Raw genomic sequence first — 72,089 nt, 5'->3', positions numbered from 1 at the left:
AACAAAAGTGTATGTGTGTGTGTGGATGAAAAATAGGTCACAGGCTTTTATAACGGTTCAAAAACAGTGATCGTAAGAGCCTAGTCGTTGCGTAGTCTGCTCCGAAACCGGTACTGGAACTTGAGTCGGAACAACTTACACATATAGGTGTTTGGAGCCTTTCTTGTGTAATCGCTACAATAGGTCACAGTCGTAAAAGGGTGCTCGTTGCGTAGTCTGCTCCTGAACCAGAACTGGCACTGCAACCAGAGCAGTTTGCTCATGCGCTACCAAGTGTTCCGTAAACCATGTGTGTGGGTGTGTGTGTGAACCACACGCAAGCGGGGTGCGAACCACTGCTCTACTATGTTCAATAGGAGTTGGATATGTGTTAAGAGTCCTATGTTGTAGCCTTTGTAGTGTGTGGTCATAATCTTCTGTTGTAGTCTACTGGTGGTGGTGGTGTGTAAATCGGAAACGGAAGTGGGAGTTGGAAGTGTATTTTTCTGCGCATGCGTGTAATTTGTACTAAATTGGAACTGCGCAAGAACAACCAAGTGTGTGTGTGTGTGTGTGTGTAAATAACCAGACTTACGCTATATTGTTAAATGCTCTTGGTAGTTTTTAATCTCTACTCTACTCTGTTGTCATTGATTAAAAAAAGCTCGTAAAAGAGAACGACTACATCCCTGATGTTATATAATGCTTGAAAAAGCATACCGGCAGTGTCATGGTCCTTCATAATCGTGCTGTTGTGTGTAATCTTTTTGCGCATGCCTGGTCGGCTGGTGTCCACAGCCGTAAAAGGCTACTCGTTGCGCGTAGTCTGTTCCGGGGGAACCGTAACATGAATTGGAATATGAATCGGAACCGGAACGGTTTGCGCATGCGCAGTAGGTCAAAAAACACCAGCAAGTGCCACCACTCTACTCGTCACGCAGCTGGCTATCTGTGCTCCAAGTTGGGAGCTCCTCGCTGTGAAAAGTTGTTAGATGAGAATGATCAACTTAGAACAGTAGAAAGAAAAATGAGTCGTAGTTATGTTCTTCCATTAAAATTAAATGAATATTAGATTGACTTCATTTTTTATAATTTTCCGAATTCGGCCATTATTATTATTAGGCTTTACGAGATATTGTGTGTGTTCAACGGAAGTAAATTTTCTGGGCTAAAGACGAAAAAAGAGAACATTAACTTACACGGTGCTTTTCTGGATAATAAAAGCAATCTTCCATATAGTCAAACTTCATGCTGAAACTTGTATTCTTGCATAAAAATAATAGTTATCTTGTCAAAGTAAGAAGGTTTAATATAGTTTTCCTTCAACCGTATTACATTTTTGGCAAGAGAAAGTTACTAAATGAATCTTATATATTTTCGGTTAAAACCCAAAGGAAAGGAAAGAAATTGGAATGTAATGTTGTGAGTTTAACTTGCTATAAGCCTCGTTTATGTATATTTCCTCCACCATTTTCATGCTACGGAAATAGCCTAGCAGTAAGGGAGAGTTTCATAAAGTTGAAAATTACTGCACAAGATTGCCATTTCTCATAAAGATTTTTGTATCTTGAAAATATTACTGAAGTAACGATTACATTTAGCGTCCCTATTCAATTGGAAAACTTAATTATAAAAATTGGTCATTTTACGAGAGACTTAAAATTTAGAAGTTGTTACCATTTGGATATATTTAACCTAAGGAATTTTCATGTTTGCCGTTGTTGGTTTAACTCTAGTTTGTTCCTTGTTCGTAATTGTTTATGCTCTATATACTAAATTCCAAATTTTGTTACAATAAATTTATGCATGTTAAAAGTTCTTTTGGCTTCACAAGTACCTTTAGAAATTTTCCTTGTATTATTACTAGAGATAGAATATTTTAATCTTTTGGAAGGTTTTCTAATGTTAAGCTTATTCCAGTTACATATGAATCATCTCACTGCGTCGTCATTATTCTCAGTTGTGAGGGAATGGGTTTCCTTCTCTCTCCTTTTATAATTTCTCGTTCTAAAAGGGGAGCAGGGTAAGATCCTACCCGCAGAGCTGTGGATAGTGGAGGCAAAAATTACATGTGTTTCGTCTAAGACGTTACATATATAATTATTAAATAAATAAGAACTTTGCACTGTCCTGGAAAGGCTTTTGTGTGCTGCCCCCACGGGCTCGCCTCTTGGAGCACGGTGGCTCTAATTATTGCTTTATGTATATTCATATTCTGTTAAGGTTAACTTCTAAAGTTGTAATATTGCGTTCATTATTAAATGCTTTTCTTGTTCAGAAAAATATATGTTGCAAATGAATGGTTACGAAACATTTAATACAGTGTTGCCGGGGTCGGTTAATACATTTATGGTTATTTGGGTCGTGCTATAAGCAATTAATTTTCGCAAAAGTAGTAAAGTTAATAATAATTATTTTCTTGGTATTTTTTGTCTTAATATCTTGTAGTGTGCTTGTAAGGATGGCATATCAAAGGACCGACATGTAAAATATAGATTTCCGGATTCTTCGAATTCTAGCGTGGATGAGTTTCTTGATTATTCTCATGAATTTAATAACCCTATGTTTGGGAGTAGGGGGTATTTTGCCCATACTCAAAACCACCCCAATGAACCTTTACAAGGTAGTCATATTAGACAGCCACAGGGTCAATTTTTCAACATGGATCCTCAAAACAATGTGGGACACAGTTTTCAAGTTGGAACCTCCTCGCCAAATTTAGCAGCAGAAGGGAGTCGGAGCTTACAGAATAAGCATAAAAGTTTACCATCCAATATGGCAACTTCACTTAATTTAAATCTCGACAAATTTGCTTCTGAAGGAATTTACATTGTTGCATGATATAAATAACTTACCTACAGTATAATAGATTGTATCAATACTGTGTCTACATTTCAATTCTTAAAACTTGATAGTATTTTCAGGGGTAAGGGTTTGCCTTTAGATCCAGTGTTGGTAGTTTGACTTTCTCGTACAAAAGGAGAAATGAAAGTAATACAATCGTTTATTGGGGACGCTTCCCCTTGGCAGACGGTATGTAGGCATTTGGTGGTACGATCTCTTTCAACTATTGGCAGAACACAATTCATGCGACTATTTTTCTACGTTCCCATGCGGGAAGATCATTCGTTATGAGTTCGCAGATAATAAATTATCAATTATTCACGTTCTTGATATGTCCTTTGATGAGGCCACCATTTGTAGTCTAATTACTAATATGGTAACGCCTTCTGCCCACCAATTTTTAGCTGAAAGAGGTATGCCTATTAATTTAAATCAATTGTATTTAGCTACAGAACATTACGATACTTTGCATTGATATCGGAAAGATTATTATAGATGACGTAATCAAGGAAGTAGTGTAAGGAACTTGGTACCATCCTCTAAACCATCTTGCTTTATTGGAGCAAAAAAAAAAAAAAAAAAAAAAAACAGCAAGTAGCGTTGCAATCTCGTGAACCTGTAGATGTCTCCAAAAATTTTGTTTCTCCATCTATTCATTCTAATTATAATAATTTTCATAAGGCGGCATTTTCACATAACTATTCTGAACCTCAGCGTATATCTCGGAGTAGTACAAATGTAAATCAAAGTAATGGTGAATTGAAAAAATCGTTAGCCATTCCTGTTTATATAACGGGTAGATGTTTTAAGTGTTTAATTGATACTAGAAGTACGAGCTATTATCTGGCTCAACATTTTATGATGAACTTAGGAAAAAATGTAAAATAAAGGGAGAAAAGGTGAATGTGCATACGATTGGTCTCGGGAATACTCAAGTTACAGTGAATATGCGTGTAAGACTATATTTTAAGATTGGAAGTCAACAATTTTCGGAACTATTTTTATAGTGGACGATAATGAATTTGATCTGTTTAGCAATTACTTTCATACAAAATATGTTGCTAGTAATTTATATAATATAAAAGCTCGGAAATTAGCGGTTCCCATGATCCGAGCTGATGAACTTTTGTGTGCCGATTTCTCTCGCTTCTTCATATACTTCTAGGAGTGGTGCGAGTGGAAAGCAGCTGCCATGTGACCTTGGTTGTCCGAAAGCTTCACTTCAGGCTAGATCTTTTGGTTTTCAAAATCCTGCTCGGTCATCAGCAACCAGAGATATGGGAGTTGAAACCATGTTTGACCCTGGAGTGGAGTTCGTTTTTGATCAGTATGGGTGTATGTATGGTGGGTCGCTGGGTGGGTGTATGAAAATACTACATCCACCTGAGACTAAATTGGATGAACCTCAAGGTAATTATACGGTTCCTGATAAGCTGTTACAGTGTAATCCGAATTTACAAGAGTACGTAAATAAATTGTTAGATTCATATACCGATGTGATTGGAGATAAGATTGGTAGAGTTAAAAACTTTACTTATATTGAGCTTGCTGATAAAACTCCAATTCGTTTGCAACCATATCAATTACCTCCTCATTGGCGAAAAGTTAGAATCTTTTATTGCTCAGCTCTTAAAGGATATTATTGAAGTGGATTATTCTCCTTACACTTCACCCTTTCTTTTAATTCAGATGGTAGTAAACGCTTAGTAGTCTCATCGCGGAACTCAATAAACGCGTAATCGTAAATAGCTATCCTTCACCTAACATGTATCCTTCTCTAGTATTTCTGATAATATCTTTTCAAAACTCGATTGTAAGTCTTGTTTTCATTAAATTTATTTGTCTAATGACAGCCGTAACATTACTGCCTTTGTAACAAAAAATCTATCGATATACATCGTACCAATAGGACTAGTGTTATCACCTTTTGTTTTGAGTAATTTGATGTCAAAGTCTTCGAAGGGTTAATTGGTAAGAATCTAGAGATTTATTTTGATATAATCCTTTAGTAAAGATACTGAGTCATAAAGCTCTATTAGAAGAGGTATTGTCCAGATTAAGAAACGAGAGTAACGATTTTTAAGAAAATATCTTGTTTATTTTAGACTAGAATAAAATATTTAGGGTTTTGGTTTGAAAACCAAAATATGTCGATTGATCCTGTGAGAATTAAGGCTATACAGAAAATTCCAAAAACTAAAAATAGAAAAGATATTAACATAATTTCTTCATTTCTCTTTCTATTCAAAATTTATTTATGGATACTCAGAATTAATCGCTCCTTTACAAGAATTAAGATTAATAAAAAGACCTTTTAGGTGGTCTAAAATTCATGATGAAGCCCTACCAAAACTGAAAGATGCCTTTTGTGATCAGGTCATTCTAAAAGCCCCAAATACGAATTCAAACTTCGTAATACATTGTGACAGTTCCCTGCGTCATTTTTCTGGGGATCTCAGCCAATATGATTCTGAAGGAAATCTTAGACCAGTGTCAATGTTTAGTCGGGCGATTTCACCATCTGATTGGAGCAAAAATATTTGCGAACTCAAACTGAAAGCTCTTTATCTCTTGAGAAATTTGAATATTATTTGGCGAATCCCTTTGTCGTATATACAGATTGAAAGTTTAACTTGATTATACAATAACCACAAAAGACAAAGGTATGGAACCTTCTTAGAAAAAGTTTTTTCAAGGTTTAAATTTCGAATAGTCCATATAAGAACTAAGGTAAACTATTGCCGATTTCCTTTCGAGGATTGGTAACCACTTAGATTTTTATACGAAAGATGATAGCACTGTAGTTGTAAAAGATAATGGAAAATCATAAATTTGTCATTCATTAATTTTTGGCAAAATCTTGTTTTTAATGTTCCAGATCACCAGAGGAAAGATCCTAAGTTGCAACAAATTATTTCTAGGTTTGAGAAGAGAAGTTTCTCAGTATGTATTAAGAAACAAGATCTTATTTAAACAAACTAAAGGAAAGGGTAATAACGGATTTAGAATAGTAATCCCTTATTCTGTAGTATAATCGATAATTGAATACTCGCAATGTCCTTTAATAAATGGCTGGCATATAGGATATCGAAAAACGATTGCCAAAATTTGAGAAATACACGTGACCTACCTTGTTCTCCGACATAAAAGACTATACGATCATGTATGCCAAACCTGTAAAGATTCAAATCGTAAATCTATGGGAAATTATTTTACGAAAAAGATAATGTACCCGAATTATACTTGGTTCATAGATATTGCTGGGAGATTGCCTAGTAGTTCTGGATTTGAATATATTTTAATTGTTACAGATGCTTGAAGTTGTTTTGTTTTCTTAGAACATTCAAGACGTCTAATCTCAAAAATCATCTTTAATAAGTTACAGAAATTCTTAGAAATTGATTTCCTGGGAAAGTTCTCCACACCTGAGCTTCATATTTTGTCATGTTTATTGCTTTATGAAATTTCTATACAGCTATGGTATCCAAGGTGTAAAATTCTCTCCACATAATCCCCAATCTAACAGACCCGAACGTACGATGAGATTGTTAAAAATTTAATTCGTATTTATGTTAATAAGTCTCAACAGAATTGGGCCCATTTAGCTAGAATAGCTTTTACTATTAACAAGTATTAACGAAACTATGGGGTTTAGTCCACGTGAACTTCATATGGGAAGAAAATTTTACCAGCCGTTAGATGTAAAGTGGTTGAAGACTTTAGATCTATTGGAAGATGACCAGGATAAAGAGCAAAAATTAGTTAACATTAATAATAACATTAAACGCGCTTGGAAACATAGTGCTAAACTTTATTCACAAAACATATTCCTGTTAATTTAAATGTAGATGATTTGGTTTTGATTTAAAGGTTTATGAAAATATCTGCTGAAAAACACTTCAATCCAAAGATCGCTCCTCAATGGAAGGACCGTACCGCATTACTTCGAAACCTACACCGAATACGGTTTGGCTGGAGAACACTGAAAAGCCAAATCTGCATATAAAACGCCACGTTCGTTTTTTGTAAAAAAAAATTTTCTCCTAGACAAATTTACCGAAAAAAAATCCTTAAAAGGTAATATTTGTATATGAATTATAGGAAGAGGGTAATATTTAATGAATGTTGTATTTGCAATTTTGACTAAATTGTTCGAGCAAATTTTGTATGTATACATTTTTTACTCCTACACGAATGCCTCGTCCGAGAATGTGAGAGGCTACCAATTTTCATTTTGTAAATATTTCATCCTCATCCTTTGTGTGTGCGTTGCAAGGAATTGAATCTACAATGGGAAAGGAAAATTGTAAAGAAGGCGTTAACATATCTACGATTTTTGTTAATGTATTAAAACATTTTTATTATTCAACTCGGGATTGTTCTGGATAGGATTTTTTTGTCCGACCCTCGGATATTATGTAACCTACCCAAGTTTCATAATAAAAATAAATATTGTAAAACGAATGATTATGATATGAGCCGAAGTTGGTCAATCTTTAACAGTTGGTAGCACTGCTGAAAAGTAGCCTTGAACAGTGGGTAAGGCGGAAGCTTTCGTGACGTTCGAGATCACGTCACGCAGCTGCCTATCTGTTTGCTCCAAGTTGGGAGCTCCTCGCTGTGAAAAGTTGTTAGGTGAGAATGATCAACTTAGAACAGTAGAAAGAAAATGGGTCGTAGTTATATTCCTTCGTTAAAATTAAGTGAATATTAGATTGACTTCTTTGTTTATAATTTTTCGAATTCGGCTATTATTCGTATAACTGAAGTTAAACACACACAATATCTCATATAACCTATTATTATTGGGCTATATAAAATATTGTGTTTATCGTAAGTAAATTTGCTGGGCTAGAAGACGGGAAAAAGAGAACATTAACTTACATGGTGCTTTTCTGGATAATAAAAGCAATCTTTCATATAGTCAAACTTCATGCTGAAATTTTTCTTGCACAAAAACAATAATTATCTAGTCAAAGTGTAAAATATAACACTTTGAGCCTTACCGGGGTTTGAGTCCGTTTGGAGTCGAACCTCGGTTCAGCCAAAAAAAAATGCTACGGAGGCGAGATTTTGTTTTCTCGGCGCTCCAAAATATATATATATATATATATATATATATATATATATATATATATATATATATATATATATATATATATATATCGTCTTTTACCTCACTCTAAGACCCACCCTTCTCCAACGGATTCCAGGGCTTTAGAGAACGGAACGTCTTGAGAGTGGAATTTAAAAAAATGTTACAAGTGGAAGAAAATGTTTCGTTTTAGCTCTTCTTTTATACAACACATGCTGCATAGCTGAAATGTAATCAATAAGGCGGTGATTAGAGTGAGTTTCGGAAATGCCTTACCATGAGCGTAGAGCTAAACGCTCTCGTCTCTGATAAGAATATACACTAATAATAATAATAATAATAATAATAATAAATGTACTGAAAGAAATTTTGAATTTCCGAAGATCTAATAGTTTTTTTTTTATTTACGTCTTACCTCGAGTATTTTCATAAATTTTACATACTTTTGATGTTGCATAAATATGATGCGGGCTGTTTCCTCTAGTCGTCCCACGTCTTCCTTAGGAAACTTGGCTTCCGCATTACATCTCGAATCCCAAAACGGGAGTCTCCTCATTGTCTCTGGTCTTTTACCGATATTAAGATCCTGGTTGCATTTCGTTCCTCTTAAATTTCCAACCCACATCACTGAGTACCTCGTTTTGTAACAATTTATTATATGGTTAATTTCACATGTAAACTTGAACAAAAAATGCGCCACTACCACTGATTTATTAACAATTTTTTTTTAAAAAAAGTTCGTTTGCAAAGTAAATATATATATATATATATATATATATATATATATATATATATATATATATATATATATATATATATATATATGTATGTATGTATGTATGTATGTGTAGAGTTTGCAAATGTGAGCTATGTCGGCACCCGAATAAATTTTGCACAAAATACCACTTTAGAGTTACTTAGCCATGCATATTGGCTGTGCACTTTACTTAACTACAATTTTTAAAAAAATGCGTGTATGTGTGTGTAGTTTTTTAGTGCCGCGGAGTTTAAACTACCTGCTTTTTCCCGGGTGTTTTTTTTTTCAATTTTCTTTTATTTTAAAAGTGCAAACTCGTTGTTGTATTGGTGGCTTATGTCCCCCTTCCAAAAAGTTCGTTGGAAGGGTGGCGTTGTTTTAACTAGACAACAGTTAGTTTTGGAGACCACTGTCCATTTTTCTGTTTTTTTTTTCTTTTTTTTTAACTGGGGCGGTGTGCTTTCTTTGTAGCCAAAGTGCAAAAAAACGTTTCTGGCCTTTTTCAGTGATGTGGGTGGTTAATAAAACCAAAAAGGAATCAAATACAACCAACCGTATTTTCTGAAACTCGCTGGCAAACGGTTCTCGGAAATTAAAAAAAGGGATGTTTAACTAAAAAAAAATACTTTGGCTTTCCCAAATAACATTTATTATTAAAAAAAATATTTCAATGGTCTCTAAAGTATAAAGAATAATAATTGCTCCGTGGAGTGATTGTTACAAAAGTAAGAAGGTTTAATATAGTTTTCCTTCAGCCGTATTACATTTTGGCAAGAGAAAGTTACTAAATGAATCTCTTTTCGGTTAAAAGCCAAAGGAAATGAAAGGAAAGGAATTGGAACGTAATGTTGTGAGTTTAACTTCCTATAAGGCCCATTTATGTATATTTTCTTCCCCATTTTCAAGCTACGGAAATAGAATAGCGGCAAGGGAGTTTCATAAAGTTGAAAAATAACTGTACAGGATTGCCATTTCTCATAAAGAATTTTGTATCTTGAAAATATTACTGAAGTAACGATTACATTTAGCGTCCGTATTCAATTGGAAAACTTCAACAATTGGAAAAGAATTGGTTTATAAAAATTGGTCATTTTGGAAGAGACTTAAAATTTAGAAGTTGTTACCATTTGGATATATTTAACCTAAAGAATTTTCATGTTTGCCGTTGTTGGTTTAACCCTATTCTGTTACTTGTTAATAATAATTTATGCTCTATATACTAAATTCCAAATTTTGTTACAATAAATGCATGCATGTTAGAAGTTCTTTTGACTTCACAAGTAGCTTTAGAAATTTTCCTAGTATTACTACTAGAGGTAGAATATTTAATTTTTTTGAAAATTTTCTAATGTTAAGCCTAATCCAGTTACATATGAATCATCTCAATGCGTTGTCATTATTCTCAGTCATGGGGAAATAGTTTTTCTTCTCTCTCCTTTTATAATTTCTCATTCTAAAAGGGGAGGAGGGTGTGATCCTTTCCCGCGGGGCTATGGAGGCAAAAATTGTGTGTTTCGTCTAACACGTTACAAACTGTATATCGACGATGTATCTTTATCTTATGTAGGAAAGATGTATCTCCCCATTTCAGTTTAGCTGTCTGAGGGTAACTAATATTTCCTTTCTTGGGATGGATTCATCGCAAAAGGCCATTCTACAAGTCCTCAGACCGTTTTTCTTTAAGGGGCACCTTAAGTTGGTAAGTACAACACATGTCCACATTCCATTGTATACCTACAAGCCACATTATCACACCAATAGTTTTCAGCTATGTATAACATACTAGATTTACATTCTCGTATCAATAGGTATAAAACTGACGAAAGACGCCAATCTGAATATTTATTGCTATAATGCTTTTTAAACCTTAAACAGTCTTCTTCTTACTCAATTATATGTATTCCAATTCTTCAACATTTCATTAGTCCCTCAGAACGGACATTTCAGACACCCTATACATTAAATGTTCGGTAATTTTAAACCCTGTACAGCGTTTAGTGTCCATTTGTCCAAATTCTTTAAATGAGCACTTTTATCTCTAACTCCTTTGCAATAAATGCTTTATTTTTGTATGTTCAGATGGTTATCAAAATAATGGAAATACCTGAAGAAAATTCAACTTGCTTTCTTTATGTGCTATGAGACTACGGTCAGCCTGCAGAATAGTACTGATTACAAGTGGAATGGAAGTACCTAAGGCATGATTATTGTACCGTTACTTCTGCGCTGTAGCACGCAGTCTCATCAGTGAGGCTAGAGGGGGATGGATATCTGTTCCGGAATCTTCAGCTACAGAAATGATTACATATATTTAATATTGATGCTTGGGGATTGTATGGACGGCCAGAGAAGGTGTTGCAGTCCATCCAGATGTTGAATTACGCTTTAACAGGTCTAACAATGTGAAATGATAAATTGTATTTCCAGAAAACAATATTTGGGCAATCACTGGCACATCCACGGAACAGCAGAAAAGTGCGATCCACATCATTACCGAGCCGCGTCCATTTTCACAGTAGAAGTAGTCAGTTCGGTGCATGAGCTTCTTGGGATGTCCGCGTTACATGAACATGGCCTGTTGGAAATAAGGTGAAAGATGATTCATCGGACCATACTACACACGTGGTTCACTTTGCATGTTCGCGACATTCTTTCATTCACACTAGAGCGTTGTCGGCGTTGATTAATGATTTGGAAATTGCAACCCGACCAAATATTCAGGTTATGCAATTCATGTCGGGCTGTGAATGTCGCAATAGGCTGTTCCAGGTATTGATTTTGCTCCATAGCCATTTCTGCCACATTCGCTCTACTGTGCTTGATGGCAATACCCTTCAATGCTCCGTGATCCCTGTCACTAAGACTTCTCTTCCACCCACTAGATTGTTATCACTTTGGGATACAATTCCTTGTGATACTACTAATACACTGACCACTTTAGATACATTTGTGCTAAATAACCGCGTTACTACTTGGCCTCCTTGGAACACAGAATGTAGTCTCCCATTTGGCATCACCAACGTCTATCAGTTTCAACACATGCCTCCGTTGTACTCTGCCTAACGTCCTATAGGCGCTCAACTAACACACAACTAACAACGGCCAGGTACTGCAGACGCATCCTAAATGTTACTACCTCACACATCTTACATACTACAACCTGCATGTTTCAATTATTTTGATCACCGTTTGTACAGTATATACATCGATGAACCAATTGAAAATGAGATATTCCATGTAACTAAACTAACTTTACATCCTTATATTTTCATCAGATGCTAGCAAGTGCAGAAACCACTGGAAGACATTTGTTTACAGTTGTCTAATGTACGCCATTGTTGTTCGTCGTCCACAGCAAAGTAGGTGTGACACATTTTTCTACGATCGCGAGACTCCACTTTTTATCGAATCATGCGGGACGCATAAACTTATAAACTTATGAAACTGGGATGTAAAATCAAGTCTGCGGAACACGATTTTTTCCAAAAGCGTCATACTATTGCATAATGCCCATCCCCATACAACCAAACCTGTGGAGGTCACTTCAAAATTCTTGTGAGAGCAATTGTATCACCTTTCATACAGCCGGAATGTCCTAGTGCCATTATCCAGAAATTCATCCACTTTCACTATTCAAACGTCTCCTTTATCTTGAAGGACAGAACGATGGAACTTTAAATTAAAAATTTTATTTAGTTCAGTTTTAAGTGAATTCTATGTGAAAAATGGCTTATCAGATGATACTGTGGATTTCGCAACAGGATTTCTACGTGCAGCTTATCACCTGGAACACGCCAAGCAACCTTTACTATTAGTGAATTATTTTTACAACTTGTGTGCTAGCATTTAGAAAAGCAATTTAGTGGCGTATTAGTGACCCCTACTATTAAATATTTTGTCCTTTAAAACATGCATATCGTCCCTTAACCTATTAATGACCACAGTTTGTATCACTTCTTTCTCTTTAAAAAATAAATCTACAGAATACAAAGAAAAATGTTCAAAAAACCTTGAAACTTCAAATTAAAACTTTCGTTACTACTAAGATATTCTATTGGGGCGAAGAGGTACGGAAACTACCGACACGTTTATAACAGATTTAAATTATTGTATGTATCAAAAAAACCCTTTTAAGACATAGTGACCGTCTGCCCGGCCACAAAACTATGTTTTTGGACGACCAGTGTATTTCTTTTTAACTTTTATTCATGCAACGAAATTATTATTTTACTCAACTAAAAGCTATTTCTCTTTTGGTGAGAATTTAAACTCGTTCTGTGTATGCAGGTGTTCTTCAGCCGTTCTTATCGCTTCTCACGATAGAACAAAGAAGTTGTTGTTTTTCAATGCAACGCTCATCGTCTCAACAGAGTATTTCGTCGTAGCAAACGTATTTTTTCTTTCTGTAAAATAGTTTCCAACTTATAGTCTTCGACACCATGACTGTTTTGCATATACGTTTTTCTTAATTACATTTATTAACATTGGGAATATTTTTGAATACGAAGTTGATATTGTGTATGAATGATATTGTATTTATCGTGTTCTCATGCTTTCGTATTACGTCATCCGTCCTGCCGTGAGAACAAACGTTCCTATCCTGCAGGAGTCGTAGGTGGGATGACTCATACACACAATTACTATCGTTCCCTTCTTTCCACTGAACAATTTTACCTATAACAGCAGTGCATAAAAATCTATAACCATGGGAAGAATTTATTAGTTAGGACTGCTACACTTTTTCAACTATTATTTCCAAGCTTCTTTCCCACGGGATCAAATCAAATGTTGCCAGCATTCTTTATTATAAAATCAACCCATTGGCATTGTCTATGAATGCGGAAAACATTAACATTTTCTTTATTATTTTACATGGTGCATTGTCAACCCTAAGTATCGAAACGGGTTATTCCCAAGTGTGAGCAGAAGCGAAGAGTTAGCAAGGAGAATCCGTTGTAGCAAGAGTGTGGAAAACCATACTGGAGGAATAGGCAGTGCAAGACATCGTAAAGAAGGATAGTATGAAGAATTTTTTTTTAGTACTACATTAATATATACAGGATGCGAAGCAAGATAACAAATACCTTCTGGAGATGTAACGTCTTTTAGGAATCAAGATACCTCAATCAGCAGTATTCCCCCCTTTTCCCCTCGTCATTATCACATAGTGAAAATCTTAGCATAATACGAAGAGTGAATATATAGTGCTAGTGATATTCAAACAAGGGCTATGTTTCTAGTGTTCATATAGAGTGTGTGCATATTTACATTTACCATGCAGTGTTAAAAGTTTATTCTTCATTTTGCTTATTTGATTGCCGTAGAGCAATTTCTTCTGTTGGAGCATTTAGCTCTGCCAAGTGAGAATTTTGTGTGTTGTTAATATATATATATATATATATATATATATATATATATATATATATATATATATATATATATATATATATATATATATATATTTTTTTTTTTTTTTTTTTGTTCCGTACCCACATATATCTATACTCAATAAATAGGAATTTACCTAAGTAAATATCACCGTCTTCATTCATATGTGTGTGAATTCCTGCGAGCAGACGGCTTGCCAGTTACGTGTATGTATGCGTGTGCATACGCAAAAGTAAGTATAACACAACCTGAGTCTCAAAAGCATCAACGTGGCTCATGTCAAATCACTGTGCACATTTCAACATTATCAATCTGCGCCCAACAGAGTATGAGCCTGGACCAGAATTGTTATCAGCTGTTTTCTTAGGGAGTTCTTCGTGAGCCAGCACCCAAGGGAAACGGTAGGTAGCAATTTTAATGACGCCCGAACTAGCGACACGAGCCAAGACCGTCAGTGATTTGTGCATGGAGACAGTAGTTACATATGAATAAGTATTAATAATATTGAAACAGGAAATTTTACTAATCATATTTTCTTTTCACAGGTTGTCCCAATACAAATAATAATAGTAAAATTTAGTATTTTCGTACTCATATTGTGTTCCGTAGCGTATGTATTTTATTTGAATTTCATTTACATTTATTATTTGCGACTAGTAATTGTATTTTCATTATGGCTCACCAACAAGTTGATTTACTTAAGATACTGCAACAAATGCAAGCAGAAAATAGAGAACATTTTCAGAAAACCGAAGAAAAATTAGATAGGCAGGAAGAAAAATTAGATAGTCAAGAAGAGAATCTTGCCAAATTACGGGCACAAATAGAAGCAGTTGAAATCAAATGCGATGAAGGAACTACAAAAATAGCTGATAGAATACAAGCGTTAGAGAACAAAGTAGACCAAAATATTGAAAGAGTTCAGAGGGGAGTCGAACATAATACAATAGCTATTCAGCAGAACAGAGACAACATAGAACTTATAGTCCGCGACGTACATTCAATGGGAATGAAAGTAACCAAAAACACAAATCATTTAATGGGTATATCCGAAAGGTTAGAATTGACACAAGGACAGATAGAGGCTAATCACACCATTTGTAACGCTAATAAAGAACGTTGTCTCGTAGCGCACAGAGAAACTGAGAGTCACTTAGACGAAATACACGACGAAGTCGTAGATTTAAAAGAACAGGTTCGAAAGAACGAAGGGTCACTTCAGATGTGTTACCAAGAGATTAGACAATTAGATTATCACGTCAAAGTTAAAAATGAACAGACTTTCGAGAACAACGCTGAAATTAAAACAGCACAGCGTGAAATAGGAGAAATTAGGCACGATTTGGCGTTAGTATACCAAAAAGTAGAAAGAATCGAAAACAAATCACGGGAATCGGAACCTAATATCGATAGTGACATTCATGTTAGAACTGGATACCAATCTAACAGTGATTCAGCTTACACCGAACATAGTGAAATTAGCAGTAGTGACGAAACTCACGTTAAGCTCATTACTAATAGAAATTTTAGACGTAATAATCGTGAAACTAGACATAGGGAAGTAGAAACAAGTAAATTAAAAGACCATCTTACACCGAAAATTATTGCGTATTTACCTAAGTTTAAAGGTGATCCCGCTACTGAATCAGTACATACATATTTGCGCAAGTTAGCATTAGCCGCGGAAGTTGCAAAATTGTCAGAAAAAGCCTTAGTACAAGCCATACCTCATGTATTGGAGGGTGTAGCCTTAAGCTGGTACTATACACGTAATGAGGAATTTAAAACTTGAGAAGAAGTTAAAAAAGCGCTAGTCGAATCTTTCGCTGGAGACGCGACGATACAGCACAGGCTGTCAGCTTGTAAAGCAACTCGATTCAATCCCAAGACCCATGATTCAGTACACCGCAATTACCCGAGAATTTGATATTAACAGATATTATACATATGTTGCCTCAGAGATTTCGTACGGAACTTTATTTACATTCTTGCACGAACATTAGAGAATTTTTGGCGTCCATTCAGAAATTAGAAACATTGTATTTCCAACAAACTAGAGAGGAAAAACATTCACAGGGTAACAATTCTAACAATAGACAGAATCAAACTTCTCAGAATTATCAGAGATCTTTCGGTTATGGTAACAATAATCAGAATAGGTATTACAATCAGAAAGTTAATAATACCAAGGCTCAAAGAAACGGTAACTGGAACAGGGGACATGCAAATGATCGTGACAACAACGATCGACGACCACGTTCTCGTAATCAGAACACTAACCACGAGCAAAATCGGAATCGTGACCCCCACAATTACAATAAACGACCACAACCACGTAATGGTAATTCCAAAGATCGAAGAAATGACAACCGAAATAAGAAAGGTAGAGGTAATAAACCATTTTACGCTCGTGATAATGATAAGCAGAATAGGAATAACGAACATGATTATAAAAGGTCAAATCATCGTAACGAACGAGAGACTGACTTTCAGGAAAACTAGATTTAATGTTCAATTTTCGTTTTCAGGTTACTTAGGTATAATTTAGTGTATTTGTAGATTCTTAAACTTTATATTAATACTTATTGATCCACAACAGGTGAATATATAGGTTTGCACTCCATGGATAGGACAAAACTTTGGAATCCGACGCCTGAAACCCGCAAAATTTGGTTAACTCTGGCACAAAGGCAACTCCCAGAACACATTTTGCGAGATTTAAATTTAGTAACATCTGACACTTCCAATAATCTTACTTCGCTTACTCCTAGTGGGAAATTTCATTTATCCAAACTCAATGAGGAAGCAGAAGAGGAAAGTGTGAATGGTAATCCGAAAGATGATTCCCAGGTAAAGCAAATTCAAACCAATAATTTAACATCTACCCGTTTGTTATCTTTATATTTAGGAGATCCTTTGTTGAAATATTATTTCAACACTTCTTACTGGCAACCTTCATTTGTCAAACTGATCGTTCCGAACTTGACTGGAGGACTTCTATTGAGAAGAGGCCTATTTTGAGAGAGAAAAAAAAAAAGGCCAGATTCAGCAGACTTTTTATTAAAGTTTTTGACTTTTAATATGATTAAGCGTGTTTGCGGAATATGGTACAAAGGTGTCTAATATGGTACGTTGATATTTTATATCGAGATATGTCAAACAGTGTAGACTGTTTAGTCTTAAGATGTTTTACATTAAGATTTTACGTAGTTTTTTCCTTGTCATAGGAAACACAAGAAGATATGTATTCAAGACGTACGGCCGTATCCTTCGGTTGCGGTATTCACCGTAACTAAACATTTCTTTTGGAATCTAACCAATCTATTTGGGTTTCTTATTAACATTTCTTTTTGCTTCTTTAGCATCTTGATACGACCGATTCTTCGGGAAGGAATTTTAGGGTACATTAATAAGGGATGATTAAATTTATTTTCCAAGCTACATTCTAGGTAGACATGGCGTGGTGAACCATGAAATACTTGGACACTCCAGTAATTAACCCATCATTCGGTAATTATTGGAAATTTTCTTCTTTCTTGATGCACACATTGAGATTTCGTTGTAACCTGTGTATTCGTATCCTGTATTTTAGACATATGTTTTTGTGTGTATTGAATATTAAAATTTAGTGATGTTTCATTGTATTACTTTTATAATGTATTTTATGCTTGATGAATATTTCAATATTTGTGAATTTACCATACGTATTGATGCTATTTTCATATTTCAACAGATTTCCACGAAGAATCTGAAGTATTTCTGTGTAACTGATATTTTGATTTTGTGAAATATTCGTGTATGATATTTTGTCTCATGTATTTTAAGACTATGTTAGCATGTATTGTGATATATTTCAAATATTTCTTTTATTGCATTTCAGTAATTGTAACTTTTGTCTATTTAGTGGAACAAGAGCGCATACAATTTGAAGAACTAATTACTCATACCATGCCAACTAGTTTCCATTAATTTTGTCGATGCCGAAATTTAAAATCTATCTAGGTGAAATAATATTCTCGTTAACCATTTATTTAGATTTACAGCTGAAAAGTTAAAAAATTTATTCGAGAAATATTATTAAAGTCTTTATCTTATTTCAATGTTTCGACTTACAGCGTCCTATTTTCATCGATAATGAATATTTCAGGAATGTTTACATCTTGTGTCTTGATCTTGGTATCCTAAGGAATTACTTGTTATTGTACTTCTATACAATGAATTGCTAATAGGATTTTGTTTTAGGCATACGTTAGTTAAATCACAATTCGAGATGGCGAATGTGTGAATGTTACGATAAATATACATGTGTCATTGATGAACATGTTGAAGTATACTATTGCAGACTTTGTGGACATTATGGAAGTGCCGATGAGCATCCATTACGCCCAGGCTAGGCGTTTGTTTACGATGGAATTTTGCATCATGAGAGATGATTGCATTTATAATATGCCTATATATTGTTGTCATGCATTGTTGATTTTGTGTTAACAAAATTTCATTATCCTATTATAAGCATTAGGAGTTGGACTTCAAGAATTTCCTTGGAAGTACTCAAGATCACAATTCCTTTACATTCTTATATTTTGTTTTGAACATGATTATGTTCTACTGACGTCTTGTGTAACATCTCACTACCCCATAAAGACTAATGAATATTCTTTTATATGTATTTTTCGATAATGGTTAACTAGTTTACTTTAATAAGACTAACGAACTGTTTAGATGGAACCTGGCATCTTCATCAGTTAATGGATGAGATTGGTTAAAACGAGTCAACGAGATATATACGTACTGGCATGCGAACTCGTAGAGTGTTTTGGATACACTTGGATGAAGAAATAACTCGTAAATGTTTTTCAAAAGAATTCTTCTTTGTTGAAGGTATATATGTGTGTCTTACCCATGTTTGGGAATTTAAATTTTTTGTTTATTAGTATGCAAGATTTTGTGTTCTCACAGTTCACACAAAATTATCTCACGAATGTTTATTCGTCTAAACCTTCATTCAGGATTGTTAAGATTTAACATCCGTTCACAGGTGAATTAACCTATATTTTACGATTATTCATAATCAGATTAATAAATCGATTTTTTTAATTCTCTTTGAAGTTAACATATTCACTCGACATATTCCAGTATTTTGAAAATATTTAGCGTTTTCTATTATTACATTTTATCTATACTTGTCAATTTTTATTTAAATATTTTAACTATTCAAGCATAAATACTTTTGAGAAAAAAAAACTGAAGAACTAAATATATATATAAAAATAAATAAATAGAAACAAAACTATATAGCCCTATAAACATTTTCACATATACAGGTGAAACCACGTGTTCGTTTTCACGTAATCAGTTTAGCCCAAAGTGTTATACGCATCACAAACAAATAGTGAATATACCAAAGCATATTTTAAAGCAAATGTTCACAGTGAAGCGAGAATATTTCTTCTGTGTTCAAAAAAAAAAGTTTTTTCACTTATGTGCTATAATTGTCTTCGCACCCCATAACCCCAATTGTCAAGAAGACTGGATTTCACCGATTGGAACTTTCCTCGCAGAAGAAAGAAGAAAGACATCTGGATATGGAATTTTCAGGAAAATCTCATGGAATCTGGAATCAACTGATAGTCATGCATCTGGATCAACAGTGTTCTAAACGAAATAAATAGCCCTAGTGATTCATCGCGAGAAATCAATATTATTTTCGTTATTCACTGCGAATAGTGTTTATCGAAAAACAGTGTTACCAGTGTTTTCCCCCATAATCCTCCATACCCAGTGAACCAAGAACAGTGTTGCCAACTCCGTATTTTGGAAAAGAAGCCACAACCTCCAAACTTGTTTTGCCATGTGTGTTTACCCACGATTCTCAACGCATTACTTCGTTAACTCGTAATGTGTTGTTCCCTTCCGAATCGCCAAGTTGTGACCGTCTGCCCGGCCACAAAACTATGTTTTTGGACGACCAGTGTATTTCTTTTTAACTTTTATTCATGCAACGAAATTATTATTTTACTCAACTAAAAGCTATTTCTCTTTTGGTGAAAATTTAAACTCGTTCTGTGTATGCAGGTGTTCTTCAGCCGTTCTTATCGCTTCTCACGATAGAACAAAGAAGTTGTTGTTTTTCAATGCAACGCTCATCGTCTCAACAGAGTATTTCGTCGTAGCAAACGTATTTTTTCTTTCTGTAAAATAGTTTCCAACTTATAGTCTTCGACACCATGACTGTTTTGCATATACGTTTTTCTTAATTACATTTATTAACATTGGGAATATTTTTGAATACGAAGTTGATATTGTGTATGAATGATATTGTATTTATCGTGTTCTCATGCTTTCGTATTACGTCATCCGTCCTGCCGTGAGAACAAACGTTCCTATCCTGCAGGAGTCGTAGGTGGGATGACTCATACACACAATTACTATCGTTCCCTTCTTTCCACTGAACAATTTTACCTATAACAGCAGTGCATAAAAATCTATAACCATGGGAAGAATTTATTAGTTAGGACTGCTACACTTTTTCAACTATTATTTCCAAGCTTCTTTCCCACGGGATCAAATCAAATGTTGCCAGCATTCTTTATTATAAAATCAACCCATTGGCATTGTCTATGAATGCGGAAAACATTAACATTTTCTTTATTATTTTACATGGTGCATTGTCAACCCTAAGTATCGAAACGGGTTATTCCCAAGTGTGAGCAGAAGCGAAGAGTTAGCAAGGAGAATCCGTTGTAGCAAGAGTGTGGAAAACCATACTGGAGGAATAGGCAGTGCAAGACATCGTAAAGAAGGATAGTATGAAGAATTTTTTTTTAGTGCTACATTAATATATACAGGATGCGAAGCAAGATAACAAATACCTTCTGGAGATGTAACGTCTTTTAGGAATCAAGATACCTCAATCAGCAGTATTCCCCCCTTTTCCCCTCGTCATTATCACATAGTGAAAATCTTAGCATAATACGAAGAGTGAATATATAGTGCTAGTGATATTCAAACAAGGGCTATGTTTCTAGTGTTCATATAGAGTGTGTGCATATTTACATTTACCATGCAGTGTTAAAAGTTTATTCTTCATTTTGCTTATTTGATTGCCGTAGAGCAATTTCTTCTGTTGGAGCATTTAGCTCTGCCAAGTGAGAATTTTGTGTGTTGTTAATATATATATATATATATATATATATATATATATATATATATATATATATATATATATATTTTTTTTTTGTTCCGTACCCACATATATCTATACTCAATAAATAGGAATTTACCTAAGTAAATATCACCGTCTTCATTCATATGTGTGTGAATTCCTGCGAGCAGACGGCTTGCCAGTTACGTGTATGTATGCGTGTGCATACGCAAAAGTAAGTATAACACAACCTGAGTCTCAAAAGCATCAACGTGGCTCATGTCAAATCACTGTGCACATTTCAACATTATCAATCTGCGCCCAACAGAGTATGAGCCTGGACCAGAATTGTTATCAGCTGTTTTCTTAGGGAGTTCTTCGTGAGCCAGCACCCAAGGGAAACGGTAGGTAGCAACATCTTGGCTTCGTGATGGAGTTTAGTTTGAAATAACCTTTCTCCATTTGGGACTCTATACAGAAATGGTAAAGGAGGCTTGTTGGATTAATAATTTATTACAAACTACTACATACTGAAAATGTACATTTCGCTTGACGAGATAGTCCGCTATATTTTATTATTATCGCCTTTTATGAACAAAACACGTGCTATTGAAGTTCATTTGTATATCTAGGTTTAGTTTCAACGAGTTTATCCGCAATCTGTCACTAACTTTAAATTTACATTTAAACCAACTCCTGTCCGATTTTATTTGAATTGAATTCACTAATTCGGCTCAAAATTTATTCTACGCATTTTCTACAATCTAATCAATATTCGCATTCTCAAGAATTAAGTTAGGGACTTTTTCTGCCTTCATCATCTTTATCTGCTTTTGACTTTTTCACAATTGTTATGATCAGAAAATACCTTCTTTTAACTTCAAGGAGATTACCGTGTATTTTGGTTACATAGGATGATCTGTTTCCAAATTTTTGTTCCAACCGTAAGATCATCTTAATAAATAAATTTCAATATTTTCATGTAAGAAAAAGCTACAAACCCTAATTCAACCGCAAAGCACGAAACTCGAAAGTGTAGTTGCCTGTCCATTTAAAATGTGTAATACTGAGGGAGGGGGAGGGGAGGCTTTTCATCAGGCTCCTGTTTAGCTACTCAGAAGTATACAGAACATAAGGAGTTATCAAATAATGAAAAGAATGCTTTATAATTGTTTATTATATGGAATTACCATGTTACAAAGCATACTCTCCAATATCACCTTGTATGTTAAAACTCTGATAACCAGAGACAGAGCAAGTAATCATCAGGATTAATTTTCAATTCTTTGGACACACTTCTTAGTGACCACAAACTTTCGCACAATATACTTACATTAATATACAAAATATTTACAGGCCTTCCTCATATCTTTTAAAACATACCATAATTAATACGCTTGTTCTCAAAAATAAACTAATATCTAACAGAATTTGAATGCCTGTCCGTTCTAGAAGTACTAACGTTGCATGCGCCCACACTGTACCTGGAAATAAACATACATAATATTTCAAAACATATACAACATATATATATAATACAAAATAACATTTAACTGCAAGTATGGAGTAAAATTGATTAATAATAATTGGATAATTGGAGACATTTAAATAGTTGAAAACGCTTACCTTTATTTAAAGACTTTTCGTTATTATTATTTTTTTTTTTAAAAAAAAAAAACCTATAACCAATGATTATGCACCGAGATTTAGAAAGAAGATAAGGTTTAGAGTAATATGGTATTCTTAAGCAAGATATTATAGAAAAATAAGCATTTGCTACGCACATTAGGACATACCAAGTGAACAAAAAAGTCAGGACAATGGAACATCTCACAAAATACACTTGCAATTTAATCATCACGAAATACGTGTCCAACATTTTTAAAATGTCTATTTAATTCCCTAAGAAGTTGCCCCCCCCCCCCCCACTCCCTAAGGGAGAAAGGAACAATGGGCGGCAACTTCAAGTGAAAACCCTCTATTTTTATTGCAGATTCGGATTCACCGACTATAGGCATGTAACTTTTAGTTTAAGGACTTTTTCCTTATCTTCTTAAATGGCACAATGATCTCAAAAAAAAAAAAAAAAAAATTAAGAACATCGTACGTCACTTTAGGTTGATAGTAAACAAAATATCTCAGGAAATATAGACCAACCCAATCGGTATGTTCCCATTAATGAAACATTTTGTGCTCAAACTCGCCTGCACTAACCCCTATCAGTCTCTCGCTGCTACATTATGAATTCAAGTTACTATTTTATGTAATCTGCTAGAAGTAACGGATAATTATTTTTTTTTTTTTTTTTACATTTACATTTTACGCATAACTTTTTTCGTTTTTTCTTATAATATCCATCCACACTGAAACCTCTCCTACTAACTTGATGCTCATATATCTAGGTTCTCCTGATGATTTTCTAAGTTTATGTTAACATATACTCTGTTCATGTTAACAACAGTCTGAAGTAAGTGAATTACGGAATGACACAAACATATGATGAGAATTGTAGTTGTTGATTGGAGATTGCAGAATTATGTCTATGTATTTGAATTAAACTACACGAGACAATAAATATAATTAGAGAGTCCTATGGTAAATATTTTTACAAGCTGAAGATGATAATAATAAAAAAGTAGAAGTAAGTTTGAGAGACAGAATTATTACTTATTTTCATATTTTGAAGTAGGATATTTTAGGCAAGCTGTTAATATATTATACAGTCCTCTTTCGTATCTACTCAATTAACTGTACTATAGTACTTGTAATGGTATCACACTAGCAACCTTATACCTGTAAACATAAAATCCAGATTTCCTACATTGTAAAGAAATACTCCGTCGGAAATTAATGTTGACGGTTCTCTTTCATATACACTCACTCATTTTAACAGTAAATTTTCGAAGAAGTGGTCCCCATATTTCTTTGAATAGCAAGGGCAATTTTTCGAGAATATGTACAGGTAATAAATAACCACTAGACTGAAAATGAAGTTTTCGCAACCAGTGCTCTGACATTTAGTGTTCCCCCGTCAATCACTTGAAGGTACGATCACAAATTGCGACGCATCATGGTAGGAAAGAATAGTTGAATCAATGACAGTGAAGGTTTACATCGATCTAAATTGCATTGTCGCGCATTCACACTACTCATTACAGCAGAAGTGAATGGCTCTATTACAATTAAATACATGTTTCATAACTTTTTACAATGCTATTCCTCTGACCACTCTTAAATTGATAAAGTTCTGATTATTTTTTTTTTATTCACGGAAACAAATATTTAGGCATCGTCTGGTTTAATTAATGCTTTTAGAAAATTATTATAAACGCGTATCTTAGCATCATATCACACTGCACACCTTGTTCTTCAAGTAGCTTTTTATTACCAACCTCAAGTCCCGTGTATTATTATTATTATTACACGCCTGCTCGGAAAATAACGAAATGGTGATAAAAAAAAAAAAAAAGTTATGTATTTTCGGAGACCGAATTTACAATAAAAATACTGGGTTTCCATTTGAAATTTCAATACTGCCCCTCGCCTTTCCCCTTTCAGAACGGGGCGGTTAACTTAGTTTTAGAATAGTTGAATAGATCTTTTTAAAATATTAGACACGAATTTTGTGATTTTCTTAATTGCAAGCGTATTTCTTGAAATATTTTACAGCTCCATTTGCTTATGTTTACGTTCCACTTGCACACTTGTTCTGCGATAGTCTTTGTTTTCCTAGATCGCTCTTGCAAGTGATTTATTTACTATTAGATCATTAGAATCTAATGATGTTATTGTTAGCAGCTGCGATCTTCATCCGTACCTTTACCTCGGTAAGAAGTGAACTCGTAGAAACACCCATTGTTAGGAGGCTATTTTCGTTGTTGATATACAAAACTCATCCAATCAATATCCAGAAAAGTTATTTAAAAATCCAAAATACGACAGTGATTGCTATTTGTTTACTAACCAATATAGATCGGAAACAACACAGCCTTTAGATATCTACCACTTTGTGATATTTGCGCACAAATGAATTCAGCGAGGAAGAATAATCTAATGGTAAAACTTTTAAAATTTCTTAAAATTATAATAACTAAAACCAAGAACTTCAGTTCTTGAGAAACATTTCCTTTATGTTTCGATAAGATGAAATCCAATTAACCTTTGAAATATTGCAGATGATTATTCATAATATCCGTCCTCAGGAAAATGGATGTGTCTGCATTTAAAATATTAAAGGAGCAGTTCGAGCTAAAAATAAGTTTGGTGCAATAGAAAGAGTAACAAAAAATAACAGACCCGTATTTTTTTAAATCTTAATAGGCCGTCTCGTCAGCTTCTATAGGCATTTGTTTTTGATGAATCGCAAATGCTGGCGTCACTCGTGGGCTACGCGAGGAACCCAATGTGAGTCAGTAACCACTCCCTTGTACGCAGCTGATAAACCTTTAAAAGTAAAATGGATTTAATCGATTGTGTTTTGGGTTCATTAGCAGTCTTGCTTTGTGTTGAATTCTTGAGGGATGTTCTTGTTAATTATTTTTCCTACAGAATTACTATAAAAAGAGTAGAGAGAGAGCAGTAACTACGTAGTGTTGCGCGAGGAGGGTTTCTTTCAGACATGTTTTTGGTGGTGGTACTGTCTCTCGGAGCACTGAGAGTGCCTCCCGAGGAGACTAAAATAATAAGTCTATAAATAAAATAGTACTGTGTCAAAATAATGTGCCCCTCAGAATACTAAGTGTGCCCCCTGGGACATCTTTTCTGAAAGAAACACTGGTGCGAAGTAGAAAACACGTGTTAGAACAGCGCGTGATATGTCTGTGAATTGAGGTAGAAATGCCTAACCCGTGCTGTTTTCAGTTGTAACTCTCGTGCGATTAAAACTGAGAACATAAAGTATGTTTCTTTTACCTTTCAAGTCGTGAGAAATCACCAGATCGATATAAATTATGGCTCAAGAAAACCGATAGGAAAAATTTGTCAAATGAAAACACTTATGTTTGTTCCAAACATCTTGTAGAGTCCGACTTCGAGCAGTCATGTTTACTGAAAGGAAATTAATGCCAGGAGAATTATTTACACGCAAACTGAGAAAGAATGCTGTTCCAGGTATATTATCAAAATGTTTAGAATCCAAGCCATTGAATAAGTGCCGATCTATATCGTTACCAACGTAAAAATATCGTACAAGACGCTATTGATAGTTGTATTCGAGACGAGGCATTAGAGGGTAATAGCAACGGACTCACTCATGATTGTGACAGTACTGCTTTAGAAATAAATGTAAATACAACTGCTATACAATGTGAATTGTGGAGTGAAATATACTGGCTCGTAGAAGGAATCAGTAACGACAACAATGTTCCTCAGTACACTGATTTAGTTTAATTTTTTTGTATCAAGTGACAATGATGAAACGGGTGACGAGAGTTGTTCCGCGGAGAGCGATGTGAATGAAACGAATTTAACCGGTAAAGTATTTTTCGCATTCTGACAAACTTTACAGATGTTATTTCATTTTTGCCACATACATCGCGCTCTTGTATGTACCTTGAAACACAAAATTATAGGGTCAGCGTTAAAAATTGCAACAAAACGTGAGAATGGACATACTTATGTTCGGGAATCGGAAGCATGATTAAAGGAAAGATACTTCGGTGTTGTAGTAATCTCGCCCGCCATCTATTTAAATGTTATTGGTTTCGAAATTTTCTTTTCTTTTGTGAAATAATGAACTTAAGCTTTGTACGAAAAACGGCGTTTTATAATATTATAAAAACTTTTGTGCAGCCCACTACCACATATTATCATTTTCTACATGCAAGATTATTTCTAATTCTTTGCAATCAATTCTGGGAAAGGAAATCGCACTTTAGAACGTGCCACCGCACCTCTCACAAACGAAATGCTTGGCACTGTGTATGGAACCCTGCTCTCGCTGCTTGACCACGTATGACGTCATCACAAAATCTTATTTTCTCTGTTACTCGCTAACGACTAAACGTATCGCGATGAAACAAACACCAAACCTTTTATAATTTTCAACTCTATAAATGGAAATAATTTGTAAAAAATGCATTTCTAAGTCGAACTGCTCCTTTAATTATTTTAAACTTAAGAAGGTATAACCATTCTTTATAGTGCGAGTGATAATTAGGGAATTTGATTTTATTTGAGAGACTGGAGAACACGGTTGAACAAGAGGTAACTACGGAAATGCTCCTTATGAAACTACACCCACCTAATAGCTAGAAAAAAAAGTGAGATTCTGAAGAACTCCACTGACAACACTTCACAGAACACTTTTCTCGTATTACATATTATTACATAAATATATCTAAATATAAATATTTCTATTTCGAGAAAAAAAAAAGGAACTCATTCATTAACTTTTTTCTAGTGATTTATTATATATAAACAGCATTTACACCTTAGCCAGTCTTTAAACAGTGCTACTATTTAGTTTCTTATGCCTCAAATTAACGATAACAACAGATGTGTTTCAAGTATTTTGTTCTAAATAGATTTTTCCTCCGAATATTTGATAACTAACCTAATTTTGATGACCCCTAACCAATCTCTAACTTTGCTGACTCATAAGTCGGAAACAAAAGACTCGCACTATAATATTTCATATGCGTACTAAGCTACTCAAAGTCTATCATAACAAATCTGATCAAGTTCGGATGAGTCATTGATCGCATATGTATATACTATCCTAATGAATTATTATTATTATTATTATTTAAAAAGTCAAGTAAAGGATTAAGTTACAATCATACAACCTGAAAATGCTTCCTCCGACTGTAATAAAATCAATCCGTTAACTTAATATCTACTCAGAATGAAGAAACAAAGCTATTTAAAATTAATATTACGTTAAACTTATACTTACACTCTGGAAAGTTTACTTCCTTTCGTATTCCTCTACTCTCTTCTTATGACGCTTAATTGCTTCCTCGTGGCGCTTTATTTGTTCCTCATGAAATGCTATTTCATCGTGTAAATCACTTTTCAATTTATCTAGCTGCTCCTTTTGCTGTAAGATTTAAAGAAAATACTTCTATTAGGATTTAGGATTTAGATTTCTGAGTTTTCGGCATCTAAGGCCATTTAGCCCTTCACGATTTGAGGGATGACGTCCCTCAGCGAGCACACAATCCGGGAAAAGGGAAGGAAGAAAGGATTGGGGAAGGAAGGAAGCGGCCTAGGACCTATAAGTTAGGTACCACCCAGGCATTTGCCTGGTGTGAATGAGGAAAACTCAGGAAAATCTCATTCAGGGTGGCTGGCCTGAAAAAGCGTGTCACACTTCTTCGACCGAGTGACAGAAAACACTTCTATTAGACGGACTGGAACATTGTACCATATCGAAAAACCATATAATGTAATAAAACAAATGTCTCAGCGGTACCTATTTTATGCATATCATTAAAAAAAAAAGTTTGGTAATAACCTAAACGAGTACTCAGTTTCTTCTTCCAAACTACTGTAAATTGTTTACAAAATATACATTAAAATATATATTAAAATATATATTATATATTAATATATATACATAAAATATATATTAAACATTGAGTTTTCGCTAACAGCTATATAAAGATTTAGGTAAAGAACGATAATAAAAAGGAATAGGGAGTGTGGATATTAAACCCTATTTCTACTTAATGCTGTTCCTTACGTAAAGTTTGACGATGCTGAAACCCAGGGGAGACGTACGCAGGGGATAGATCCTGGGGTTCGGACCCCTCCCATCGAAATCCCAACATTTCTGTAAATGTAGTCTAATTTTAGGGGTGATTCTACAAATTTTAATATAATTCGGACTCCAGAAAGCTTTGGATTTCTTCCTAAGTACAGTCCTGCGTACGTGCCTACTGATAGCTGTGAGCGTAAATTCAACGTTTTAATATAATTTTTGAACTAACGAGTATCTTTTGAGGTTCATTTCAAATTAATCACCTACTAATGTTTCCCAGTCAATTATGCTTCCAATATTTCAAGTGTGGCATTCGGACACTCTTCTTCAAGGACACACAATTTTTTTTTTTTTTTTTCAACACGATCTTCACAATGTTTTTTAATGTCTCAATAGCGGTAGCTAAATATTCCATAATTTCTTCGATACTTATGTTTACTTGCTTTTCCCGATATGTTATAGTTTGCTCTTATTCTTTTACTGCATACTCAATATACAGGGTGTCCGGAAACGGAGTGGCGGTTTTTAATTACAGAAAAAACATTCATATTGAAGGAAAACTCAAAAAAGCTTTGTTCAGCAAATTTTCATACTTGAACAACTACCGGTGACGGCACTAGTATCGCCGATAAACAGAAATGGCGTCAGCAGTTGAAAAGGCGCAATGCGTGGTGGTGGTTTGCAGAGACAAAAAGTGTTGTTCAAGTTCAACGAAACTTTCGACATGTTTACCACAAGGATCCTCCATCACGCAACAGTATCCAGGCGTGGAAGGATCAATTTTTATCAACGGGGAGTGTAGTGAAACAACACAGCGGTGGTAAACTGCGTGTGTCAAAAGAAAATGTGGAAGCAATAAGAGTGTTTCTCACGTAGCCCGACAAAGTCAATTCGCGTAGCGAGCAGGCAATTCGCGATTCCAAAGTCAACAGTGCATGATTTGGTACACAAACGAGTATGTTTGCGCGCGTATAAGGTGCAATTGTTGCAAGAAATTAAGCCCAACGATAAGCCACAGAAAGCAGCATTTGCTACTGAAATTCTAGACAGGATTGATTATGACCATAATTTCCTGAGGCAAATTTTCACTTGTCTGGCTGCGTTGACAGACACAATGTTAGGATATGGGGAATCTGAGAATCCGCATGCGTACATAGAGCATTCTAGAGACAGTCCCAAATTGAATGTTTAGTGTGCTTTAACACATAATGCAGTTATAGGCCACTTCTTTCTCATACGAGCAAACCATAACAGGGAATGTGTTCTTATACATGCTTCAACACTTTGCTTTCCCCAATCACAACACTTGCAACTTCAAGTGATATTCCAATTGGATGGTGCCCCACAACATTGGAGCCTAAAAGTGAGGGAGTACCTTGATACAGGGCCGGACTGGCTACTAGTTGGCCCCGGTTTCTGACACACCGTGTTGGCCCCAAATTCTCAATCCCCACAACCACTATTACCCCAAATACACGCTGTTTTCCCACTATAAAAGCACGCTATTATCTTAGATAAAGCACACTATTCTTTAGTAGCCCCTGTACATTATACCATAAAGATCATAATATACAGGGGGTTTCAAAACAACACCGATAACGTTTGGGAGGTGAATCCTGACACCAAGATAAGACAAAAAGTAAAGATTAACCTGGGTGCACAAATGCTTCCTTTCGGAGTTATAGGCTGCCGAAAACATGAAAAAATGGACTTTACAGGTTCATAGCTCCAAAACTATGGGACCTTCCCTAGTCGGGTCAAGACTTCACTTAGGAACTAGTATTTGCCCTATCCAAAAATACGTGTTTCAGAATCCTAAGATACTCACGCAACAATTTTTATAGAGGGAGTTTTCCTATTATTAATATTAAGTATTCTACCTTTCGGCAGGTCCTGGACTAATGAGGATTTTATTTATTTATTTATTTTTTCAATTTTTAGATTTGGTCCTGAAAATGCTTCTTCACTTTTCTCGACCTTCAGCTTCCTCTTTTAACTCCCAATACTTTCTCCTCTCTTTCAAATCATCGATCAGCTGTGTTCTTCTTCCTGTTCCTCGCTTCCCTTCCATCTTTCCTTCTCCTATGGCGGTGTGATGAAGGCAATTTCTTCGCAAGATGTGTCCAATCCAATTGGCCTTTCTACGAAGGATGGTGGCTAGAAGTGTCCTCTCCTATCCATTTTAAAACATCTTCGTTTGTTGCTTTCTGTGTCCATTTTATCTTCTCTACCTTCCAACACCACATTTCAAAACTCTCTAAATATTTCTTCTCTAACTTCCGTAATGTCCAAGTCTCTGAACCATACAGTTCAATGCTCCATATATAGCACTTGACCAACTTCTTAAGTCCAATATTGAGCCTGCTAGTTAAGAGTGATCGTTTCTTGTTGAATGCCTCTTTAGCTATGACAATTCTTGACCTGATCCCTTTGGTGCAGCGTCTCTCGTCAAAATACTTCCCAGATACTTGAACTTATCGACCTCTTCATTTTCTACTCTGATTCGTAAGGGAGTGTTTTCACAGAATATTCTCATGACTTTCGACTTTTCTACGTTAATTTCCATTCCATACAGTTTTCCAGTGTAAACTATTTTGTCAATCATCTCCTGTAGTGCTCCTTCGGTTTTAACTATTATAACCGTATCATCTGCATACCTGATCTTGTTAATAAACTGCCCTCCAATCTTGAAACCTCCAATTCCCATTAATGCTTCCTCCCTTAAACATTCACTGTAAATGTTGAATAATTGGGGCGACAAACTACATCTTTGTCTTGACTCCTCTTCCAATCTCCATACTATTGGTTTCTCCTTCATTCAAGCGCAGCTTCACTCGTTGTCCTATGTACAGGTTTTGAATTAGTCGTCGATCTCTCCAGTTGACTCTGATTTCTTTAAGTATTTTCAGAAGTTTCGTCCAATTGGCTCGGTCGAAATTTTTTCGCCAGACCATGAAGCACAAACACAACTCTTCCTTCACATCAAGAATTCGTTCTGATATAATTCTCATCAATCCAATAGCATCTCTGGTGCCTTTTCCTTTCCGGAATCCATATTGATTTTCTTCTAACCTCTCATCTATCTTACTTTCCAGCCGCCTGTTCAGTATGCGTGCAATAATCTTTCCAGTGTGGGAAATGAGACTAATGGTTCTATGATCGCTGCACTTCTTTGCTTGCTTTTTTTTTTTTTTTTTTTTTTTTTTGGGCAATGCAATCATTGTAACATCAAGAAAATCCTTTGGCCATTCTCCACTCAGGTAGATCTTGTTAATAAGTGAAGTCAGTACTTTCATTGCGTTGTCTCCTAATCCCTTGAGCAAATCTACTGGTATGTCGTCGTCTCCAGTGGCCTTTCTTCTAAGAATGTCTTTGATTGCTTGTACTACTTCACTTTTCAATATACTGGGTCCTTTTTCATCATCATCCACCTCTTGCTCTGCTTCGATCGCAACATCTTTGGGACGGTTCCTCTGATCGTATAGATCTTTTATGTATTCCTCCCAAATTCTAAGGATTCTTTGATAGTCAGTGACCACTTGACCTTGTTGATTTTCGATTCCAAACGTTCGTATACTTTTGTTAGCTTTTCTTCCTAATTCTTATATTTTCTGGTATATCAGATCATATTTGCCGCGCCGCTGAAGTTCCATTATTTCTTCACATATTTACTCCATGTACTTTTCTTTGGCTTTGTCCGTTTCCCTTCTCTATTCATTATTCAGCTTTCTGTATTCATTGATGTCCGTGTTTTTTGCTCTTCTGCGTTCCTCCATCTTCTTAAGCATCGCTTCAGTTATCCATGGTTTTCTCAGTGCTCTTTCCATTCTGCCAATGTTATTGTTGAGTGTGTCTAGTAGAATCTGATTAACTTTTTTCCAACTATTCTCTATATTGTCAACCATATCTCCCATTGCACAGAATTTTTCTTCAATCTCTTCTTTCACATCATCGTCGATATTACTTAGTCGCTCTAAGTTCCATTTTCGATTTTTCCTCCCATTTTTCTTGATCGACTTTAACCAGGTTTGCACTTCCGCGACCAGGAGATTATGATCCAAATCAATGTCCGAATCAGTGTCTTCACGTCTTGTACACTATTCCTGAAACGTTGCTTGACAAGAATGTAATCGATTTGGTAATGTTTCTTATCTCCTGGACTTTTCAACGTGTACACGTTGTTTTTTTTTTTTTCTTTTCTTTTCTTTTCTTAAACCACGTGTTCATCATCACCAGATTATGTTGCCTACAGAAATCGATAAGCATTTGACCTCGTTCGTTTCTTCTACCTAGTCCAAATGGTCCCACTACCTTATTCGCAAGCTCCTTCTCCTACTACGCTATTGATGTCTTCCATTACTATGGCATTGACCTTACCTCTTTCTTCTTGATGCAATATGTCACTAATCTGATAATACATTACTTCCACTTCATTATCATCATGGTCGGTTGTTGGCATATACACTTGTATTATCACAATATCCACTGGTTTTGCAATAGTTTTACAAACATCAAGCGGTTACTGCAGTATTCCACTTTGGTTACACTTCTTGCTACTTCGTTCTTTATTGCTATCGCGACACCATTCTCAGCCTTATCGCCACCCGAATAGTATATTCTGTAATTTCCCGATACTATCGCATCTTTCCCTGTTCATTTCCACTTTTAAATTTTCCTACGGGTATATAATTTGAAGTATTCATCAACTACTTCTATAAATATTGTTGTGGAAGTATTGCAGGATTGTGAAGCTTGGATATTTGGATAGGGCACATACAAGTTCCTAAGTGAAGTCTTGACCCGACTACGGTAGGTCCTATAGTTTTGGAGCTACGGACCTCTAAAGTTAATTTTTTCATGCTTTCAGCAACCTGTAACTCCGAAAGGAAGCATTTATGCACCCAGGTTGGTCTATACTTTTTGTTTCAACTTGGTGACAGGAATCACCTCCCAAACGTTATCGGTGTTGTTTTGAAACATCCTGTATAAAATCAAGAGTATATGTAACCAGGGTCGGATCCAAGATTTTCTGAGGAGGGTGCACCGAGACCAAAATAACCAATTACACTAACTCTTCAAAGTGACATGTGACAATATTCTTTAACCCTGACAACGCTGAGACATAAAACGGAGGAAAGTATTTTAAAGACGATGTTATGCAGAAAAAAACTTCTCTCCTCCTGGCTCTGTTTTTTTCGTACTTGACAGATATTACATTATTTTGCTTTGTGAATCTTTTTCCTTCAATCTTCACAACATCGACTTAAACTATTGCTTTTGGAAAGCTTTGCTTTCTTTTAAGACCCAAACGGAAACGTGTTGACAGAAAATTTCGGAAAATGTTGCTTTTCCATTGCTAGCTTCTCATTTTAGATAGTGTATATTTGCAACGAAAGGGGGGTGGGGTGCATGTGCACCCCCTAAATCCGGCCCTGTATGTAACAATATTTATTAGAATAACAGGGATGGTAATCATTAGCATACTTTTTTTTTCCATCTCGCCTTGGGATGGGTGAAATTTGTAATCTGTTAATAAAGAACTACGGTACGATCTTGTTACAGAGGTGACGCTCGACTCCATGATATTATACATCTTGAAAGTGATCTCAGATCTCTTTCTGTTCGGTTTCAAATTGTTCTGTCAAGTAACTATACTTTGGGCTCCCTTTTATATTCCGCGATAGGAAACCTGTAAGATTTCACTATTGTTTTTACTTGCACCGACATGACTCTGAAGCTGGCATGGCCCATTCTTACTTTATATGGGACACAAGCCGCAACAAAATTTTAATGAAACGCTCAAAGAACTTGATGTATGCAAATTGCCGCCATGACTGTTCACAAGAATTTAGTTGTCGCACACGTTTTCCATATTTTTTCTCTTTCTCCTGACCTACTCTTCCTCATTTGGCCCCTGTCTGGGCGGCGATTGCCGCCTAGCCACCCGGGCGTCCGGGTCTGCCTTGATATTGAATTTCCTGGCCGTTGGATAGGCCGTGATGGGCCAATTAGGTGGCCTCCACGCTCTCCTGATGTTAGCCCCTGGACTTCTTCCTGTAGGGGTATGTGAAAGACCTTGTGCATTCTGATGAAAAGGTCCGTGCGTAACCTTGATGAACTGAAGAACCGTATTAGGAATGCGATTGCTTCAGTAACACTTCAGATGTTACAGAATACGTGGAGAGAAATTGAGTTCAGGTTAGATATTATAAAAGTTACAAATGGAGCTCACGTGGAGTTACACTGAGTTAGAATGACTTGTAAGTAAGACCAAATAAACTATTTGAGTTTTCCTTTAAAATGCATGTTTTATTTATTCTGTATCTCTGACCATATTAACGGCTTAACGATTCTACCCGAATTATTACGTTCAAGGGTAATATGTAAATCTTGATTATCCCAAGTTATTACGTTGAAACTATATTTTTCAGTTCGAATCTGTATTTAAGCGAAATGTTTCGTTGTGAGAAGAAAAGGTGCCGGCATCAAATCTTAACAAGCAAATTAACCGTCTTTTGTTTTGGTTTATTGACTTTTACACCAGGCGGCAGTGTATTACTCCTGCAGTGATCCAGTTTATATTTCTCAGTATTATCGTAGCCAGGACGCTGTTCGTAAGTTGTGTTTCTTTCCTTGAAGAAAATTTGTGATTCAGACAGCATTGTTGTGAACGGTATCAACAATGAGCAGCGAAGAAGGAAGTTTCAGTGCAGTTAGTATACATTCAAGTGGGACGAGTGACAGTAAATTACCTGTTTCAGACAGCGATTCTAATAATTCTGGTCATGGAATTGCAGATCTTTCTGCTGCTCGCCAATGGACTGAGATTGACCCGAATAATATTCCGGCTTCTGCACCACATTTTCCGTTCAATGGCTCACCGGGATTGCTCGTAAACTTCGATATGGATGCAGATATTTTGCAATATTTCGAGCATTTTTTTGATCGTGAACTGATAGAGGTGATTTGTGAGCAAACTAATACATATGCTGAACAATGTAACCAGAATCAGTGTAATTCCAAGCCCTTTCCTCCGTTGACTGGGAATGTGTTTTCTCGGACTAGTAATTTTGCAGGGAATTTTGCAAAAGCCACAATTGTATTGGTCGAAGAATCCTCTTCTTGTGACGCCATTTTTTGGTCAGACAATGGCTTTTCGTCGTTTCAAACAAATCAAACAATATCTCCATTTTTCAAATAACGAAGAATATGATCCAGATACACATCCGAACCCAAAACTGAATAAAATTTGGCCGGTTTTAGATAGGTTAGTTACCACATTTCAGGAAACCATTAGTCCGGATAGAGACATCACGATTGATGAAAGTCTTCTGTTGTTCAAAGGACGTTTATCATGGATACAATACTTGCCGCTGAAAAGAGCTTGATTCGGCATCAAGAGCTACATGCTGTGTGAGTCTAAATCAGGGTACGTATGGAACTTGATCATATATTGTGGAAAATACGCGAAACTAAACGACAAGTACAGTGACCTTCCTGTTTCTTCTCAGGTCGTTATGACATTGATTGGTCCTTTGTTAGATAAGGGACATTGTCTTACTATTGATAATTTCTACACGTCACCTGAGCTTGCAGATCGTCTTGTTTCCCAACGAACTGATGTGTATGGAACCGTGAAACTTACACGTAAGGATATGCCAACGGAACTAAAGAATAAGAAGAAGAAAGGAGATATTGTAGGGTTTCAGAGGAGAAAAGTGACTGCAATGGTGTGGAAAGATAAACGAAATGTTTCGCTTTTATCATCTGTGCACAGCATACAAATGGCTGAAGTAGAAAAAAGAGGTGAGAAAAAGAAGAGGTCAGTATGTGTGACAGCGTACAAGGATACAATGGGCGGTGTAGATCGAGTTGACCAGCATCTTCCAGACTATTCTACGCCAAGGAAAAGAGGGAAGAAGTATTACAAGAAGATATTTTTTCCACCTCCTTGACCTTGCTTTATGGAATTCATTCATCATATATACAATGTCAGGTGGTACTTATGTACCGCCTGGCCGTAATAGAGAAAATCATGGAAAAGTACCATGATACTGACATGAAGCCAAGAACAGGACGGCCAGGTGTGATACCTTCTCCACTGAGACTGACTGGCCGGCACTTCCCGGACTATATCCCACCAACAGCAAAGAAGATCAATGCAAGAAGGCAGTATGCAGCCGGGTTCGTGATGCTAAAAGCAAAAAGATTCGCCATGAATCGCGCTTTTATTGTCCAGATTGCGATGTAGCACTTTGTGTGGTTCCATGTTTTCGTGTGTATCACACAGTGGCAGACCTTCCAACAAAGTGATTGAGCACTGAACTAAAGTGGAGACTAATTCAAAAAGAAAAAGCAAATCTTTTTGATTATTTTTCATTTCTCACGGTGTTTTATATTACTCTGTTTTTTTTTTTTGTTTGTTTTTTTTTTTTTTTTTTCATTTAGCGTTCAGAATAAACATTTTGTGTAAGTGAGCTCATATTTGTACGAGGGTATCCCGCGCATATTTTATTTTATTCTTACAGTTTGATTTACATCTTTCAGTGCCCGAAATATTTCGGGATAATCCCGATTGAATGTTTTCACGTTTTAAATAGCCTCAACTTATAAGACGATAGAAATTCTGCCATGATTCTGTTCAGGACTAAGCAGATAAAGCTTTTGTTTAAATAAAACATATTTTTTTCAGCACGCAAATTCATTTAATCTTACAATTATTTTATTTTCAACTGTGCCCGAAAAAACTCGGGATAATCCAGAAGTAGTATTTTGAGGGGCTATAACTTTCGAAATTTGGTTCTGAATGACAATTAAAATAGATCGTGTTAGCACGCATTTATGATAGATTTAAAATATTAAATAAAAAATATGACCTTTTTGGGACGTTTCTCTAAAATAAATTCGACCGTTAAGCGGTTAAAGCTATACACTTTTAAAAACTATCAGTCCCATTCCGGTCACCCTGTATATACAATATGTATGTCCTAGGATAGCGCATTACCTATTTACCTCACTTTTTTGTTTATTATTAGGTTTTTCCATTCAATAGTTTTTCATCAGTATGTAGTATTATTAAAGAATATTATTATATAATATTATTAAATTATAACTGTAAGGAAAAACACAAACACACACAAAAACGAAGATCGCATTGTATTATATATATATATATACATATATATATATAAACCAATGTGGGTCTCTGAGGATGTGTCCAAGTGTCACACTCGAAACATGGAAAGAAAAATTAACTGAAGAACATCAGGTGAGTAATTTCAAACATTACGTGTTCCATACGCTCGATAAACAATTAATAAGCTTCATATTTTTACATATTTGCACATTTTTTCTCTAACGTGATATCGAAATGCTGTCTTGACATTTCTCACAGCTGGTGTAGAACTGAAATTGAAATGAAATCTTTGAATTTTACGTCCCACAGTTATGCCAGTCAGGCTAAAGGAGACGGTGATGATGAGTAATGAATGAAATGGTGGAATGAAGAAAGTGGGAGGAAACGGGAGAACCCCGAGAAAACCCACGCACACGGTGTTTGTCCACCACAAAGTTCACTTGGCGGGGGCAGAACTGAAATTGAGAAGTGTAGAAACTGAATAGAGAAATTCAATTTTTAAACGTGTTCTTTTGTTTAGCATTAGCACAAACGTACTCTATTAATAGTTTTCGACATATTTCACTTTAAAACCCGATGAATAATTTGTAATCACTCTGTATTTTATACGTTAATAAAAGTTTTATAAATAAGCACAATAAATGCAAAGCATTCCAATAATTAACTGTAGTACGAGTTATTCCTAGTACTGACTCAGATTTCTTAGCATCAATCAAAGGATGGAAAGGAAGAAAACTTCATACATTATGTATTTTATGTAGCAACAAGTTTTTCTGCAGATGCGCCAAAGAAGAAGTGAGAAATGCTTCGAAACCATACGCTGATTTCATGTTTCTTGGATGCTTTACGCTACAATTTTTTAGCAATGTTTAAGCTACAAGAACTTTTATCTACTGTTAGTAGATATGCTGCCTGGTCAAATTCAACGAACCTATACTAGCGGAAGCTTGTCCACAACGAGAAAAAAGTATAGCCGGTGGAATCCATTCAAAAACAAATTTCACTATTATTTACCAAACGGTGAAAGTATTCTTCCTCTTGACCTGCTTCTCGTTTCCCAAAAGCTCCTCCAGCTTCTCTAATGGCTCCACCACCACCACCACCTTTTCCAGCTCCACTTCCTAGATCACCCAGCTGCCCTGTGCTTCCAAAACGAATTTGACTGAAAAGATATATAAAAAGAAATAGTTTCTATTAGACACAACAAAAACATATTCAGAATTATCTTCAAGAAGAGATTAATGGGAGTATACTGTTTGTTGTAAAATATACTATGAACTAACACTGACATCCTTTGCATACAAGGATAAATTAAACTTGTGATTTTCGCATTGTTTCAATAATTATACAATCGAAGTTGTAGGGAAGCACGTTAGTACATTCATGCTGTTCATAGAAATCGTTGAGTGTGTTCAGACTACTTATTGCAAGGTGAACTCTATTTGCAGCATTACCTTTTATCTTACACGTATCATTTCATTTGATCCTGTTTTCAGAAGACATGTAAATTATTAAGAGTTGCGAAGTTGACAAATGTTATCATTTATTGTCTCCTTTCTCTCTTTACTGAACATTAAGCCCTAGCAGATATTGAGGTAATCCTGTCGTTAGAAACTCTGCTTCATCGCACTAGCAGGTTAATATATTTCCATGAGCAGGAAAGCTGAGAATAGTTCACTCCCTACCATTCCAAAATACTGATGTAATCTTCCGACAACCACGATATCTACCTTTCCAGATCCGATTACGATTTTACGAAACTTTTAGACATAGAATGCGTCTGAATTCGAAATTTTAAATGAAATTCGATCACATTGTATGGACATCTTAATGAACCGGCACATCCTATCCCTGTCTATCAAAAAGTGACAAAATATGTTTAGTCATTTTAAATGAATAGTTCAAATATCGAATTTCATGTTTCTAACCTTAAGGGATTCCAAGATAAGAACAAATACGATTTTTTATTTGTTCGTTCTATTCATTCCTATGCCAAAATATTCCAGAAATTTTCTTTATGTAATTGGGACCTATATTTCCCATTTCTCAAAACATTTTTCTGATGGTCACTACTGATTCATGTACTACAAAATTTAGCGAACTAATATCCCATTATCAAGTATCATGTTCAACAACTGGACAAGGTCTCTCACGGTGCATTCCCGAAAGTCATCATCTCAACTTCATACAAAATGTTAACACGTCTTTACTTCAAATTCTGGTTCTGGAACTTCACTGCACCTTCAAGTTTTCAGCTCTGTCCAGAAGCATTGCTCCCGGAGGTTAAAAATAGGAGTAAAAGAAATAAAAGCATTCATGAAATATAAAGGAATGGACTCCCCGGGGAGGAGTAGTGAATATACATCTTGTCAATTGCTACTTGTTACTCGTCAACTGGTAGTGTCGTACACTGTGAAATGTGTGACAGATCTTTCTTGTCACATTATTTCGTGTTTACTTGCGCCCCACCAAATATCTATATTTGGTTCTGGATTCATATGGAGGCTTTCCGTAACTTAGTGTAGGCTAGCTCGCTTTAGTTTCTGATGACGCGAGTGGAGAATTGCTTTATTCCGCCCTCAGGTACAGATAACGAGAAGAAGAAATCTTCAGAATATTTTGCTGTTTTAGAATGCACGTAAATTAATTCTTCGAAATATAATAAATACGACGTAATTCTTCAAAAGAATAATACTATGAAATCTGATTAATAATTTAACGAATTCTGAATAATAAATAGTTACATGAATCAATGGAAAGTTCCACTGTTCAAAATAAGCCAATTAGAGTAAGTCCACAACCTATTACATAATTTGGCACGTACCGCTTTGTGTGTGTACGTACGAAGATGGCAGCGAATCTAGCAGCACATCACTCTGTTTCGAACTCTGATGAAAGGAGAAAAATTTAGTGTGAAAGTAACTTGAGTTGGTTATAGTTGAAAGTGGAGAGGAGTGGAGAATGAAATGAACTTGTATGTGATTGAAATGTGACATTTTTTCAACGATATTATGTTAAAATTCTAACTACATCAAAATTTTCTTTCTCCCATCGCATAGTGCTGAGAGCTGCTGATTCAGAACTTCAAATGACTGGCCGTTCTTTATTGAAACTGTCAGATAAAAATCTTCTATTTTTTTTTTTTTTTTTTTTCTCCGCTCCTGGATGGCCTAAATGTCAATATTTTGTAATAAATTGTGTTCTGCACAAAAGTGGATTCTCTACACTACGCATTCAGTATCCATTATAGCTGATTCTGTTTCGTTGGAAGTGTAAATTACTGTTTGGAATAGCAGTAAAAATTAATCAAGCGAAGCTCTATTTCTTCTCAAGTTTCTTCGTTTGATGGAATTTATTTATCAGTGCATTTTCGTTTACTTCTGTGCAGTGTAACATTCCAACAGCTATAATATTGAATATTGTGTAGTGGGGGATTTTTTTATATTTCACAAATAATGATCACGATGTTAATATATAGTTCTTTGTTCGGTACGTAATATGTTTACAGATATGTTTCTGTGAAGTACCCGTTCCGTTTTCAGGTTGACTTTGTAACAGCAATAAAATAATTCTACGTAGTTCGCTCAAACTTCGATATGTGTCTACTGTATCATCCTCATATACAATTATTACATAATGAGTTACGTTCGTACCAATGCTATAAGCATGTGTACTTTCAATGCCAACAAAAATGAAAATTCGTGCATTTGAGGAAAATATTTGGTCTGCACGTGCTTAAATTAAAACCAGGTCTATTCTAACTTATTTACGGTAGTTCTTTCTCTTGTAACTTTCTTTCATTAATGTCTTGAAAATACAGAAACTAATGTGTCATTATATAATACAAGTTCCTAAAATAAATAAGCATTACTTTCACTGCATTGTATCTAACTAGTTTGGGCAGTATTTAATAATTTTACTGTACCAAGTGTGAGTTTGCTCATCAACTATGTATTAGTATTTCATTACATGTATAGAACAGTGTTCTCTGGAAGCGTGTAATTTAAGAAGGGGTTATTCCACGTCAATTCATCCATTCCATTTAACCCACCATCTTAGATTTTCATGAAACTTATGTCATTTCTTACTAGTACAAGAGTCATAATCTGTGTGAAGCTTTCCTCCTTAGACCAAATAGGTTTGGAGCTAGAGGTGATGAAAGTTTGGAAAAATAGCACATGTACAACAGCTTCTGAGATTTTGCTTTGAGATCGCACTCAAAATTGCACATGTTATAGCTCAAGGTTTAACACACACACTGCTTGGGAAGTTTCTCAAAGAAGCACTAAGGTTTGTAGATTTCAGAAAAAAATATTTAATCAAGATGACCAATTCCTGTTTTTGTTAAAAATAAATGTTATAACTTACATTTTTATGGAGCGAAATACTGCATCACTAAACAAGAATTACCACGAAAGGTACGGGTGTTTGATGGTAATATTTGTAGTCAGTTAAACGTAAAGCTTTGCTCTAACGAGTTATGAAAGAAAAACGGTGGGGTTTTGGGTACATGTTTGTATTAATAAATGTTATAAATTTATGAATTGTTAAGTTACAAATTACAATATATATGCTTGAGCTGTGGTGCAGGGGTGAAGTATCCCGAAGATTGCACCCAAACCAGAACAGGAGTGGCCCAAGTACACAAATGCAAGATAACCGGACACTTCTTATAAATCAATAAATATATAAATAAATAAATAAATGCAAGGAGTCTGAATTCATCCACTTGTTTATTTTGAAAAAAATAAGTTTTACATATTCAATGCAAATTAATATCGCTGTTAAAACAGACAGATACATTTCGGTAATGCATATGCAAACATAAGCAATGTGGTGAACTGTGTCACGGCCTTACGGGTATATCTGCATTATTTCAGACATCCTACGACATCTACTATTTTCGACTTTTGGGCAATTTGGTACTTGTTTGGATGTTTGCTACTTTATTTCTCTCTCTTAATGAATATTTTAGATCAGCGTTTCCCAACCGGTGTGCCACGAATAGGCCGCTAGTGTGCCGCGAGGAAATCGAAACAAAATTATTAGTTCTATAGCAATCAAATTGCAAGACAATGGGAAAAATGTATATTTGTATTTAACATTAACACGAACCTCTACTAAGAATCTACAATTTTGAGTTTCACACTGTTACTTTTCTGTACATTTTTAATGTTGAAAATAGTATTTGTTATCATTGTTATGGCCATTATTGCTTCTTTATTGTTGCAGACGATTTCGTAACTTGAAATTTTAAAATACATTCAGCCCTTTCGACAAATACAACAAACATGCATACAAATTACCTACATTTGTGTTTTAAAAGTAAAAGAGATTTGTTTGTTCATTCGTTATTTATTGATCTTCCTTCTTAGTGAAAGGTTGGATACAGTTTTCAAGACAAAGTGTATTTTTAAAAGCCTTGGTCCCATATCTCATTGCAGTTGTTTTCTATTTTTAAATTAGAATGAAAAAAAATAAGCATAACGATTTACCACGGGGGGAAATCAGTGATCGAGTTTTCTTCTCTGTGAGAAGGAGATCAGTAATCAAAGAAAAAATTACCACTATATTTTATATTTACAAATAATAATAATAATAATAATAATAATAATAATAATAATAATAATAATAATAATAATAATAATATCTATATGAGTGTGCCGCGAGAATTCAAGTTACATCTGTAGTGTGCCGCAAGTTGAAAAAGGTTGGGAAACGCTGTTCTAGATGCTTCCAAACGAATATAAAACATTCCACAATATTTTACAATGTTTTAGAACAGTTTCGAATTTTACACAAATATTGTAGAGCATTATAGAATAATATGTATGTTTCCGGAACAATCTAGATTCTTCCGGAAGAATATGAAACATTCCAGTATATTTTGCAATGCTTCGGAAGTTTTGAATTTGAGAATATTATAGAACTATATTCTACACTGTTTTTCCTTTAAGAACATTTTGAACTGTCTGGAATAAGCCATGACCTGTACTATAAAAGCAGTCCTCTTGGTGCAGGTTTCAGTAATATACAGAATAGGGAAGAATCTATTACTACCGTGCCTGCAACAATGGTTTGCTAGTACAGTCTGTGTGTTACATAATCAGTCCTACTTGGGGAAGTAACTAATAAGTAGTTAATTCGATAATTGAGTTAAATCGATTCAAAGAAGCTGTACTGAGACAAGTGATTCAATCACTTCAGTGATCTGTATCTAAAATAATGGATAGAGAACTGGCAGGATCTTAAAAGCCTTAGTGGGTGGTAATCGGAACTGTCCGAACAATCATATCCTCTTACTAGTGACATTGTATCTTAACTTATGTTCAACGACTTCGCCATAGCTTTGGTCCCCATTACACTGTGATTAATGGCTTACACATTGGGTTCTTTCTTTCTATATTGAGAAGGGGGAAATAAACAAACCCTGACCAATTTGCCTGCATATATAGATCATTCCGTCTCAATGGAAAAAGAAATATTCTGTTGAAAGCAGGTTGAAAGTGTCAAATAACAGCAACATCAAGCACTCGGAGTTTCCAGACTACTTTTTTCTTCGCCAAAACATTTGAGACATTCCATTCCATATCCATATGACTGAGAAGATCAGCTTTTGCTCACCCCCTATTTTTGCCGAGAGCTGCCGTCCAGTTTGAATTTTGTTCCTCTCCAAAGGAAGAAGGAAGATTTTTCCACTCAAAGTATCAAATAACAAAACAACACAAACCATTCGGAGTTTCCACGCTACTTTTTTTTCTTTTTCGCCAAAACCTTTCTCAAGTGACAGAGAGGAATACGTACTCACCCCTCTGGTCGAAAATTGTCAGCTAGCTTGAATTTCTTGGCAAAACCGGATTTCGGAGAAAATGTTAGTTTTACTACCATGTAGTGGGAGGAGAAGGTTAATAGGTCAATTCTCCATACCTCCCCCAAGGTTTTTAAGAAGTTTCTAAAACTTTACTCGCCAAATACTCGAAAAGATGTGGGAATACAATACCCCGGTTCATCAACTATTTATTGATTTTAGAAAGACTCGCCAAATGCTCGAAAAGATGTGGGAATACAATACCCCGGTTCATCAACTATTTATTGATTTTATAAAGACTTACAACTCGATTAAGAAACATTGTCAACGTTCTTATAGAATTTGGAATACCGGAAAAGCTAATTACATTAATTAAGGTAGGTATGCTTAAATGAATTCCAAACTAAAGTCCCGGTAGGAAAATTTTTGTCCACGAGCTTTCACGTCCAGAATGACCTAAAACAAGGAAAGCGTTTGTAGGGCTATTAAAATTCTTACTTTTTTAAAAACTGCAATATATATATATTTATATATATGTTTTTTTTTCAAACACTTGTAAATACTTTTCGTAAAATGTTTAAGTGTTCCGTTTCGATCATTATATTTTGTGTAATATGTAGTAAATATATTATAGGGCTTTTTTTTTTTTTTTTTTTTACACATAAATACTTTTCGTAAAATGTTTAAGTGTTCCGTTTCGATCACTTTACTTTGTGTAATATGAAGTAAATACGCACACTCATAACTATTCAAGAAAACATTGACTTAAAGAATTATCAAATATCTCAATAAAAATTAGTAAATATACTGATATATGTATTTAAAAAATCAAAATATGAATGAATATGCAAATAGCAAATATGTTAAAGGTACTGAAATATTAAAATTATTGTTAAAGTTTCGATACCACTATATTATATTTGAAAAATATGAAAGTCATTGAAAAAGTAAAATGAATGGAAATGTAAACACATGATAAACTGACAATATACAAACAAAATAAGGTTTTCACCTATATGTTCTTTTTTTTAAAACTGTGCCTCGTGTTGTTTGGCAGAAAAGAACAAAAAATAGTTTTTCAAAAATAAAAAAAAATAAACTTAAGTGTCAAAGATGACGTTCATAGTGATTCCAAGAAACAAGCATGATTCTGCATATCAAAGAAAAGATCGTGATTTCGCTGACATGTATGAAGAAAATTCGGCACGCCATAAGATCGAAATGACTCTGCTCGTCATGAAAAAATCGAGACTTTAGTTCGATAATGCTCAATGTACCAAGTGGTTTCGTTCTGAAACAAAGTTGTTATTAGCTTAGGCCCAGAATAATGGTTGTTGTTTACTTCCAAAAACGTAAACATTGTAGGGTTACCAGAATATGTGGGTATTATCTGCAAAAAATTTATTAATAAAGCGTTGAAAACTATTCAATATTGATCCAAGTTTTTCGAAGGTCTGAATCAAGGAAGTTGACTAGTCCAAACATTCCTGAAAATAAATGGTCATTACGCTATGAATTGACCAAAACCATAGGTGGGAAAAATGTGTAATACTACACGTACTTACACACGAAATATGCCGTCGACACCTGCGAGGCAAAACTAGAAACGTGAATAGGCCTGCAACCATAGGCACTTACAAAATGTTTCTGTACAAAACTGAAATATAAACATTAATATTCGGTAAAATACGCATATGTTCCCTGGAACATAACGTACATCATCCACCTGGAAAAGATGTGTAAACACACAAAATACAAATGCTCTCGTAGCATCGTAAAGATATGTCTCTATAAGACAAAATGCATGAGACCTGTGAGAAGAAAAACATGAGATACAAACAAGAGTATAGTCAACGAACGACATTACAATTTTCTGGTCGGTCTGAAACATCAAGATTAAATTCCCTACAAAACAGTTATGTCATTTCATAACAGTTAAACTTTCTTAGGCATCTTCGTTACAAATTATTCAAAATGGTCTTATTGACATTAAAATTCAAAGTCATCGATCATACGAAATAATTGACAAAGTAATTTTCATAAAACATTATGGCTTCATACTGTTGGAAAGAAAGAAAATAAGTTTATTTTTCGGGATCTATATCAATATCTCTAAAACGCCTGAAACCACATAAATAATGGGCCATGTCGATTTTTGAAGAAAATCATCCGTCATTGGTAGTATGGCTGAAACTTAAAGATTTATATTCCAAAACCTTAGGCCATGTTGATTTCTGAAGGAAATCCTCCATACTGTTTGTTATGGCTGAAACCTAAAGGTTCGTTATCCAAAACCTTTGGCCATGTTGATTTTTAAAAAAATCCTCCATAACGATAACAATTTTACTAATAAATTTCAAATAGTTTTGGGACATACTGTGACTAAAATATAATTTTCTCAAAATTAACAAAACAAATTACAAAACCTTAACATACAAGTACACAATATAGTTAAGATTCATAAACATTAAAATATCTACTGGAATATGACTAAACAATAAAACATGCTGGAAAAAATCTAATCTAAGAATACACATACTTAGTTACGGGTTACTATTAAAATGAAAACGAAAATCTAAGATTAACACTTAAAAGAAATTTAATATTGATTATAAGTGTAAAATTCCATATTCTACGCATGAAATTACATACTAAGTTTCAATGACAAATATAGAAGTGTACATATAATGAACAACTAAAAATTTTCTTATCCTGGGCATCTCGATACATTCCTTATTTTAAAAAAAAAAATCTAAAAGAAAATCAAACATTAATTGTAAATAACATGTAATAACATATTTAAGAATTTCGGAAGTGGGAAGGGATCCTGAAAAAGGATTTAAAATTTAAAACATTTAATAAAAATATGTTACAAGGTCAACATCTTCCCACTAGCTGGGGTACGGAAACCGCGCCAAGATTTCAAACCGTTTTTGGATAGGTACGGTCCCTCTACGTATTTGATTACATACTAAATTTTAATTATAAACATACAACTATATATATAAGTAACAACTAAAATTTTTCTGATCCTGCGCATCTGGATACATTCTTTTTTTTCTAAAAGAAAATCAAACATTAATTGTAAATAACATGTAATAACATATTTAAGAATTTGGAAAGTGGGAAGGGATTCTAAAAAGGAATTTAAAATTTTAGAATACTGTAAAATGTATTATAACGCCAAAACATCTTCTCACTAGCTAGGAATACGGAACTGCGCCACTAGTTCAAAATTGCTTTTGGATAAATGCAATCTCCCTACGTATGTGATTACATACTAAATTTTAATTATAAACATACAACTATATATATAACAACTAAATTTCTTTTGATCCTGGGCATCTGGACATTTTTTTGGAAAAAATTCTAAAAAGAAAATCAAACATCAATCGTAAATAACATGTAATAACAGATTTAAGAATTTCGAAAGTGGGAAGGGATCCTAAAAAGGAATTTAAAATTTAAAATACAATAAAATGTATATAACGCCAAAACATCTTCCCACTAGCTAGGAATACGGAAATCTCGCCAAGATTTCAAACCGTTTTCAGATAAGTACGGTTCCCCTATGTATGTAACGTAATTATTTACTAAAAAGTCTAAATTCAAACATCTGAAATGAAAACAAGAAAAAATTAATGACATTAAACTAATAGTAAGTCAGTGATAAGGTTTGCAACACTAATGCACAGCTGACTGAGGTATGAAGTGCTACACGGAGCAAAGACCAAAAGAGGAAAAGAATCAGCTGTGTGTTGTTCGACATTCGTAACCATAAGCACAAGTGGTTCTAGAGTCTGACGACTGCCTTATCAAAACAAGAAAAAGAAAGAAAAACATGTCATCTGCTCTTTGCTGAACTGTTAAAAGCTGGAAGCAAAAAGGAGTTTTAAAAGAAATACGTAGTTCTTCTTTTCGTATCCAGGTGTTCCGATCAAAAACTAAAAGCAAAGAGAAGAAAAATGAATGAATGTTTATCACCGAACAGTTAAAAGAAAGATTAAAAGAAATGCGTTGCTTTCCTGAAAGAAAATTCGTATCAGCATACAAAGTCTTGGTTACTTTTTTTTTCTTTTCCTATGATTACTATTTCTACTTTGATAGTTACGATTTGTTCGTCTATTCCTACAGCGGTTACCTCTATGTACAAATCTATGCTTAATGTTGACACACAAGTTGCGGTTCCTGTCTCGTTTGTGATAACTCAGATTACGTGGCCGCTCCTTTTGTATCTGTTATTCTTTCGTGTGCGATCTTGGTTCTGATTCCCTTTCAATTTTGTATTGTTTACAAACTGACCTTCGTATCTTTGCCTATTGCTATAACTTCGTTTATGTTTTTTCACTTTTTGGTTTGTGACAGCTGCTGTTGTGCGCTTACTTCTGTCGTCTACAATCATATGTTCGCAATTGTTACTACTATTACTATTAGGGATGTTATTAGATTCTGAAAGAATAAAATCATTATCAGATATGTTACGAGGTTGGTTTAGGATGCCTGTCTCTGGTTGGAATTCAGGTTTCTGCGTTTCCTTTTCATTAGGAGTGTTAGTGTCTAGCTCAGATTCCAATTCCAATGTTTTATTTACACTAGAAATTTCAGTTACTAACTCAGTTTCAAATTCCGGTGTTTCGTATCCAATAGAAACATCTGGCTGTAACTGGGGTTCACATTCCGGTGTTTTGTTTTCGGCGCTTTCTGTTCCTTGGTTGTTTTCACGAAACACATTCCGTAAACCATCTATCTTTTGCCCTAATTCGCTCTTTACCTCAGCAAAAGTCTCTCTAATTTTATCCAGTTTTCGTTCTAACCTAGCAAAATTCTCTCTATTTTTATTTATATATTTGTCAACATTCTCTTTAAACTCAGCATGACTCTCTTTCATTGCTTTCTTTAATTCTTCAAAAAGTGAATTCATCCTTGTAATCATATCTACTTCCTGGTGTGCCATCTTGGACAAGAATAAACTTAAAACGTATGATAAGAATAAAATATGCTATCACAAAACAATATGATTAAAATCACCTGAAAGAGAAGTTTTTTTTTCAGATTCCTGGTACTAAGCTGAAAGAGAAATGATATATTAAAATATTGATCTTATGAGTATTCAAGCACCAACGGTCTCGATTCGGGTCCCTGTTCGGGCGCCATTCATTTGTAATCGCCCTGGAGTTCAGGTCAATGTTCGTGGTTCTACCAATAAGTATTCTCCTGAAACTGGAACTTACCTGGACAGGACGATGAAGGACCTCTCCAAGAAGAGTTACAAACTGTTCCCAAATCGCTCGTCGGTCTCAATAATGAGATGAGCATTAGACGCCGAGAGGTTCGGGTGTCTCGTCTCGAAAACCTCACGGACGATCAGACGGTCATCCAGACAATAACGCACACAAACATCGCTCATACAAACAACGAAAACACACTGGATTAAATAACACTATACTTATTTATTAGAACACTATCATATATAAAAAAAAATAACGAAGAGGAATGAACACAACACTGAACACTGTATATGTATAATAATTTTCGTCGGTGAAATCACACTTTGCCCTTTTCAGGCAATATAGCCCTTTATATATATATATATATATATATATATATATATATATGATTATAATTCAGATATCACTACAAATGCTTCTCTCACACCATTGACACACTTGGGGGATTAGCACTGGGGAAAAGTTGTCTGGATCGTCCCACGATGAATCCAGTTGTTACGCTGAACCATCCTAAAACGTAGAGGTGAGTCTTCAGCAAATTAAACAAGAAATTCTCCAAAGTAGAATGCTGATGTTGGAGGGCGCGTGTATAACATTTTAAACGCACAAGGCCTGCGGACCTGGGACTTAACTAGTTGGGGCTAGCCGTAAGAAAACGTCCTTCACCGGCTAATAGCTTGTGCCCCTTAACAAAAAGTCATACTTGAAGCTCGACGCGAGATGCGTGGTTACGGCTTCTAGACCTGGAGTCAAACTCCCTGAGCATCAAAACTCAAGGTACGGGTTGCAATGATCAACTAAAAGTGTTGGCAGTTCATTTCAAAAATCACTCAGTTAACTCACCTGTATGCACATACAAACAGAATAGAAAACAATTTGTTAATTTTAGTCAACTGCCTATAATGCACTAGACACGGCGATAACTTTGGCGTGAGAAAGTACAGATAACGAGTACGAAACAACGCAGTTGGTGCCACTTTGATTGCTGAAACATCTGGTCAGCCCGTATTTCTCTAATCTATTATAATGTTTCCATAAGCGATTAAAGAAAACACTTAATACAGTTCCCAATAACTATAGAATATATACTGTGCATATAATAAGTCAGGGAGAAACACTGAAATGGTTCGTCACTAACTGAAATGTTCTCACTAAAAGCAATGTTTTAAATATATATATGAGAAAACGATGAAAGACTTCTTTGTCCAATTGTGTGGGAAAGAAGCAATTCCCACCAAAGAAAGAACTTATATGCGTTGCAGAATAAAGTACAAATCGAAAATAATAATCACAGTCTTTACGAAATATACAGTGTGTCCACAAAAAATCCTTCTATAACCTGGTGGCGGTTATAGCATGTTCCTACGAGGTGGTGAAAATTGTCCCTTCTGTCTGCTCTCGAACGTCTTCTTCTGAATTGGCCAGCACTTCGATCATATTTCGTATCACAAGAAGATGATGAATGTTCTATGGGAAGCATTTAAGGACGAAGAAGAATCGTATGCTCAAATGGTGTTTGTTCCTCCAAAACATAATGCATATATTCAATAATAGATTAGACTCTTGGAAAGCGAGAACATATCAAGTGCAGAATTACATGAGATCATGACACTACTAAGGAAGAAACTCATTGAAAGAAAGAAAGATCAGTACTTTGGGAAGTCAGTTAGGGATAGGATGAAGACTGTGGAAGAGTGCAAGAAAGCAAAGTTTGTAAATGAAGCTAACATTTTCTTGGAGAAGTGCATCTCATACTTGGAGAAATGGTACGATTTTGATAAATCCAGTTTCAAGCTCATGGGAATTCTATCTTTGAAACAGCCAATTAAGTGGGATGACTTGGTAAGTCTCTGTGAAAATTTGAAGTTTGAGATCGATATGGACAAACTATACGAGACTTTTGTTTAGTGAGGAAGGTGTGGAATTTTTCAAGAAAGTTACACCTCAAGGATGTGGGAGTGAGTTACTTAAATTAGTGTCATTCGTCCTCTCAGTGTCTGTTTCGAATGCAACTTGCGAGAGACAGTTCAGTGTAATGAACCAATCATTTTGCAAAGAAAGGCGTAACATGGGCGAAGGACAATTGAAAGCTGAACTTCTAATATGTCAAAATTATACTATGAAGTGCAATGATTTCTATAAATATGCACTTAAGAATCAGAAGCTTTTGAATGCTGCTAGGAGTGACGTAAAGTACAAGTTCAAGAAGAATAATTAGACAGAGGATACTCTGTCCAGAAAAATATTGTTTCATCCTCCAACGACACATGCTTTCTGTTGACTTATTCTAGTTCCCTACTCTTTGAAATTCACGTTTTTTATCCTTTGTGTTTGGTATAAATAAATGTAATTAATGTTAATTCAAAGAGTTTAGTTCCAAATATGGTTTCAAGAGATGGAGCAGCATTTGACCACTCATTAGAGATACAGGCTACTATTTTTCAGCGCTTGATTCAGGAGGTTTACTAAAATTTCATTTGTTTGCTCCAGAAGTCTCTAAATACAGTAATGGTGTATCTTCCAAACGCGTTGTAGATGTTATAATCTCGAAGCGTGTATAGATTTAATTTAGTATATTATTAGGAAATAAAGTTTCAATACTTTTTTTTTCTTTCTTTGGTTTTGTTTCATAGAAATATCCCGGAGTTCTATTCTTGCGAGTTGGCAAGCCTATTACAGTGACACCCGAACCGCTACTTGGTTTATACTCGAAAGGAGAGTTGTAGTTCGACCGAAAACTGAACACGGGACGCCTTGATTAAAAGGTGAAAAGGAGATAAAACTAATATAGATGGTTTGATATGAAGAAACGTCACCGTGAAGTTCACATGAATTAAAGCATTTTTCGTTTGTTTTTTTTTTTTTTTATTTATTTGTTTGTTTGTTTGTTTAAACTTTAAAAAAACAGCTGGTCTAAACCAGCCAACCCTGGGATGAAGTATAGTTCGCATAGTTTGAGAGAGCACAGGTGAAATAGGCAGGCTCTACATAATTTATCCAGTTTACCAAACATTGTTAGGGTCATCAAGTCTAGAAGGCTTAGGTGGGCAGGTCATGTAGCTAGGATGGAAGAAAGTAGAAACGCTGTCCAAGTCTTGACTGGAAGACCAATCGGAAAACGACTATTAGGAAGATCTAGGCGCAGATGGGAGGACAATATAAGATGGATCTCGCAGAAATGAGGAATACAAAGTAGGAACTGGATCCAGTGGCTAAGGATAGAAGTCAATGGAGAGCTTTTGTGAACGCGGCATTGAAGTTCCGGGTTCCATAGGCCATAGTTAGTTAGCTAGTATCTAAAATAAAACTATGGCCACTAGTCACAAAACTCGAATCATATTTTGTTGGAATGAAAAAAAAGGAAAAAACGAAAAAAGTCATAAAGTGAGTTACCCACAGAGCAAGGGAATTAGAAGTGTAGAAACATTACCGCCAGAAAAACAAACCCTTCTTGTGCTAAGAATAGGTATATTCAAAGAAGATCTGCAAACAATCTGTTAGCATCTCGATGGGTTGTATTTGAGGAAGTATAAATTGTTTCAGAGATCATCCTGCGGCTCCATGAAATTACACAGCGTTCCAGTTAAGCACTCTGCATACAACCTTTTTATAGTACAGGGATAAAAGTAGCAGACAAGGCAGTGTTCATTTAATCTGCAGACAGAAAATATGTGCATTGTATAGGAAGAAGTTAAATATGAACATTCGACAAGCTGCTCAGGTCTTATTTTAGAAATCAGAAGAAAGGGATGTTACTCGGGAGTTGAACGCTGAAAGACGTGAAGAAAAGAAGTAGTGAAAGAAGAAACTAGAGCTGTATCTGACAAAACTTTAGAACATTTGCAAAAGTTACCATTGAAGCTGCATTGTGCAAGCCCTAAATACAGGAAACGTAAAGTGCAGAAGCTGTAACACACAAGATATAAGTTTCAGAAGTTTAACTTGATAGTTCAAACGGCGACAGTGATAAATATGAGCGTTAACCTGGAACAGAAGGCTGCTGTAGCTTTAGATCACTTGGTTTCTTTAATGAAGCAGAAGTTGCCTACAGACAACGAAAACTCCAATTTCTCACACTGACCCCTCAATCGTGATCCAGAACGAAATGTTAATACGAATTCAATGTTTCAGAGAACATGGTTCAGCAGGCAAGAAAACTTACATTGGAACACAGAATATATGCAACATCCCATTCCACACCAGGGGAGAAACTACTTGGAGAAAGAGTGCAAATGATTCAAGATTTTTATCAGGATGAGTTTTCCAGGCATATGCCAGGAATTAAAGATAAGAGTCAGCAAATACAGGAATGTGTACAAACAGAAAAGGCTTCTGCTATGCAACTTACCTGAGCTTTAATGTTCCTTTAGGAAAAAATATCCTCAATTCAAAGTAAGGTTTTCGAAGTTCTGTACTCTACGCCCAAAATGGTGTTTTTAAAATGTGATTCGGCGAACTCGTGTAGTCCAATGTCTGCATAATCCATCAAAATGTTGAGTTGTTTCTTTATGCTCTAGGTTATAGTAGCTACAGAGAACTTATCATTTCTTGCGTGTAACAATAGGAATCCTGCCTATATGCTCCGGCAATGCGAATACTGTCCTTCTCCAGAAAACGGAAACCCCACCTCCTTAGGAAGTTGAACTGTAATCCAGTGATGTAATTGAATATCACTAGTGAGTTAATACCGACAGAACAGAACTACAAACCCTCACTGAAAGTGTTGATGATTTTGTAAAAACGGTACTGTTAAAGCTTGAACTCCTTGTACTCAACGTATTACCACAAAACAACAGTCAGACTATCTAAAAAAACTGAAACGGACAATCAGTATTCGAGCAGTTACTGTTTTATTGGATTTTAGTGAAAATTATTCCTTTGTTATTAAAAAGAAGCACAAGGATACTACAGCCACTGTACAGTTCATCCAGTTGTGGTATATTACAAAAGTCCAGGTGATGATGCATTACAAACAAGCGGTCACTGCTATCTACCAGATGATCTAGATTACAATATTTCAATGGTATATAAAATTCAGTCAGAAATAGCCACTTACATGAAAGAGCAATTACCTTCTGTTGAACATACATATTATTTCAGCGATGGTTGCTCTGCGCAAAACAAAATCAGCAAAAACCGTCAATTTATGCCATAATAAGGAAGGGCTCATTCCACGTCAAATCACCCAGAAAAAATCCGAAATGTCCCACCGATTCAGATTTTAATGGAACTTCGTGTACTTGTTAACACTACTATGGTATGAAGACCTGTAAAATTTTTCTTCCGAAATCCTACTAGTTTGTGAGAAATACGAGACCAAAGTTTCAGAATTTCAGGCATCCCGATCGTTCTCGAGCCCATCTAATATTTCGTAGAGCTTAATACAAAAATTCATATCTCAGTATCTAAGCAATGTATCACTTGGAAATTTCTACCCGAAGTTTATATAAGTCTGTAGAGCTAATAAATAAATAAATAAATAAACATCAAGATTGCTGTACATTAAGGTTGAAAAATGCACCCTTGCACTTCAAAACAGTTAATTTTTTGTGTAAATTTCTAATTTTACATAATGCGCATTATCGCTGTGAGGCGGACCAATTACCTTGCCGCTCTTTTTTTTTTAAATTGAACCTTAAGGTATGTTCTAAGAGACTGTAAAATAAAATTAGTGGATTTTTTTAAATGCTTCGGTTAGTAATTCTCGTTTAATCCTTCAAGGCCAACACGCCAGCTTTTCGTGTTCCTTTAGGAAAAAATTCAATTCCTCAATTCAAAGTAAGGTTTTCGAAGTTCTGTACTCTACGCCCAAAATGGTGTTTTTAAAATGTGATTCTGCGAACTCGTGTAGTCCAATGTCTGCATAATCCATCAAAATGTTAGAGCTCCCTCGTGGCTAAGCGGTTAGCGTACGCGCCTTTGGCGTGGGGGACCCGGGTTAAATTCCCGGCGGGAGCTCATGTGGTTCGGATTCCACGTTAATCAGTAGGTCCACGTCTCATATAGCCTCGCTGCTGAACGGGACGCTAAACTAAAATCACCTCACCTCACCTCCATCAAAATGTTGAGTTGTTTCTTTATGCTCTAGGTTATAGTAGCTACAGAGAACTTATTTCATTTCTTGCGTGTAACAATAGGAATCCTGCCTATATGCTCCGGCAATGCGAATACTGTCCTTCTCCAGAAAACGGAAACCCCACCTCCTTAGGAAGTTGAACTGTAATCCAGTGATGTAATTGAACATCACTAGTGAGTTAATACCGACAGAACAGAACTACAAACCCTCACTGAAAGTGTTGATGATTTTATAAAAACGGTACTGTTAAAGCTTCAACTTCTTGTACTCAACGTATTACCACAAAACAATAGTCAGACTATCTAAAAAAACTGAAACGGACAATCAGTATTGATACTTGATACGCTGAAAGACGTGATACTTGAAGATATTACATAATTACTGTAAAATTAGCGGTATTTTAATTTCGCCGGGATGAGGCCTCTTAACATAAGCCTGAATAAATGCGAAAAAAAATTTATTGTCAGTTATCTTGGTTTGTTTGTTGAAATCTAGCATTTCTTTTCAGCAGGGTTTGAAAAAACCCGGGTGTTTTTGAAAATCCAACCCACATAGGCCCATATGGGTTTTTTCGGGTTTGTTTTTTTTTTTCCTTTTTGAAATACTTCAATGTCTTTGGAGTAAAAGTGTTAAAATGTCATTTCTATTTCAAGATTGTCATTGTCACGACTTGAACAATTTTCTATTCACTGTTGTTTTGAAGAACTGTCCGCCATTTTGAAATTTTATTGGATCGCCGAGAAAATCTATACAGCAAATGTCTCTAGAATATATCTAGAATGTCTCGTGCTTTTACCCTCAAAATATCAACTTACAATTCCAAAAACTGTACAATATAGCGTGGATACCCGGTATTTTGAAATTTTATGTTGGATCATCGTCAAAATACACACAGCTAATTCAGAGTGTCTCGTGCTTCTACTCTCAAAATTTCAACTTATTAGACCGAAAATTGCTCTTTGTAGCGTCGATATCCGATATTTTAAAACGAAAAAAAAAAAAAATCAAATTTTACGTTGGTATGCCGCCAAAAACTATCAAATCTGTCTCGTGCTTGTACCCTGAAAATTTTAAACTTAAAAGATCGAAAATTGTACCCTGTAGTGTGTGTGGTACAGGCAGACAAATAAACAAATATAGATCGAGTCATCCTAGGATATATTAATTTAAAACAAAGATATAGTTTATGTTTTATAACATAAATGTTTCAAAATCTCTTACATAAAATAAATATTTTCCAGCGTAAAATACGTGGTTTTATTGTTGAAGTTCACTTCCGATACTTTATGCGTTTAATCATCGGAATTTCTCGAGCACTTATCGCAAGACATTTCTTTCCAGAAAAATTAATTTAAAGCAATTAAAGATATAAATCATATTTTATAAAGTAAATGGTTCAAAATTCTTAAATGAAACTAAATATCTTTCAGCGTAAAATAAATAGTTTTATTGCTGAAATATTCCTTCCGATGCTTTGTGTGTTCAATTACGGGAATTTCCCGAGCACTTCTTTCACGACGGGGTTTTCCCCAAAATGCAGCTTTCTTCACAGTACATTGAAACCCACTACTACGGAAGCTTGAATTTAGCGCACTTGAAACACCAAGCGTTAGGTAATCTTCGGAACCCCGAGCATTAAAATTCTTAAATTCGACAAGAATTTTTACGCTATTGCTGGTGTTGATTCAACAGAACATTTATTTCCAGAGTACCAACAAATGACTGAACTAAATTGTTGTTGTTGGAAAACCAAATTTTGAGCTCCTTCGTGGCTACGCGGTTAGCGTACGCGCCTTTGGCGTGGAAGGCCCGGTTTCGATTCCAGGCGGGAGCTCATGTAGTTCGAATTCCACGTTAATCAACAGGTACACGTCTCATATAGCCTCGCTCCTGAAAGGGACGTTAAACTCAAAATCAATTCAACTCAAAACCAAATTTTACTGAAGAATACTTGTGTTACCATCAAAGGTAAGAAATAATACTAATAGTTTTACTAACATATTTCCTGGCACCTATGGCCTTAAACTCGTAAAACGTATGAGGGATAAAGTTCCTCGGCGTCGCCGAGCACACTATTCACAGAAAGTATTCTTCTATATATAAAACTGCATATTTTACCTCAAATAGGCTATAAGCATAATCCATTCATTAATTTGTTCTATAATTACCTCAAGTTTTTTATTTATTTATTTTATTTTATTCAGTGTATTCAGAACTTCATAAAGGCATTATGTTGAATGTTGTTGTATACCTTAACGTGAAAGAATCTAATTCGTCCAAGGAAAGTCAAACATCTGATAAAAATCGCTTTCAATGGGATCACCTTAATTGTAGTAATAATATACTAACAAAGAGATCAAAATTCCAGATGTTTTTTTGCAGGCGGATCCATTCGGGCTGGGCCCACTTGGGCAAACCCTGCTTTTCAGCTGTGAGTATATGAGACGCAGACCTTAGTTTAAGGTGGAATCCAAACCAGACTTCCTTCCAGAAAATTTTGTACAGAGGTAAAATCAAAACGTCCAGGGCCCGCACTTTGACTCTATTTGCTGAAAAGAAGTGTCCTACATAAGATGACATGTAATCGTAATTTAAGTTACCTCAGCTTCAGTGAGGTATATGCATAATAATAATAACTGAATTAAACCACCTTAATACGTTTAATGCTGTCCACCAAGAACCGAACCCCGTACTCAATGCACTAAAGGCGCACACGTTATCAACTACTAAGCAGGGGCTCGAATGCTACCATTTACCCCAGTTTATTTAGAAAGGAATTAATTACATTTGATGTCTCGTTTCATCCTATTATGAAACATTTCCTTCCTCCATTTTAAATTTTCTCCGACTGAAGGGATTCGAAGTAAGGTTTTGCTCTCAAACGTGAATAAACACAATTCTGCGCTATACAAAAATGAACCCGTTATGTGCGCAGACACATAACCTAATGAATTGGCAGTTCTGCATTCGTTCCTACTTCCTTTTTCTTTTTCCTGGAATTGATTCCTTCTTGTTTCAGCTTTATTACTTTTTCACTGGCTGTTTTACTGGCCCTCCACACCACTGATATCGGAACGAAAGAGGGTATAAGCTAGACCCTACTTTAACGAATTCATTTAAGGCTCTTTAGTAGTACTTTCGCTTGCGTCAGGGTTATTTTCCAATGAGTTTTAATGTAGGCCTATGCAGAAAAGTCTTGCGTGTGTGGGCATGGTCGTGAATACACTGCCAGTGAGTACTACGTATTCAAGAATGCAGGTCAAGTGATGTGAATCAAGGAGTGAACGTAATCAAACAGTTCCAAAGAATCGATTCTGCCCGATTCTGTCCAACAGAGTACACTTGTGTTGGACTTTCTCTGCGGCACAACGAACTAATTTAGAATTCGGCTAGAGTGCAGTTTATGGCGAACAAGTGATTTTGTCAGTGAAAGTGGCATTGGAGGAACAGAAGCACAGTCACTGGAACAGGTACGGAATCGTTTTTATTCCTTCTGTTGAGAATGCTGTTTTGGTGTTTTAACGCTTGGTGGCAGTGATATTGTTTCCTGTGCTGTGGTTGGTTGTGTTGATGTCGCTGATTGTTTGTTATGTACTCCTGAGTGATCATGCTGTTTGTTTGAATTTGGAAGTTGAACATGTGTGTTACTTTGGTGAAGAAAAGAGAAGATAGTAAAGTGTGTAAACTGAAGTCAGTTTCGACGTCGGTTCGTTCTTGTAATATTGTTCAGGATTTGAACAGACCGTTTCGCGAGTTTGTTGTTCTGAATTTTTTTTTTTTTTTAACATTTTGTGATACTGAAGTGAATATTGTGTGGATTCATTAACATTGAAAAGAAATGAAATGAAATGAAATCTTTGAGTTTTACGTCCCACGGTTATGCCGGTTAGGCTAAAGGAGACGGTGATTATGAGAAATGAATGAAATGGTGGAATGAAGAAAGTGGGAGGAAACGGGAGAACCCCGAGAAAACCCACGCACACGGTGTTTGTCCACCACAAAGTTCACTTGGCGGGGGGTGGGATCGAACCCGGGACCCAAAGCACCAGAGGTGAACGCTCTACCACTGAGCCACCGCGGCCCAACATTGAAAAGAGTTTGTTCGGTAGACGCAAATTTAATGTCGGTCGAATGCGCCGTAGTCAAAGTTGGATAGTCGGTGGTATTTGCCGTGAAATTAATGAGATATTTTTGAGTGAGTGTAGTGAGAACTCTCGGAGTGCTGATTCCCTTTTAAATATTATTTCTAAGCATGTACATCCTAACTCCCGTTATTATTACTGATTATTGGAAGGAGTACGTGGGTTTGGATAAGAGACGGTGGACTCATATGACTGTGAATTATTGGCATAACTTTGCTGATACCGAGAGTGGTGCACTTACGCAGTCTATCGAGAAGGTGTGGTCGCATTTAAAAAGGAATTTAAATTCAACTTATCGTTCTGATAATTTAATGCTTCATTATGCTCATTACTTATGGAAGAGAAGGTTTGCTGCTGGTTGTGCGACTTGTGAAATGTATTTCATTTTTCTTCGTCATGCTGTATTGATTTATAATTAGTTTTTTTTTCAGTTAATTTTTCTGTATTACGTTAGATTTATAGTAGTGGTCTTATTATTTATTGTGGTTTTCGATGTTTTCTTGACTGTTTCTTGAGCGGGCCCCCCATTTAGATCTCAAAATTGATAGTCATCGTTTCACCTGAATTGATTTCTCGGAAGACTTTAGCGTCAGTTCTCAAGGATATTGCCCTTGTACGTAGCAATTGAAGAGTAAATTCTTGGTGAGTGTCGTAGATCATTTGGTTAGCAATCGTAATCTATTATTATAGTTATGATATATCTTACTTTGCTGGTGAAGTTAGATTACGATTGCTTATTGGGTGGTCTGCAAAACTTGTCCAGAATTTACTTTTCGATTGCTTCGATTCATAGGATTATTTTTGGGAACTGATCTCTGAACTGTTCCGAGGAATCGGTTCCAATGAATGTTCGGCATAAAGTGCACTCTTACCTAGAATTCAAACCACTGTAATGGGCATATATTCCGAAGTTGGGCGTCCGCTTTCGTCAAGTTTTTTCTGTTATCTCCTTTCCACACTTTCTGCAATTTGTTATTAGGTTCATTAATCCGTGCTCTTCACAAACTTTTAAAAGATTTTGCTCGTTATCAATGTATTCCTTCACAAATGTTAAAACTGCTAGTTCATTGCCCTTGTACATTCGCCATGTTGGTAACATAAATGCTCGTTTCTTTCCCACAATGCAACTGTTCGGTTACCTTGCGCCAAGTAGTTCCCTCCGCTCACCATACAGTCCCATGTTTATAACCGCTTATATATAACAAATAAACAGATTTTTCGAGACTCTTATATATTATCAAGCACACAAACGATCAAACTATCCATATATTTCCTGTAAATTTTAAAAAATTCGCTGGAAACGGACGCCCAACTTTGGAATTTAACCCCTGTAATGCAAACAAATTTCAATGCTCTCCAATCCAGAATCCAAATCTAGATCATTCATATTACAAGCGTTCGCGTTAGCCGCTACACTAGTGTGAAAAGTATTATGCAGCTGTGGGTCTACAACCAGGCCCGTATTACCAAGGGGCACGCCCCTTTCCCCAAAATTTTCACGGTAGGCGTGCAAATGAACTATATGGTTGGACCCCTTCCTCATCCATTTTGAGCTGTCTATGGGCTTGTATACAACCACTTACATATAAATTACTGCGAAGTTAAATATTGTGCACCATAGTATATTGTAGCTCGAATTGATTTCAGAAATCTTACTGGTAAAATTCCCATTTTCTGGTTGGAATACTCTGAATCTGCATTTTATTGTCGAGTCCCGTTAAAAGTCAAAGCTCACAACACAAAATATGAGATATCGACATAAAATGGGCAAATTCAAAACTTGACAAATTTTTCTGTACATTTTACAATTTGTGGATCCATATAGTAAAACTACACCAGAACTAGAACCATGTATACTTAATCTTTTATCAAGCAACTGATTCTATGAATAGATCCCAACACATTGATTATCTAGTATGCATACTTTGTGTCCTACCAATTCTAAATAAGTTATTACACAAATTTATACTACCTCATCCTTACTGCTGCCTGACAACACCGCAATGATACTCTACATACGCTCATGATTAAAATAAATGTCTGGCTTGCAACACACTTTCCACCTTCCACTTGTAGACCAATCCAAGGTTGATCACAGAATAACATTTATGTTAAAAGAAGAAAAGCTTTCAGTGTTGCTAACAATCAAAATATAAATATATGTATTACACAAGAGAGACCTCATATCGTTATCGTAGCGACGGAGACAAACAAGGAAGAATCGGAGACTGACAAGAAATTTAAAAATGAACCAAGTACGTGTTCGAATAGGGGTGAAATAGCAGAGAAAGATGAATTGGAAGGGGAGATCGAGAAGGATGCTGTCTCTCGCCAACATTATTTCGTGCAGTTTTACTACATGGATTCTTGGGAGTCAAAAGTGTTAAAAGTTTCTGGATAGATTGTATAAACAAAAGAAGAACGTAATTAAGATTAGAACGATGGTTTAAAAAATAAAAAGAGTATCTAGGTGATTATTTATATGTGTAATGGAATTGATGTCACAAATTGAGCCATAAGTGGCTGAAGTTGTTTATATGTGGAATAAGAGCCATAGGTGCCTGTAGTTGTTTATGTGTTTGATTGGAGCCATAAGTGGCTTAAGATAATTATATTTAGGTAGATGAGCCTAGAAGGACGATTTATGTTTTAGGTTTAATGTAATGCCAAGGTGGCTTACGTTATTAGAATACTTGTGGAATACAGGAAGTTGATCGGCTTGTGGTTGAAGTATAAACCAAATAAAGGTTGGCTATGGAAAGAGTAGTATCGGCATTCATTGATTAACTCTAGTTGATTTGAAGTAATACTTTGCTCCTTTTAGATACAAAAAGTAATATTACTATTCTAACAAATGGCGCAGTCTCATGGAAAGGAATCTACGCATAATGCTATACTACAGGAGATGGAAAGACTAGATCAAAAGGAACTTCATCTATGGATTTTGAAGGAATTTAGGAAGCGTGAACTTGTAATTTGGCAATTAAAAGAAGAAATCAAAGAATTGAAAGTTAAACAAAATCTGGTTAGCTATTCATCGAGTGGACTGTGTACACCAGGAAGGATTTTTGGGCGATCTGTATATTCGTCGTCATGTCACTCTACGAGTGAGAAGAAGGAAAATCAAATTAGATGTAATAGATGTCTCGGATTACATGTAAGAGAAAAGTGTCCAGCTTACGGGAAGCGTTGCTTCCGCTGTACTGGTTTACACCACTTTGCACCAGCATGTATCTTAAAATTTGGAGAGGCCGAGAGGAAGAATTTGAAGGTAGAAAACTTGGTAGGAAGTACCGACAATACAAAAGGAGTTTTAGAATCGAAGAATGTGGATGAGTCTAATCATGTTTTTACCATAGACACAATGGTTTACCAATCAGCTGAAGACAGTAAAAAGCACAGTCAGACCACAGAAAAGTTTTTGATAGACTCTGAGGAAGACGAAGTTCTTAATGTTCAGATGCAGAATTTGAATGACAGATCTAGAAGACCTAGAGGATATCGAGAAAGGAATGGAAGACAGAAAGCTCAGATTACCAGGCAGTATAAAGAAAGTGAGAAGAAAGAGGAGCAGATCTTGAACCAAAAGCAGGAAGTGTTACAGTGTATGTTTATGGAGTTCATGTCTAGGGATCAGAATATGCAAGCGATGAGTGACAAGACTTTGGAAATGGAACAACGGATGAGAAGATTGGAGAGAAAAAGAAGAAGAAAGAAAATTAATGAGCGATAGTAATCCAAAATCTTGGTAGTCTATTTGGTGATCATCTTTGGTTATAATTAAATAAGACTTGACTTTTTTTTCGGTAATGCACGGAAAGATGTTAGGTTAGGCTTTTTCAGCAGTTTTTTCACTTGGTGCAGTTCATTTTTATGTGTATCCGGGAGGATGTTGGGAATCACTTGGTGCAGTTCATTTTTAGGTGATACCCGGGAGGATGTTGGGAGTCAAAAGTGTTAAAAGTTTCTGGATAGATTGTATAAACAAAAGAAGAACGTAATTAAGATTAGAACGATGGTTTAAAACATAAAAAGAGTATCTAGGTGATTGTTTATATGTGTAATGGAATTGATGTTACAAATTGAGCCATAAGTGGCTGAAGTTGTTTATATGTGGAATAAGAGCCATAGGTGGCTGTAGTTGTTCATCTGTTTGATTGGAGCCATAAGTGGCTTAAGATAATTATATTTAGGTAGATGAGCCTAGAGGGACGATTTATGTTTTAGGTTTAATGTAATGCCAAGGTGGCTTACGTTATTAGAATACTTGTGGAATACAGGAAATTTATCGGCTTGTGGTTGAAGTTGTAGTGCCCTTAGTAATTGTGTTATTTTATAATGGTAATATTTTTAAGTAGTATTGTTAATTCTCTTTTGTAAGATCTGGCAACATTGATACTTCCGCTTCTGTGGAGGGAAGACGAGCGGGGGACTTCCGCGGTACTACGGAGAAAGAGATTGTGTACCGCATGACTTCTCGATATCTGTAAAAATGAAGCCTAAAATTATAGTTAATCTAGGTCTCTCGTAGCCATCCTCCTTTTATTAGTAATCAACAGTTTTGACAGAGCAACATTGAGTGTAAGTGAAGCTTTACGCTTACTTTTTTCATCATAATTTTGGTGTGCAATTTCCAAGAGGAATTTATAAAGAAGAGCAAGTGGTCTCCCACGTGTTTAGTTACAGCTACAAGTTTTTGTCTGTTAGTGTGTGCCTCTCCATTAATTATATTTCAAGTTTCTGTGTTCGTCCTAGTGACATTCTCCATTTAATACGATAATGGCAATTTTCGTGAAGTTTTTTTTTAGCTGTGATAATGTATGAAATCATAATGAAGCAATAAAAACTTCTGTGGGAACCCGCCCCATGCACGCTCTGTCCGGTATCATATCAGTGAAGGAAGCAATGTATTCAACCTCTAGCACAGAATCATCAAGAGTCCAGATCTTTAGAAGTATTGTAACGAATCAGCAATGTACCTTCCCAGGAAGTAACTTGGTTTTCACGTACAAACGACTTAAATGCTGATTCTCATTCATATATTTGTTACAGCACTACTTCCTTGAACTTAAACATGTACTTCAACAAAATGTGGCTTCTTTACATTCTAGTGTACTTGTTACTGTACCAAGTATTGGATTCTATAGCTACTTATGGCATTTTAGTAGCAAGTAGCATGTTTATTCCAAACTAATATCCTTTCATATGTGTTGTTGTGAACCAGTGCAGTTTCTTAAGTGAGCAGTATTAGTCTATTAACAAGCAGCTTGTAGAGTGGTGCAGGATTTATGCCAAACACATATTCAGTTGGAATAATTTAGAGGCATGTTAGTGGCCCTTAGCCCAGGTGAATGAGCAGCATGAAGAATCCACCCGTTATTTTCGCCGCCGCTCGCTCAGTGTTTAGTAGAGCGACAATGCAGCTCTGGGACACGTTATTTTATACCACAATACATTTCTCTGGAGTTTTTCATACTTTTTTTCCATTATTAAGGAGTCACCTTGGAGCCCCCTTTGGTTTAGCTCCGCCCAGCCTTGGCTCAGAATCAACTGGTAGTGAGATGAGATGCTGTTGTGTTAGTGTTTCTTATATGAAGATGGGCAGTTTAAAGGTGTTATCCTGATAAAGGTTGCCTTCGTAGCAACCACATTCGTCATTTTTGATGAGTATGTTGTTTTTAGTTATGTTCAATTATGTTTGAGCATGTTTGTGCGTATTAAAGCTCATCTTTGATATAGCCTGTTAATTTATCAGGCCCAGTTAAGCTCTTCGAAAGCTTACTTTTTCTAAGCCCTCTTTAGTGTTTATAATGTTCAGTGCTCTCTGAGTTGAGTGAAAGTGGCATATTAGCCAGTGTTTTCTCATGATAATAGTGAACCCTCCAGCTATCTCTCCAAGCTCATTTCAATGGTGTTCTTTGAAGAACTGTGTTTACAAGTGTGGTGCACTACTTAATTATCTTGTTTTTATTTTGCTTCATAGCTGCAGTAAGCTGTACCCTCTACTATTTGTCAGTGCTACTTCACGAATAGCTGTTTTGTGTTCTCACTGGTGCTAGGTGTCCCTTATAATCTCCATATAATGTTGGCCACTCGCATTTTAGTGCAGTTGTGTTGTTTACACAAAAGTGTCTTTATCTTATCTTATCTTATTGAGCATCAATCCTGAATACATGCATCATTCATTAGTAAGTATGCTTTGAGCATATTCTCAGGTAAGAATCACAATGTTGAATAAACAAGCTTAACGATACATGTGTTGATGGCAGCTTCTCTCTCACCGGGGTGGAGCATAGTGTTGCCAGTTCAATCAAGAAAAGGACACAGAATGCCCATATGTGGAATGTAAAACTCATAGTAACAGGTAATCAGTCTCAATGGGTTATTAGATGAATGTGTATAATTTTATTGCATACCTTTTCTTAGTGGTAACAATTTTAATACTGAGTTTTGCACTTATGTATGGATAGTGCACATGTAGGCGCGCACCCGATGGTGGGTATACGCTGGCTAGTACATTATAGCTATATTATTATCCTTTAAGTCTAGTTGCATTGTACAACAATTAACAATTATGATACGATATTATCTTTTGCATAATAAATTTAAACTATTTCTTTCATCATCCTCAGAAGTGACAATTCTTCTGGAATTTGGTAAGAATCTACCTTGCATATTATTATGAAGTGTGTTAATGTTTCAATCATTATACAAGGGAGGTGAAGATGGTTGTCCCTCCTCAATTGTTTATAGCTGCAAGAATTTTGATGTAATTATGAATCAGTAACTGAATATTTTCACGCATGATTTTTTTTATTGTTTTTATAAATATACGAATATATGTTCTTGTGCATTATAGTATATGTACCTGTTATAAAGTACTTGTTTTATATCAAGCTTCCATGGCCCTAATACCAACTTTTGATCAAATAATAAATAATCTTTTCCATTTTAAGTGTTGTTGTTCAAGTGCAAGTCCCCAGTAGCTAGATAAGTCTAATTTAAGGTTAGCTATTTCTAAATTATGGTATACGAAGGAGCAAGAAGAGGAAGGGGGGTTTGTTCATGCCTTCTCGTAGAGCTGGTGTGGGCAAGCCTCGTGTTGTCGGACGTTGTCTGTGCGCCCTATACTTCATTGCCATTTCATCTTTCACAGACTGGCGACCCCTTGATACTCAGTTTTCTGGATTTTCTTTAGTCTGCGTTCTAAGTACGTTAGACGCCTTCCGCTCTGTAGCACTCAGAAGTTTCGGGCCATCCTCTGGGGCGCTACAGGGTGTGTAGGTTATTGGCGACCTTCATCCAGGATTTCAGCTGGAATCTTCTGATCCCTTTCTCATACCATTGCTCTGGCTCCCCTTTATAACGGTCCGATTTTACGGTATCAAAAAAAATCAAGGTTATATTAGATTTAATGTTCAGGTTGCATTAACTTTAGCAAAAGAAAAGAAAGACACAACGATAAAGCTATTATTTATCATCAGAAGTTTCCAGATTCTTGTTTTGTGGCCAACCAAGAATAAGAGTCAACATTGTCCAGATTAATTAGTATATATATATAAAGAACATAAACAATTAGAACCGTCTAAGTTCAAGTTTATGAATTGCATTTGAAATCATAAAGTCAAGTTCTCAAGACTAATTTATTTGTGCCATTAGTTAACAATTACATAATAACAGATTTAAAAGAAATTTGTGTCATTAAACATTTGCCTCTATCATGATATCTCAAAGACACTCTATCAACATCTTATATGGAAATATGTTATCATAGTGGTTTAACATATTCATATTATCAACATGTTTCTCAACATTGATACATATAGGAAACTCTTAATACTAAAACAAAATCGGCGATCCATCCTCTCTACTTCTATATTTCTAAATAAACATCTTAATCAAGCGTTCATTCTTTATAGTATCCCTGTCGTATATCAAATGAAATACAAACATAGGCCATATCATTACTACTACAACGTCATTCTTTTAACTTAAAGTGAATAAGTAGCATTTTCATACTTCACATTAGCCTATTCATCATTTTTATAATACATATAACGTGGAAAAACACTGCTATTAATGAAGAATGAAATATTTACAAATGTGTAGTGAGTGAAAGAAAAAAAAAAATTAATCTACTCGACAGGTTCAAATATTGAAACGCCTTTCCAACTATTATCATTTTAACTTATTATTGTTTCTGTTCATAATCAGTTAAGCTTGAAGAGGGATGGATACGCGTAAGGAATCATATTCTAGTTGGGTGAAGCAAGTTGAGACATATTCCAAAGTTATTGGTTTCGATGAGGCAAAATATATATGTTTAATGAACAGGCACATAACTATAATCATGGCACGTTCAAAGTAAACATCAACGTTACACGAAGTGATAGTTTTAGAAATAATGATATTAAATCCGAAAATATGTCCAAATAAAATTTCACCGGATCAGCACAGGCCGATATCAACATCAAAGAAGCTAATTTAAAATATATGTTGCGAAACAACGAGTATATTACTAGATACTATGAAAAGGGCACATCACTAAATAATAAAACACGTTCAAAGCACAATTTTCCCGATTTCACACGTATTGCGCATGTAGAAATGTATTACTAATCAGTATAAAAAAAAAAAACACACGATGAAATATGGAAAGCGCACATACAAAATATATTACGAAATGATATCAAAAGAACACACGATATGGAAGAACACGTTCAAAGTACAATTATCACCGGCAATACACTCACGATATACTTTTCCCTAACCTACACAAATGTATTTTTTTTAAAAAAACAAAACAGTAGTATATAAATGAAGGCACTCCAAAGAAATTTCATCATCATTAACATTTATCAATGGCATACGTTACAGAGCATTTAATATTCTAACATAAACCGTCAAGTTATCACGAGTGCGTTCAAAGTGAAGTTCACCCCGAAAAAAAAAATAAAATATATCACATGGCAAAACGAAAGGCACATATTAGATTTGAAATCACAGGCAAAATTACATTCTCTAACCTAACCAAAATATTATGGGACACATCTTTCAGATTTAACCTACCTACAGACACATATTAAATTCGAAAGCACGGACAAAATTTAATTTCCTAACCTAGCCGACATAAATAACCTACAGCAAATATTTCACGAAACAAAACACTATTATGGGACATAATGTATCAATGTATTTAGACTAAGCCTACCTAACCTAAACATTCAAAAAAAGAAAATCTCAAAGCACATTACTATGGAGGAGTGCGTGCAAAGTAAAGTTTATCATGTCAACACACAAAATTTTCAGGTTCACGTATCAAGTACATAAGATTTAATACTTCGATCATACATGCTTATGGCATGCAATTATAAGTACATGAGTGGACTATGACAATGAGCTTGAAAGACGCGTAACGTTTTCTATTTAACTACGCATGGTGATCTTGAAGCACTTCATAACTGAACAAGAAAACAAAGAAAAGATGTTACCAGTTAGGAAAGTTCCACAGATTATGTGAGTCCAATCCTTCCCACTTCTTACACTCCAAAATTGATTCCACTGGATCACCAGTTCGGTACCCTACAAACGCAGGAGACCGTCCGTGTGGCCCATTGTCTTCAACTTCGAAAAATTACATCCCCCTTGCCATTACTATACTTCACCAGTAATGGCGGAGATGGTATTTGGCGGCCTTGGGCCTAACGGTGTTCAAATTAATTTTGAAGTCAGGCTCCTCGGTTAATTTCTTCACTTTCTAATTGTCTCGGTTCACCAAAAGATTAAAATTTAGATAAGGTTAACTTCCCGAATATATACTTTAGCTATCAAATTTCCAAATTTAAAGGAGCCTAACTCAGACCGCCTTCTATGTTCTTTACTTCATGGTGGTCAACTACGTCATCTTAGTCGCGTCACCAGACCTTAATAATCGCGGTTTTAATATTACATGATCAATTACGAACTAAAACAAATTTATATATCTCCTGTTACTATACAAAACTCTATTCAAATAAGCAGCCGTTCTATCTATTAAATGACATTTCATAGTTATCAGAAATAACCACATAACATAAATTTTCAAACTCACCTAGCCACGTCTTGAAAACATTTCCCGTTGCTGTGACGACCGCTGCTCTCACTGTTCAAGCAGGTCGCCATTTGCAAAGTAAATGCCCGCATAGCGATTCAAACGCCCTCTTGTAGTGATAGCCAGAATGAGTAACAAATAAACATCAGAATGAGTAACAAATGAACATCAGGGCGCATAACAAATGAAACACGGGTAGTATCACGTGAATAATTGACAGACATACGTATATGAGGTAAGGTAAAATATAAAATAAATTTGTACTATATTAAACTATGAATGGACAGTAACGCGAAACAGTTGTGGAAAGAAACAGTTCGACGTTTTAGTGGTAAATTATTGTTGTGTTAGCGTATCTCATATAAAACTGATCACTTTTCGTGTCATTTATTTCATCTGCAACAAACCAATTAACGTCAAAACGAATCTTTGGAAACACTAGGGTGCAGTATTACAATACACGAACCAACTTTAACGCTGCCTCAAACAACCGGTAAACATTGCAATACGGGTAAACATTACAATCCGGGAGCCAATTCAAATAGAATGTAAACAACCGTTAATCGGTCTGTTACATTTTTCCCGGCGGCTTTAAGAAAAAAAATTTTTTTTTTTAACTACTTAAAACATCAACATTATATTTTTCTCTTTTTTTTTTATTTTATTTTTTTTTTCAATTTTTTTTTTTTTATATGACTACTTAAAGTCTTTTAACAACTCTTCTCTCTTCTCTGGAGAGCAATTGAACAATTTTACATTCGATAGATTTTGAGTTGGCACTTCTCTCCCCTCCAAATCTTTTAAATAAACTGAGTTGTGATGCACTCGAGTCGCAACAAAAGGCCCTGTGAATACAGGCATATACTTATGCGTGATCTTTTTAAACGCATCCGATTGAAAATGGGTTTTAACCATAACCAAATCCATTTCCTTAATTTCAATCACATTATTTTGCGATTTTCGTTTTCTTTTTGATAACAAACGGGGTTCCACCTGAATATGCCGTTTAGAATTTTCTACTGTTTTCAATTCAGAAGGCCATGGAAATTTTTCTCGAAATCTATCAGCAGCCGAAAAAGAAATGAACACCTCAGCAGGCGTACATCCAATGGTGCTATTATAAGAATAGTTTAACAGATCTTGTGCCGTTTTTAGCACTGTTTTCCACTTAGTGTGGTTATGGCTGCACAATAATCGAATAATTCGATTGAGTTCCCGGTGCGAACGTTCAACGACGCCATTCCCAGAAGGGTTGTATGGCGAGACCAAAATATGCTGAATTTGGTGATCATTACAGTAATTCTTCCACGTGTTCGAGAGGAACTGTGGGCCCTGGTCGGATATGATAGAATTTGGGTAAGGGAAGAGATAGAAATATTCCTTTTCTAGAGTCCGAACAATCTCAGCAGCTGTGGCAGTCCTCAATGGCAAATAACATAGAAACCGTGAATAGACATCAACGATTGAGAGGATGTAGTAGAATCCATAACTACATGGCAATTTTCCTACGAGATCTATGCACAACTTGATATGTGGCTTATCTGCCTCAATATGTAGATCCTCACGAGCGATAATTCTGTTGGAGAACTTCGTTCGGGCACACAATTCGCAATTATTGATGAACTTTTGGAACGTACGTTTTTGTCCTTTCCAGAAAAACAATTCTTGAACTAATTTCAAACATTTATTAACACCAAAAT

The 72,089-nt window shown here is 35.4% G+C and overlaps 1 protein-coding gene across 1 annotated transcript; it reads right to left on the bottom strand.

Moving 5' to 3' along the window:
* Positions 1-22,366: 22,366 nt before the first annotated feature.
* Positions 22,367-62,429, bottom strand: LOC145683883 (ATPase inhibitor mai-2, mitochondrial-like). Its single transcript, XM_081755521.1, has 4 exons — positions 62,272-62,429; positions 39,060-39,207; positions 28,103-28,246; positions 22,367-22,691 (listed from the first exon to the last, which is right to left on the bottom strand). The coding sequence occupies exons 1-3, from the start codon at positions 62,403-62,405 to the stop codon at positions 28,115-28,117; spliced, it is 414 nt and encodes a 137-aa protein (XP_081611647.1). The 5' UTR covers positions 62,406-62,429; the 3' UTR covers positions 22,367-22,691; positions 28,103-28,114.
* Between the last annotated feature and the right edge of the window lie 9,660 nt (positions 62,430-72,089).

This window comes from Thermobia domestica, chromosome 4 (assembly GCF_964235325.1).
Source record: "Thermobia domestica chromosome 4, izTheDome1.hap1.1, whole genome shotgun sequence".
NCBI lineage: Eukaryota > Metazoa > Arthropoda > Insecta > Zygentoma > Lepismatidae > Thermobia > Thermobia domestica.
The sequence above is the reverse complement of the archived record's forward strand: the minus strand, read 5'-3'. Positions and strand labels throughout refer to the sequence as shown.

Bases quoted from the DNA above. Each gene is read 5' to 3' on its own strand.
- LOC145683883 (XM_081755521.1), bottom strand. From the start codon at position 62,405: ATGTTATTCTGTGATCAACCTTGGATTGGTCTACAAGTGGAAGGTGGA. The intron at 39,208-62,271 runs GTAGTATAAATT...ATATCTTTTCAG, and splicing joins CAGGCAGCAGTAAGGATGAG to TCAAATTCGTTTTGGAAGCA. The intron at 28,247-39,059 runs GTAAATAATAGT...TAAATCTTACAG, and splicing joins AAGAATACTTTCACCGTTTG to CAAAAGGAGCAGCTAGATAA.